The sequence below is a fragment of the Solanum pennellii genome, chromosome 2 (genome assembly GCF_001406875.1).
Source record: "Solanum pennellii chromosome 2, SPENNV200".
NCBI lineage: Eukaryota > Viridiplantae > Streptophyta > Magnoliopsida > Solanales > Solanaceae > Solanum > Solanum pennellii.
In genome coordinates this window covers 34493763-34565851 of record NC_028638.1, presented here as the reverse complement: position 1 = coordinate 34565851, position 72089 = coordinate 34493763, and the positions used below count along the sequence as shown (strand labels likewise).

Below are 72089 nucleotides of genomic sequence, written 5' to 3'. Positions count from 1 at the left end.
TTGTTTTTATATAGATAATCTTATGATATTAAATCCAATATATTATTAATACCACCAGATAAAAAGTATTAGTAATACCTAGTGTTTTGGGAAGCGAGAAGCGGAAAAAAGCGGCGAGGTCTTGCTTCACATAAGCGAGAAGCGTGAAGCGAAGCGTGCGCTTTTTTTAAAAAAAAGCGACATTTAGTATAAAAATAAAAAAATATTAAATAACTAAATAGAGGTAATATAGTCTTAGATTGAAAGAAATTACATAGGCAAAAATACTCACAAGTCATAACATATAAAGCAAAAAATCAAAAACATAATTAAATCACAAAGATTCAAACTCCTATTCTTCAACAAGATCCTCAAACTCTTCAAGTGTCATAACCAAGGGTTCTACTTGGTCATCATCTTCTTCATCATCAGAAGGCTCATCAACAAGGTTTCGACTTGAACTAGAACCTCCAACTTCTCTTTCCTTGCCCCTTAATGTACTCCCCCTAAAACTATAAATATTCTCCTCAACACCACTTGCCACAGAAACATCACAATAAGTGAGACTTTCTCCTTCGTACACTTCTTCATCTTGGTGATCTTGTGGTGCTCCAGTTAACCATTCATTTGCCTCGTCAATACTATCCAACAAAATTGGATCAATGGTATTACGAGCCTTATAACGACGCGCCAATGTTCTATTATATTTGATGAACACTAGATCATTGAGGCGTGTCAACTCCAACCTATTTCTCTTTTTACTATGAATCTGCACATAGTAGAAAGTAATTAATAGGAGGACTTGGGATGATTAAGATATCAATTAAATTAGTAATAATGTATTAATGTAATGTAGTTTCTCACTTGTTCATACACGCTCCAATTTCTCTCACAACCGGATGCGCTACAAGTTAAACTTTGTACTCTTATAGCAAATTGTTGTAAGTTTGGGACATTATGACCATATTGCATTCACCATTCAACTGTAGAAGAGTTATTTTAAAAGATGTGTAATAACTTAAAAGTTGAAGTTGTAACAGTTAAAAGATGAAATTCTCACCTGGTGACCTCAAGTAACTAGCTCTAATGGCTGATTCAATTCCAAGTAGGCCATCCGCTTTCATGTACACACCAAGCTCCTCCCCTATTTTGTCTTGCAAAGTTTTATCTGCGATCATCCTCCCAACACATTTATGATATCTCTGCCACACTTCTTCAGTTAAAGTCTTCATGTCATTATTTTTATAGTAGAGCCGTGGGTTCAAAATGTATCCCGCTGCATGATAAGGCTGATGAAGTTGATTTGTCCACCTTGCATCAATGATTTCAAAAACACTTTGATATTTCCTTGTATCATAATTGAATTCCTTTTCAATACTTTCTTTGGCCCTATCCATGGCTTCATAAATGTAATCCTTGGTGGTTTTTTCTCCCCATCTACCATACGAAGTACATGAATTAAAGGACCACCAACTTTGAGTGCTTGAACACGTCATTCCAAAAAAATGGACTAATGATATGTCTCGCAACTTCTTTACCAAGAGGTTCCTTTGAATAAATACTCTCATTTCATTCAGTTGACATAAACAAATTTCTCAAATTTTTCTTTTGCTTATAAAAACTATACAAAGTCAAAAAAGCTGTTGCAAATCTTGTCTTGGCGGGTTTTACCAAATTTCTTTGCTTTGTATATCTCCTCATCATATTCAACAACAATGCCCTTTGATTGATATAAGCATGTATCTTAACAGACTTGCCAAAAATTGTCAAAAAAATGACAGTTAAAATGTAAAGAAATCTAACATGAAGTTTAAAAAAGCAAATTAAATATCAAGACTCAAGTTCACTTGTAGAATACGGGGCTTGTTTGAAAATATCACCAAACATCAAGTTGATACATTGAGCAGCACAAGGAGTCCAGAAAATATGTGGGAACACTCCCTTTAACATGTTACCTGCTTTTTTGTTCTCACTTGCATTATCAATCACAACTTGTACCACATTTTCCTGCCCTACCTTCATGATAGTCTTCTCAAACAAATTAAACATCTCATTAGAGTCGGTAGAAGAGTTACTAGCATCATAAGATTCAAGAAATACAGTCCCTCTTGGAGAGTTCACCAAAACATTAATGACTACTTTTCCATTCCTTGCCGTCCATTTATCCATCATTATGGAACAACCATACATTTTTCATTGAACCTTATGTTCTTCACTATCTTGTTTGTCCTCTCCACCTCCTTTTTTAGAAAAGGAACTCTTACCTCATGATAGGTGGGAGGCTTCATTCCAGGGCCATATTGGCCGACTGCCTCAATGAATTCACCAAAACTATCTGTGTAGTTAACACAATTGAAAGGAAGTCTTGCATCATACATCCACCTAGCAAAAGCAGATACAGCACGATCCCTCAAAATCTTTCTAGAAGATTCTAAGTCAAAAGGTTCACCTTTTCTCTTTTCGTTTGATTTTTGCGAGAAATAGAGATTCAAAGGACCATTGACAGTGCTATTGATGGAAGACCCACTCCCACTACATGAAGGCATCCTTTGTTGCTTTGAGGGAGGCCCCATTGGCATTGACATATTCACTTCAAATTCATCATCATCCATTTCATCATTATCAACAAGATTAACCATGGATGCTTCATGGTTTAATTGAGTTTTAAACTCATTTTTCTTCAACATATATTCTTTGATCTTTTTCCTCACTTTATTGGGGACTTTCGGACATACTTTTACATCTCTATAGCCACCCATGAGATGTCTTTTGTGAAAAAAGATTCCGTCATTGTATGTCACATCACAAAAGATACATTTGACTTTTGTGTTACTACCCATAGGAGTTCCATATGCCCAAGCCGGATCCCTCTTTTGTGACATCTTGAATGAGAAAATACAAGTTCACTAAATACTACAAACAAAAAGGAAGTTTCAAAAAATAATAAAAAAAGGCTGCTAGCATACACACTGATCACAAAATAAATAAAAAAAAGCAAAAGAATTGAAAAAAAAAAAAACAGAGGAGGCAGCAGTCAGTAATTAGAAAAGAGCAGGCTGCAGAGATGAAGAAAAGAAGAGAAGAAGAAGAAAAAACTAGAGTAGTCGAAACTCAGAGAGATGAAGAGATGAACTAACAAACATTAGCTAAAAAAGAGATGAACAAAAAGTTACCTGTAGTCGGTCGAGGTTGAAGAGAGAGGCAGCCAGCAGCCTCAGTCGAGATCGTCAGGAGAGAAAGAAGGGAAAGAAGTAGCGTGAAAGAAGAGTCGCGAGGAGAGAAAGAAGGGAAAGAGTCGTGAAAGAAGAGTCGTGAGGAGAGAGAAGGTTATATTTCAGATTTTTTTAAAAAAAAAAACCTATTTTTTTTTAAAAACCCTAATTGTCGCTTTTGTTTTTTTATAAAAAGCGCTTTATTGCGCTTTTGCTTTAGGGTCGCTTCTCGCTTCTTCATCTGAAGCGAGAGCTTTTTTCAGATCGCCTCACCTCAAGATAAAAAAGCGCACAAGGGTCGCCTCGCTTTGAAGCGCACTTTAAGCGAGCTTTTCTGCGCTTTTCACAACACTGGTCAATACCTCCTTTTAACCATGTAGGGTGGATTATTAATCTAATAAATGTTATTTGAGTTGAAAGCCTTTTCAAAACTTTTCAATTTCGTAAAGTAAAAGTAAAGATTTTGGTACAATTAATCCACAAATAGGACTAGACGGTATATGTCATTATTGTTTTTCACTCATCAAGTATTTATTTAGTCATTTAGGTAGTAAAATTTAAATAATGGATGATAATAAATTTTTTAAAATAAAGTTAAGACATTAAAAATAACGAAATATCTAATTCGTGCAATTTCTTATACTAAAATAACATTGTTGAAATTTTTTAAATAAAATCGATAGTAGGGGGACAAGGCAATGACGATTCACTTGTCCATTTCCCGAAAACAGGTTTTTCAGGATATTGGTGTGACGGTTGTCAAATTAAAATAATGTTATAATGTCCTATTTTATTAAATAATTCAGGTTAAAAGTTCCTACATAAAGTATGGTATCATAACAACAATTTCGGTCAAAATTGAAATATTTTTCGACTCTTTTCCCGATTTTGATGAACCAGAACAAATAGGATAAGAGAAATAGGAAATGAAAATGTTTAGAGACTCGACAAGCATTTGTTTAATGATGTTCATCAGATAATATAAATGAAGTGCATGCGAAACATTAGGACAAAGAAACCATTTATATATATAGAAGACTAGTTTTCAGAAACGTGCGTTGCACGTTTATTCCAAATAATAATGCATGCATATTATATTTTTCACGCAATCAATAAATTTTAAAAGTTCAGAAATTGATATTGTAGAAGATAAAAAAAATGTTATAAAGAAATAAGAGATTCTTACCAAATAAATATAGTTAATTATTGAATTATCACATATAATTATAGTTATACACTATATCTTGTCCTATATTTATGATTTATATCCACCAAAATTGAGAGAAGAAAAAAATGACGTATGATTTTCACAAACGTGTGTTACACGTTTATTCCAAATAATAATATATGCATATCATATTTTTCACGCAATCAACAAATTTTAAAAGTTTAGAAATTGATATTGTAGAACATAAAAAAAAATATTATAAAGAAATAAGAGAATCTTACCAAATATAGTTAATCATTTAATTATCACATATAATTATAGTTATACACTATATTTTGTCCTATATTTATGATTTATATGATGCCACTAAAACTGAGAGAAGGAAAAAATGACACAAACACAACTAAATATGGTTAAAACACATATGAAGATTGAATCAAATAAAACAAAAAAGATTTTAAAATTAATAATTAAATACTACCATTTCTTATGATTTATAAGATATTACCGAATGCATAATTTATAGTTTGCAGTCCAATTTTTTCCTTAATTCAATATGAGAGAATGGAAGATGAAGTTTTAAAATTTAATTTGTAGAAATTAAATGAAAAGTGTTGATCTTTGATCTTTCATCTTTGTTAATGTTTTTCTCATTCTATTGCAATTAAAAGTCTATTTAAATTTTTACTTTTAACATCTTTTCACTTTTAGTATTTAATATAATATATGTGATATTGTTTACTATTTAATTAATTAGATATTTAATTTAGTATAGAGGTAAAATGATAATCCAAATTAACACTTAAAAGTATAATGAAACTTAGCATACCTAATTTGCAACAAGTCAAACAAGATGAAATAAAAATTTAACATGAGAAGCTATACTACATAGTCCTTAAGAGAAGAGTATCAACAACAACTTGCTCCACTTATTGAAATTTTAATCTTATTTATTAATTATTTTGTTTACTCTTATTTATTAATTATTTGTATCACATACACAACAAAGTCGATGTAAAACTTATGACTTTACTTTATAGTATAACTTTCTGAATACATTTTTTGAGCCATCATCCTTCGCACTACATACTTAAAAGCATATGAAACACTACTATAAAGAATTTCTAATTCATAATTTAGTCCAACGTCTTCTCTATTGAAGAAGCAGAATTACAAAAAAGAAAACTCATGACATATAATTCAAGAGATTAGCCTATCAAAAGACCCAAATAATTGCAACTCAACAAACCTATTTATCAAAATATACAAAGCGAGAAAAATAAATGGTTAATTTATACAAAAGGAAAAAATGAAGGGATTTTCAGCAAGACAATTGCTAGGAATATTAGTAAAAATGTATAGGACACAATTATTATTACAACTCATCCTAAAAGAAGTATCATATAAACCCAAAAATAATTAACATATATTAATACATAAATTATGAAAGTACAATCGGCATATTTCTAATACCCAAATATAAAGTTTCATACAATTACCAAAACCCAAGGAAGCATAATATTTTTTGCACCAACTTTCTCATACCTGGAACGACTTGCTAGGGAAAGGATCAATTTGGCATCGAAATAGACACTTATGAAAAGATTTCCAAATCTAAAAGGATTACTGAGAAGTGAAGGAGAAGAGCAATTATATATGCTTGAAGAAATAAATATATAAAATTGTCTTATGATTGTTTTTCTAACATTGTTTTCTGTCAAGAAATTAGATGTTTGAGTGATAATTTGATTGATCAATGTATATATTTTTCTATGCAAATATCTAAAATTTTGTAAAGAATATGAAAAAGCTATTACTAACATGGAAGATGAAAGAGACAACATTAAAATTGAAATAAATATCGGTGATAACTAAGTAATTCAAACATTTAATAATTATGGGAAGATGGAACAATTTCTACATTCAAATTCAACGTAGAAAATGAATGATTTTCTGTTTAAAAGTTTTTTTAAAAATCTTTTTTATTTTAATAAAATGTAGAACAAAATTGTTAATAAAAATTTGTATGGGTATTTTCGTAATTCAACTTTGAACTTGGAGGCTTCCCACTTATAATAATAATAATATATATATATATATATATATATATATATACACACACACACATGTATATACTAGTTTCCTGAATGTATAAAGTTGAATTATTATATAGAAAATGTTGAACTTAAAAATATTAGTTTTACTAAATTATATTTTATTCATTAAATAAAATTCATAATAATTGAATATTATTATAGCATTTAATAATATGAATATATCTATATGATTTATCCTTAATAATTTCTCTTTACGCTCCATATAGTAATTACACAAATATGTATCTACTTAAAGAAATTATATTAATAAGGAAAGGATAAAATAATTTTTTTTTATAAAGTACACTTAAAAATGAATATAAAAGTCATAAATTAGTAATTTTAGCACTGATAAAAATAGACTTATAACATTCATAATTTCATTGTAGATTAAATTAAAGAAATACAAATCGGAGAATACAAAAAAATTAAACAGATAAAGAACAATATAACATTCATATCCTTCTTAAGAATATGCATGTATTAGTTATGTAGGGTTTAGTTATGCAAATTGAGTTATATTAGATTAATTATGCGGGTATTAGAGATATGGATATTAGTTATGTAGATATTATTTGGCTACGTAAAGATTACAATACATAGAGATTACAATACATGAATTACTAACTATTGAATATTAAACTTGTTACAAATTATTAATATATATTATTTACAAAATAATAGTACAGGCTAATAAAATGTGAAATATATTGAATAATATATAATGCTAATATTTGATTAGATATGTACTGTTAAAAATTATACAATCAATTTCTAATATTAAAATATATTTATATTTGCATAAATCAATCAAAACGGTAAGTATATAAAAAGAAATGAAAATAAAATAAATTAAAGCAATAAACATAGTCCAAATATATATATAAAAAAAACATATATATAGGAAAACAATAAAGTTTTCATTTAAAAACAATAAAATAAATTAATAGGGTAAATATGTAATTTATCACTTTAGAATACATGTATAACTAATACCCACATAACTTATTCCACCTTCAACCCTGCATAACTTTATACATAAATTCCCTCATAAGTTATGTTGATATTAATTATGTAGGACTAAAAATGCAATTAAACATGGTATAAGTTATGTTGACTTTTATACCTAATACAAAACTTGTACCAAACGTAGTAAAGTTAATGCAACTTTTAATACATGAATAGGATGTCTCTTATACAGTAATCAAACGACCTCTTAATACATAAAGCCAAAAATCATAAAAAGTATACATTGGCTATACAATGCAACTTGCTAAAAGTCATAAGAAGCATATATACTATACAATATAACTTATGTATACATGGGTTATATATCAATTATACATTATGATATACTCAAAAAGTTAAATATACTTTAAGTATACATGAAATATCAATTGACTATACATAATATATACATGGACTATTCAGTCTCAGTCAATTCAAAATCAATTCTGAACAATTCCAAAAATTTATACATAAAAAATCCTCTCAATGTTTTAAAGCTTTTGATGTATATTTCATTTGAAACAATTCACATTTCTGATATGTCGAATTAAAGAGAGTGAAAAAGACGACTGAAGCAGATGAAGAGGAAGAGGAAAGGGAAAAAGAAAACCATTAATGACAAATTTCAAAGGAAGAAGAACACATTTGTCAATTGGGCCAATTATTAATAAAAGGAAAAATTACGCGGATAAGCAAACTTATATTATTTAATTACTCATTATAGCTATAGTTTGCAATAATTATCACTCGCAACTAACATTATACATTAATTATGTGGGTTGACTTCGAGTTTGTATAATTAGTCATGTTTGTATATGTATAATTCGCCAAAATATACAAATAAATATGTATAATATACAATTTTTTAGACTATATACATATACAATTTCACCTCGCTCCCACTCTCTGCCCTCTGTCGCTCGCCTATTTCCTCCCTCTCTCAACCTCTCTCGCCTCTCTCCTCTCTCTTCCAATCTCGCTTGCCATTTATACAAATATATAAGTATAATATACAGTTATATACAATAATATATATATATATACAATTCACCTCTCTCTCACTCTCTGCCCTCTCTCCTCGCCTCTCTCGATCTCGTTCACCTCTCTCCTCTCTCTCCCATTATCGCTCGCCTCTCTCCTCCCTCTCCCAAACTCTCTTGTCATATATACAATTACATATGTATAATATACAATTATCTAACCAATATACATATACAATTCACCTTTCTCCCACTCTTTTCCCCCCTCTCTCTCGCCGCTCTCCCTCTCAATCTCGCTCGCCTCTCTCCTCCATATAACATATAGCTATAAATTGTAATTATCAAAATACAGCTATAGAGAGTAATTAATTATTTTTAAGTGGCTATATGTAAAAGTTTCCCTTAATAGAAAGCAAAGGACTGGATGACCACTTTGCATAATTTGTCAATTTTTGAATATCACATTTCATTGCATTAGCGGGCTAAAAGTTCAACTTCATTCCATTGAGGGCTTCCCAGAAAAGAGTATTTCTTAGTAATGATGAAAATAAAGTTTGACGAGTAAAAAATAAGATTCACTCGAAAGGAGTGAACTGCACCTACTTTTGATTTCATATATTTGAGATACATATATTTTGAGGTATTAAAATCTGATAATATACGTATATTATAAATTAGATGTAAATAAATAATTATCTCTTAAGCTAGTCAAATTTATGTAAATTACATTAAAAAAAATACAAGTAAAGTAAATTTATTAAGTTTTACATTTTCAAACTTTTGAATGAAATAAGTAATATAATTAGATATGACATCATGGCAAAGTCGAAATGTCTTTGAATTTGAGGTCTCACTACCCCCCACCCCCACCCTCCCCACACACACAACCCAAGGTCTTGTACAAATCTCATTAGGAAGACAACATATATAGGTCTTCCCTCGTTCGTTATTTTTATTCAAATAAGTGGCAATGAAAGAGATAACAATTTAGATTTGAAAAAAAAAATATCAAAGTGAAATTTTGATTTTGAATTCCAAATTTGCCTAAAAGGTAAAAATTTAAATCTAACTTTTTTTAAAAAATTGACCAATAAATATATATTTGCATAAAAGTAAGAAAAAAATTAAAATTTGACCAATAAAATTATATTTGCATAAAAGACCTATATATGTATAAAGTGAAGATATTGTTTGTATTATTTGGTGAGGTTTCATAAAAGAAAAACTAGTTATTACTATTGTTGATTCATTGGTCCAATGAATATATCACACATATAAAATTATGTGTATTTGAGAATTTGTAATACCATGTAATCACAAGCACTTATTCATATAAGGAACATAAAGAGATGGTAAATAATACTAATGTGACATCTTGAGATATTTCGACATCTTGTTTACAAATTATGATTTGTTCATTTGATAAGATTATAAAAAATTAGAAATTTTTTGATATATAATTTTTACAAACGGTGAGATTTTCATGTTTATGAGAAAAAAATACAAATTTTTAAAGTTCAAACTATTTACTCAAACTCAAATTAAATATCAACTTCAAATAAACCTATATAGGTATACGAGTCGTCTAAATTCATGTCCAAACACCAACCTTTTGTCTAAAGTTACCTAATACTCAATATCGATAAATTATTTTTTTAAAAGTTTTAAGCATAAGTTAAATGGGAGATTAAATTAAATAGGATGTTCCTGAAATTCTTTTTACTTAATTACTTAATTAAACTACTCGTAAGTCTTAATAACTAACGTGCTTTTAGACAAATGAAAAAAATTGCTGACTTTGGCGTCCCCCTCAAAAAAAGAATCCAATGAAGTGGAAATGGTTAAAATAGGGAATCATCCTAAAATATTTTGTCCCTCTACAAGATATATATTGGTAAAAGTATTTATAATTGAATTGTTGTGACATTCACGATATTATTTGATATATTAAATAAAGATTTATATGTATTGATAAGTAAAGATAAAATTTTATTAGGAGTGACATTTTTAAATGGGGCTTGCTCCAGAGTAAATCGAAACTTCAATGCAAACTTTAAATATGAAGATTCCCCATATGAAATCAACTAAACATGTTTATTTGTTTTGATGGATAACTAGATGACTATAACATATATAAGACTCTCTCCAGTGAATTGTTGAGACTCGAAATAAATGAATTATTCAAAGTTTAGATAATTTCAATAATTTACTTAACATGGAAAAGAGTATAAGGTACGATAAATATTGCAGTTGATTCAACAACTATGGTAAACAGTTACAACGCGTTGAATCCTTCAGTTATGAACAAATACTTATAAATATGTGTTTGAACCATTCATATTTAATTTACGCTCTTTGATCTTTCCGTCTCATATTAGTTGTCTACATTTTAAAGTAATTATTCAAATTAATTGTTCGTCAATTTAGAAAATTAATTAAATGTTTTCTTTATCTTACCCTTACATTTAAATTCTTTTTGAAAATACAAACAAATTTGTAAAGTTCAAAAAAAAATTAAGGGAAAATGCACAAGTACCCCCTCAACCTATGCCCGAAATCCCAGAGACACACTTATAGTATACTAAGGTCCTATTACCCCCCTGAACTTATTTTATAAGTAATTTTCTACCCCTTTTTAGCTTACGTGGCACTAGTTTGAAAAAAAAGTCAACCATCGTTGGTCCCACAAGATAGTGCCGCGTAGGCTTAAAAGGGGTAAAAAATTATTAATAAAATAAGTTCAGGGGGGTAGTAGGACCTTAGTATAGTATAAGTGTGTCTCTGAGATTTCGGGCATAGGTTGAGGGGGTACTTGGGCATTATCCCAAAAATTAACAACATTATTTTTTTATTTATGATTTCGTGTAAAGAATAAAATAAACAATTAATATTAAATGGAGGGGTAAGTTTGTCAAATGTGATCGATGTAAAATCTTGTTTAAAGTTAAGCTTTAATTTGTGTCCTTAACTTTGAAAAGTTTATTGTCATAAGTCAAAGTGCATGTTTAATTAAAGGGCATAGTGACCAAATCCTAAGGCTAGGTGGGGATATTAGGAAGAAAACAAATCTATGTACATAGCAACTCCAGGTTATGCTTTTGGTATAGTGAGTTACTAGTGTTAACTAATTTATGTTTATGTTATATGGGCTTATAATTTAATGTGAGAAATTCTATTTAAAGTTCAAATTTAAGATCAATCTTTAATTAAGAATAATGAAGCTTAGTTATTTAGTGATGATGTCCAAAATTACATTGAGAGTTTAAAAACAATTTGATTAATATCCACTATTCTACATTCTAACTTTTTACCCCAAAAAGTTCCTTAATTACTGCATCCCATATTTTCCTCCACTTTTGTTAATTTTAATTTTAGACATCAAATAAGTGGTATGTGAGTTATTTTACACTTTTGTTAATTTTAATTTTAGACATCAAATAAGTGGTTTGTAAGTTATTTTAAGTCAAAATATCTTTTTAAGTATGATTAACACTAGAAGAAGAAAGAAGAGAGTATCACATCAAATGAAAAAAGACACTCCTTTTTTAGTTAGTCCAATTTTTTCTATACTTGTCCCCAATATTAATTATTCGTTATTTTTGACGAATAACAAAAAGGCTATATATTTTATTATTTATATTCTTAATTAATAAGGATAAAATAATAAATTTATTATATCAATTATTATTTTCTTAATAAACATGTAAAATAAAAAATGAACAATCAAATAAGAACAATGGAACAATAATCAAATTGTTTTAGTATTATTATAATGTCATTTGTCCTAGGGAACCCTAATCTTTCAAAAGGAGCAAACACAAGGACAGACACAACTTTGACCAATGTTAAAGAAGGGACAAACATATTGGCAAAAAACACACCAAAAACACAAAAACATGTTACCAGATTGTGGTGAGTGCTTCATTCGTAATTAGAGATCTCAAGTTTAAGCTCTAAATAAACAGAAATTTTTATTGAATGTGAGTTGATATGAATTTAGACTGAATTCTCGACCTCTCTTACAAAATCAGCCAAAGTAATACTACATGAAAAATCAATCAAAATCGAAGAAGAAGAAGAAAAAAAATGAGGGAGAAAATAGAGAAACCTAGTAGAGAACGTGGAAATATACTCCTCCAACTAATTATCTACAAAATCTTAGGACATTTTTCTCATATATATATATATATATATTTCGAGTCAATTTACATGCATTTCAATTAATTCCGAATACTGTCTTTTCTTCGAGTGAAAGAGAATTTCTCTTAATAAAATCTAAACAATCCTTAATAGATTCAGCATAAAATGAATTTGTACGTGAGTAACACTTCAACTTATAATCATTTCTCCCTCCATACATACCATAATCTACTTGTTTTTTCACCTTATTTGTATCATTCTTCTTCTTCTTCTTCTTCAATAAACGAATAATTTTCCCATAAGACGATCGCCATGATCTGTTCAAAACTGACAATACTCCCAAGAACTTTACTCGTCCAGTTACATTTTTTGTGTTATATTTAAGTAAAAATATACTCATTTTTATTTGTTTTAACATATAGAAAATAAAAAATATAACAATTTTTTTTCTATATTTTACTCTCATCATTAATTACTATTTTCATTTCGAGGGGATTTTCCCCTAGAAGGTCGGTTAGAAGCCAATCTCTTTTTTTGTTAATATAGTGTTTGAAAAAAATTATAACTTTGATCAAATTTGTTATTACGATATTAAATTTTATGAAAATTTATAACCTCACTAGACTACTTAATATTGTATTTTAGACATATATATGTACCCAAGTGGACATAAAAGATAATGCAAAATTATCAATAGTAACGAATTCACGTAGTCACATATATACCTTTAAAATACACTATTAAATAGTTTAGGGGGTAAAAATACACTATTAAATAGGAAAGTAATAGGTCCTCATAAAAATTTAGTACTGCAACAATAAATTTTACCGAAGTTAAAATATTCTTTAAACCCTTAATACTATCATAAAGTATAATTAGAATCATTAATCCACGACCTACTTATTTATTGTTCAAACTCATTTTTTCTTTAACAAATTAACTCGATCCAACCATGTTTGATACCCCTATTTATGAGTTTATATCACAAATCATAGATCAAGTGACTGGAGTGGTTGTAAGATTAGACATAAAGGTGATGATAAATCCTTTCATCCATACAAGGTCAATTTATCAAATCGGTAAGCTTGATCCCTCAAGTCTAATATTAGTCCCACAATTTTTTCTTAGTAATCCTATTTTTTCAATGAGTGGCCTATTTTTATTTTATAATGGAAAATACAAAGGTACTCTTTTAGATTATGATCAAAATTTTAAAGGCACATCTTAACTATTACAAGGTCCTATTATCTCTCTAAACTTATTTTTTTAATAATTTTGTGCACCTTTTTGGTTTAAGTGACAACCAAACATCTGCCACGCACCTCAATATGTGTCACAGAGTGTGCCACGTAAGACAAAAGGTGTAAAAAATTACAAAAAAATAAGTTCACGGAGTAATAGGACCTTAGTTTAGTTAATACTTGTGAATTCTCCCTTTTCTAATTAATCATAAACATGTAAATTGTTTTTTTAAATTGTGAATAATAAAGAGAAGTATTGAAAACACTCTTATATTACACATAAATTATGAATTTGATCCCTAATTAATTGATAGCCTCAAAATACACATTTACTTGTCTAATTAAATTTAAATACACCCCAATCTTGGAACATGAGTGAAATACACCTTAAATTCTTGTCAAGTTTAGGGCTCTTTTTAACACTTCTTTCAGTCTTTTATTAAGAGTCTCATGCTCTTACAAATTGTTGGATCCAAAATTTTCGTTTAGGAGGTTCAAAAAATAAATGTATAAACGTGTAAATGAGTCAACAAAATAAAATTTCAAGGAAGTAGTAGTACATAATTTGTGGTGGACCCTTGAATTTTTTTTGAGTTTAAAACCACACTTTTAGTATATTTTATAAAATTTAAAATTAAATAATAGGTGAAAAACAAGATGGTAACTTTAAAAAAAAAAAAAACTAAAGATAAGACGCTAACAAAGGGAATCAAACCCTCAATGTGTAGCTTAAGTTCAAGGAGACATACCAATGAGCTATCAGTCGGGAAAATTTTCCATATATATTCGTATATTTTTTTATCGAGTGAACCCCTGAAATTCATGTGAATTCGCCTTCTCTTTACAAGAGTTTAAGATCACTTGTCATGTCACGTGACAAATCAAAGATGACCAGGGATGTAATTAAATTTAATTAGTCAAATAAATAAATAATTTCAAAACTATTAATGATTCATGAATGAAACTAATACTTTACATCAAATTCAAGAGTATTTTCAACACTCTCCCAAAATAATTTCTTATATTACTTTGAGAAGTGGCCGTACATAAAGTTTATCATATAGCTAGTTGAAGCTGGTAGAACTGTATGAGTACTTTCCCTAAAACATGTAAAGAAAAAATAATAACTTATGTCACACAAACGTAAAGAAAATGCGAGGATAGTGATATCGGACAAGATTTTGCATGATTAGTATTTTTATTATTTATAACTAAAAAGGATTAACACCACTACTCCATATATATTTAAAAGAAAAACAAGAATGCAAAGAAATAAGGCTAAACATAACATTTTCGGAAATTAATCTAAGTCTACACCAACTTTTTGATTTGTTCAGTATAATTATCTAGTTTATTTATTAGCTCCATTTAATTTCTTTTTGTCCAATAAAATTAAGCTGACATATAACCTTGTTGGGAAGTAGGAGAACAAATAAAGTAGTTTTGATGATTGATAAAGTGAAGGCATGGTGTCGTATGTGTACAATTATGAGAGATTGCGGCGAAGAAGAAAAAGTATTGAGGCAAAGAAGAAAAAGTGCAGAATTGTAAAGAAGGAAAAGAAGGAAACAAATATGGAAATAAATAAAGAAGGAAAGAAATAAAAAAGTAGCAATTCAAGTCAAAGAAGGAAAGAAATAAAATAGTAGCAATCCAAGCCAAAGAAGGAAAGAAATAAAGAAATTACAATTCAAGTCAAATAAGGAAAGAAGTAAATATAGACAAGTTCAAGAAGGAAAAGGATTTATAATTCCTTTCCTTGTAGAAGTTGAAAGCAAATCAAATATATAAAAGGATCAAGAAGTTGAAGGAAAAAAGTATCTTTGCAATCACAAAAATCGAGAGAATTTTTCCAGCAAAGCCAGAACGATAGGTATTGCATATTCACGAAATATATCATCTTGAGAGCAGTATTTTCTGGAGAAAAAACGCAGGCCTTCGTCACAGAAACGCAAGGACCAGGTTCACCTTCATCACAGCAACATAAGCACCAGGTTCACGAAACCTGTTCTACTCAGAACTATTGGATATTGAAGTTTGATCAATTAAAGTCTAAGGTTATTAGTCTTTGTTGATTTGTTCTAGGTTTATTATTGAGTTGTAATAATTCCTAGATTTGTAACAAGAAGTGGGTTTGACTTCTTGGGAGTTGAGTCTTGAGAGATTTGTACAAAGGGTGGGTTTGGCTCTTTGTAGGGTTGAGTTTCAGTGAGGGTTGTAACAAAAGGTGGGTTTGGCCTTTTGGAGAGATCGATTGGAGTCAATCGAGGGAGTAGTAGAGATAAGACTTTTTGATTATTGAGTTGTAATCACAAAATCTTATAGTTGAATTAATAAAACGAGGTTTTTCCTTCCTTGAGTGAGGAAGGTTTTTAATTCAGTAAGTGTTTGTGTCTTTACTCTGTCTTTACTTAAAAGCAACTTACACGAACCTGGTTCGTGTTCTGGGGTAAGGTTTCTTCACTTCGTATCAGAGCAGGTCTTTTCGTTAAAAGATTCACACCTTGAAAAGACTCAATGGCAGCACCACCTACCCCACAAGAGGGAGCTTCACAAACACGACCACCACTGTTCAATGGCAAATATTATGGATGGTGGAAAAATCGTATGATGGACCATCTTATTGGCGAAAACCCTGATCTATGGGGAGTAATTCTAGATGGCCCAACCATACCTATGAAAACCGCAACTGATGGAATCACCAAAATCCCAAAGGAAAGAAAAGAATGGAATGTTGAAGACAAGCTTGCAATCCAAAACAATGCCAAAGCCAAGAAAATTTTGATCTGTGGCATAGGACCAGACGAATACAATCGAATCTCGTCCTGTCAAGATGCCAAAGCCATATGGGAAACACTACAAACCGCTCATGAAGGAACAACGCAAGTCAAGAAGTCCAAAATTGATAACTTGAACAGGCAATATGAGCTGTTCAGGATGGCAGAAGGGGAGACTATTCAAGATATGCACACCAGGTTCACCTCCATCATTAATGAGATGTACTCCTTGGGAGAGATAGTTCCTAATGGAAAGGCAGTAAGGAAACTCTTGAGTGTCCTTCCTGAAACTTGGGAAAGTAAAGTCGAGGCTATCACTGAAGCCCGCGACCTAGACTCACTGGCCATGGATGAGTTGATTGGTAATCTCATCACATACGAACTCAAGAAAAACCAAGAAAAGGAAATTGGAGGAAAAAGGAAGGAAAGGAACCTGGTTCTAAATAAAAATGCATCAGATGATTTTGAAGATGAAAATATTGCCCTCATAACCAAAAGGTTCACCAGAATGCTAAAGAGAGGGCAGACCTTTCAAAAGAAAACTTCTCAAAAACCATCTGAAAACACTAAAGACCAGGTTTGTCATAAATGTGGGAGCCCAGATCACTTCATCAAATTCTGTCCACTTTGGGCTTTAGAGCAGAAAAAGGCAAACTTTGAGAAGGTCAAAGACATCAAGAATGATAAGTACATTCCCACAAACAGAAGAATGACCAATCAAGAAGCGGATCTTTCAACGAGAAGAGCCTTTGCCGCTATGGGGGACTTATCTGAAGAAGAATTTGAGGATGGAGGGTTCGAAAATCAGTCACTACTTGCAATAGAACAATCAAATAAATATGATTTTCTTGCACTCATTGCTGAAACAGATTCTGAAGATGATGAAGAAGATGACAAACAAAGCAAGGTAAGTTTTCATCACATCAAAGTAAATATTGAATCATATTCTAAAAAGGAACTAGAGTCTTTATTGAGTACTCTTATAGATGCATATCAGTCTGTCAATTCTGAAAGAGAACAAGTGATGGAAAACTATGCATCTTTAAGAGAAGTCAATGACAATCTTGAGAAACACAATCACTTTCTTCAAAATAAATTAAAAGAACAGATTAAAATCTCAGAGTTAAGTCACAAGGGCAAAAACTCTGCTAGTGAACTTCAATTAGCTCTAGAAGAAAAAATAAAATTGTTAACCATAAAATATCAAGCTTTAACAGAAAGGAATAGGTTGTTACAAGAAAATCTTGATCATACCAAACTGGATCTGGAAAGAAATCTTAGATGGACCAGGTCCTCTGAAATTTTAACTCAGATTCAAGAAAAGCAAACCACTAGTCGAAGTGGGATAGGTTTTAAAAAACAGAATAATCTTGTGTCACACACTATTCACATGTCTAAAAGTTTATGCACTCATTGTGGAAACTCAGGTCATTTAAAGAATCAATGTAAAGCTTTATTTGAGGCTTTTCAGAAAAATGTTAAGTTCACCAAAAAGGAAAATACTGATACGGCTAAGAACCTGGTTCGAAATAAAAATGCTCCAAATAAAAGGTTTTCTTATTTGCCTTTATGGGCTAGAAGAAATCTTATTCATCCTTTTACTCACATAAAGGGTCCCAAGCTAATCTGGGTTCCCAAGACTAATCTTTGACTAGTGTTTCTGGTGAAGGTGAGAGGGAAAAGACCAACTTAGTACATGAATAGTGCATGCTCCAAACAGGTGCTAAAAATGGTAGAAAATTTCCTCTCGCTCTTTGATTTTCAAGGAGGCAGTTTCTTCCTTGAAAAGGATGAGAAAAATGAAAGAGACAAAAAAAAAGGTTGAAAAAAGTGACATGATATCAAACATCTTTGATGATGCAAATTTAGGGAACACTGCATATGAACCTGGTTCACATCTGACAATCATTGATGCAACTGCAACATGAATTAATACTAATCTATGGTTTTGGAGATTGGGGGAATAATAGAGCAATCGGGACAGTAAGAGTATGGTACACCTTTAGGGGGAACTTGAATGTTGTGTGAACATGGTCCTTGTTGTTCATTGGAAGGTATTAAAAATTGACAAGGGTTGGTTCTCTATGACAGCTTGAGATTCGTTTGATCTTGGAGAATATGATGATGCGACATTCTCATGAAGGCCTTGAATATGAAGAACTTGAGAAAAATCAGTCAAAGCATGGTCTTATCGAAACAAGTTGATGCATTATCATGATTTCCTTTAATAATTGGTACACACTCAAATCGCATCTCAAACAATGTTTAGAAAGTCTGCGGATGTTATCTCTACTCTTTGCTAACACCATTAAGTAAATCATGGAGAAACACAAAAAAAAAAGGGAAACCTGGTTTCTCTGTAATACTCAGGTATGTACCATCCTTTTTCAATGCATTAATTTCCTGAGTTTGGGTCAAACATAAGCACTACTGAACCTGGTTGATCATAAAAAAATTCAAATTTCTTAAAGATCACCAAGAACCCTCTTTGACAATAAGCATCGTTCAATCTCAAACTGCTCTAATGATGAAAATCTCAGTATTGAAGTCACTCATGCTTTAATTTAGGGGGAACCTTGCTTTACCACCCACATCTGAACCAGGTTCACAAACTCCAAATTGATATTTCATCCATTCCAAGTGTATAACCTGTCTATCTCTCAGGGGGNCTCACAGAAATAAATTGTTGCTTGCTTTCTTTATTGATAAACACATCTCTTTGTGCACCAAAATGTGATGAATCTCTTACTGGTAGTTGGTACTCCTTCAAAGTTGTCATCAAGAAAAAGGCTATAAAAAAAAAAAAAATCATGGAGGAATGAAAATGTTACGGAGTAGAGTTAAAAAAAAAAGGTGATGATGTACCTCATGTTTCTCTTGATGAAATTTCACATTCTAAGAAAACTGATCAGAATAAAGAAGCTGGTGCACAATGGGCATACTGAAAAAAAATTATCAATGGCAGTAAACATCCCTTTCTTCCTCACTTAAGTAATCTTTGTCCCAATCCTCATCCTCAAATTTTAGACTTTTTGACTCTTTGATGTGCTTATGTCTGTTTCATACTCTTGATATCATATATTTTTTATTAAGGGCATAAACTGGTACATATTTGTTTATTTCGTTTCTCATTGAAGATCTTAATTGTGTATGAGTTTAAGATGACTAATATCCTCAGATTAACTAACCATTTTGTTACCAGAAGTGTACTTGAAAGTGTTGCCCAAGTGGCTATGAGTTAAAAATGATATTGCGCTTATTGAATGTTATTCGAGTTCTTTGGTTATTGGTTTCAATGATGCCAAAAGGGGGAAATTATATAATGTGGGTAGACATATGCATAGTTTGTCATCATCAAAAAGGGGAAAATTGTTGGGGAATGAGAAAACATGAAGTTTGTAGTTTTGATGGATGACAAAGAATTGAAGTTTTGATCACTAACAAAGAGTCTTGATGTGTAACAAATCATTGGTTATCATTATCAAAAAGGGGGAAAATGTTGGGAAGTAGGAGAACAAATAAAGTAGTTTTGATGATTGATAAAGTGAAGGCATGGTGTCGTATGTGTACAATTATGAGAGATTGCGGCGAAAAAGAAAAAGTATTGAGGCAAAGAAGAAAAAGTGCAGAATTGTAAAGAAGGAAAAGAAGGAAACGAATATGGAAATAAATAAAGAAGGAAAGAAATAAAAAAGTAGCAATTCAAGTCAAAGAAGAAAAGAAATAAAAAAGTAGCAATCTAAGCCAAAGAAGGAAAGAAATAAAGAAATTACAATTCAAGTCAAATAAGGAAAGAAGTAAATATAGACAAGTTCAAGAAGGAAAAGGATTTATAATTCCTTTCCTTGTAGAAGTTGAAGGCAAATCAAATCTATAAAAGGATCAAGAAGTTGAAGGAAAAAAGTATCTTTGCAATCACAAAAATCGAGAGAATTTTTCCAGCAAAGCTAGAACGATAGGTATTGCATATTCACGAAATATATCATCTTGAGAGCAGTATTTTCTGGAGAAAAAACGCCGGCCTTCGTCACAGAAACGCAAGGACCAGGTTCACCTTCATCACAGCAACATAAGGACCAGGTTCACGAAACCTGTTCTACTCAGAACTATTGGATATTGAAGTTTGATCAATTAAAGTCTAGGGTTATTAGTCTTTATTGATTTGTTCTAGGTTTATTATTGAGTTGTAATAATTCCTAGATTTGTAACAAGAAGTGGGTTTGACTTCTTGGGAGTTGAGTCTTGAGAGAATTGTAACAAGAAGTGGGTTTGACTTCTTGGGAGAGAGGTTGTGAGAATTGTAAACAAGAAGTGGGTTTGACTTCTTGGGTGGTTAGAGTTAACAAGAGTTGAGAGCTTTTGTAAACAAGAAGCGAGTTTGACTTCTTGTTGAGTGGAGAGTTTTCGATTATAGTTAATCGAAAAGGGTAGAAGTTTAGAGTTAGATTCATTGATTAACTGAGTTGTAAATCTTGAACTAATAGAAAACTTCGGTGTGGTTTTTCCCTTCCTTGAGTTAGGAAGGTTTCCACGATAAATCTTTGTTTTATTGTGTTACGACAAAATTACAAGAACCTGGTTCTTGTTCTAGGGGTAAGGTTTCTTCGAACCTTAATGTAGAGACATGAATATTTGAGTTAAGATATGTATTGTAATATAATTTATAGTTTTTGCAAATAAAAAGTTGATAAAACAACCGAACTTAGATCAGCTCTACCACTTGTCTTGCCTCATTTTATATTTTAAAAACAAAAGATCGACCTGTAATATGTCTTATCTACTTTTACTCCACATTGAAAGCACAATTGCTATTCTAATTTGATGCAAACCAAATGAAATTTTTTCCAAATCGATTTATATTAGAGATATGAGCTCCTTTCAATTTCTTATTCTTTTGATATATTGTCATTCAAAATCTAGTAGCGACTGAAAGAAAACCTAGAAAAAACATCTCCACGTCTCCTAGATAAGTTTGTGCTTCAATTTTCAGCTCAAACAATTAAATTAAATGAGATTTCCTAATAAACTCAAATCAACAAAAATGGTTTGAACTCTAATGGCCAAGGGTAACGCTCACATCAAAAAAATTAGTAAGGATTACATTTTTTCACACAAATTCCTATTAATGAAGCTTCTCTTATATGTAAAAATGTATATATAAAATATATAGGAAATGTATCACTAATATATGAAAATGCATATATACAAAAATAGTCACTTTTGGATGAAAACACGCATGCATAGAAAATGTATTATTATTATTATATAGAATAATATTCACTAGTGTATATATTTATAGAGAGAATCAGAGAAATATATCATATGTATATTAAGAAAACTTAGGAATGACTTGACTACTTTTCTAAGGTTCTTGTAGCACACCTAACTCATCCTGTATGAGTTATGGTCGTTTGAAGTTGATCCAAAAATTAAGACAACTTAGGAATGACTTGACTGCTTTTCTCTTTGGTTTCTCTTGGAACTTAAGGTGCTACATCTAACACTCAAGAAAATTTAAAATTTCTTGCAACTCACTACGACGAACGGTTCGAGTCTTAATTCAAATTTTTTTTGAGGCGTTACAACTAGGTCAGCTAGTTGATCAAAATTCTGTTGTAAAATTCTCACCCAATGATTGCGTTGTTCAGAATCTGAAAACCTGGATGACCATGGCCAAGGGCGTAGAGTTGACAGAATGTTTCTTCTAGTTTCGGTTCATCATCATTTGCATCATTATTTTCTTTCAATTTCTGCCGCGGATGTTACTCGCTCGAATAAGTCGCTCACTCTTTGGCATAATAGGATGGGTCATCCTCGTTCCTCTCGACTTCATCACATTCTCAAATCATGTATCCCAACAACATATGTCATTGATTCAAGTCTCTCTTTGACATGTACTAATTATGCCGGTTTGAAAAGTCACAAGCTCCCTTTTTCATCCAGTTCATCTTCTTATGACAATCTATTTGATTTGATGCATAGTGATGTTTATGGTCCTGCTCCTACTTTGTCAAGGATGAGATATAAGTACTTTTTCTTGTTTATTGATCATGTATCTAGATACATATGGGTGTTTTTTATTCGAAGTAAACCTGAGTTTCCCAATCTTATTATGATTTTTTATTAAGTATGTATATACATAATTTCATAAAACTATAAAAATATTTTGTTCTGATTCTGGAGGAGATTACACTAAGACTAATCTTGTTGAGTTTTTGAAAAACAAAGAAATTATTTATCAATTCACTTGCCCTTATACTCTGGAAGAAAATGGAGTTGTAGAAAAGAAAAATCGGCATGTTTTCTAAACTACATTGGCTTTGTTGGGCACATCTAATATGCCTAAGAGTTTCTGGCTCGAAATAGTACATAGTTATGTTAGCATTTGATATGGTCCGTATAAGATGGGTCTATTATCCCACTTTATAGACCCATTATTCCACTAATGCGAAGGTAGCTAATTACTCATTATCCCACTAATGGAAAAGTGGTTAATTACCCATTATCCCACTAATGGAAGAATGTTTAACTACCCATTATCCCACGACATGAATCCACTATCCTACTAAGTGGTTGGTAACTTCCTATAACCTCTTAACCGTTCTTGATGGAAGCACAGTTATAAATATGTCATTTGGTTCAACGGTACCTAAGCGCATTACTTCTAAAAACTCCATACCATCTAAGAGTGAGGTTTTGAGTGCTTAGAAGATCTTTGAAGAAAAGAAGAATTGTAGACTCCGACTATATCACTAACAATGACTGGAGGTATGTTGATCATTTTATATTTCTGCTGTTTTTCTTGTGTATATTTGATTAATATAAAAACTTCCTCGATCATTGCTAATGAGACGCCGTACTTCAAATTATTTCATAAGAAGCTTGATTATTCTCACTTGCGAGGTCTTGATTGTGTTTGCTTTATCCATCTTCCAGCACATTAACGAAAAAATTTTCAGCAAAGGCATCGTAATGTATTTTTGTGGGCTACAAACCTACATTGACACACAAAATGGTTTATGATGCATCCGTCGCCAACTTCGTGACATTTTTTTTAGGGTAAATTTTCTTACAAACACAATCCTAAACTTGCTTCGAAATCTGTTTCCTTTTTGTATAAGTTTGATGATGATGTGGTAGCTACTGATCCTCTAGAGAAGCCCATTAACTATGATCATGATGATCTCCAGCTGTCCTATTCTTCGGTTATTGACTCTACATACGCATCCCATCTTTCGAAGAGGAATCGTCTCATCCAGTTGCTTTCCCACGCCGATTTAAATGAAAATATCGCCATGCTCCTGAACGACTCGGTTACTCTCCCCAAAAATTTGGTAAGTCTTATGACATGCATACCAAACTACATTTGGTTGATGTACCTACATCTTACTCTCAGTTTTTTACACAAACTTATTGGATAGAAGCAATTGTCAAAATAGCTTCGCGTATTAAATGCAAATTCTACTTGGATATTTTTTGATGAACCAATAGATGGAGTTCTTATTGGAAGTAAGTTGGTGTATTCCATTAAACTTACGGCAGGATCGCTACAAAGTTTGATTAGTTGCTCAAGGGTATAAACAAGAATATGGGGTGGATTATGAGGAGGCTTTTTCACCAATTGCTAATATGACAATCGTACATACATTATTAGCCGTGACTTCAATGAAAGGCTGGACCTTACACCAGGTGAATGTGAAAAAACACATTTCTCCATGGCGATATGGAATTGGTGGTGTTTATAGAACCACCACCTGGATGTGTCCTGCCAAGACCAAATGCAGTTTGTCGTATTCGAAAATCTCTTTATGGCTTAAATCAGGATCCCCAATATTGTTTGACGAATTTCGATCCACGACTTAAATTCGAGCTTCTCTTAGAATTCTTCAGACCATTCTTTGTTTCTTCATACTTCTCCAATAGGTATCATAATACTTCTCAACTATGTGGATAATATCATTATCACAGGAAATGATCCATAGAATATTACTAAGTTGAAAGATTCTTGCATACCTCATTTAATATGAAGGACTTGGGACGACTGAAATACTTTCTTGGACTTGAGGTTTTACACATGCCTTCTGGGATGATGCTTACACAACAAATGTATGCTCGTGATATTGTTGCAAGGGCTGGTTTTACTGATGACAAGGTTTTGTACACCCCAATTGAGATTAATATGAAGTGCAAGGAGGTTGATAAGGAACCATTCAATTATCCGACATTGTATCGACAGTTGATAGGATCATTTGTTTATGTCACTCTCACAAAGATAGACATCTCATATGCAGTACAAGTTCTAAGTCATTTTGTGGTTAATCCTTACCATATGCATCACACTACATCACGTTATGTCATTCGATATGTTCATGGTTCTATAAGTTAAGGTGTTTTTTGCCTTCTGATTCTTCTATACATCTTGAAGGATATGCTGATGCAAATTTGGCTGGTTGTCCTAATTTTGTCGCTCTGGTTGGTGCATGTTTCTTGGCACATTCTTGATATCTTGTAATTGTAAGAATCAATCACGTACATCTAAATCATCCACAGAGGCTGAGTATCGTGTTATGTCGGTAGCAAGTTCAAAAATTATTTGGCTACAACGACTATTATTTGAGTTTGGTGTCATCTCCTATAGTACTACATGTTGATAACACTAGTGCGATTAAAACACCCACTAAATCGGTGCAACACGAAAACACAAAGTGTATAGAGGTGGACTGCCATTACATTCGACAATTAGTTATCAATCGTCTCATCACTCTACAATACATTCTTTCTCATGATCAACTTGTTGATTTGTTTGCAAAGACGATACCATGAGCATGACATCAGTATCTTATCTCCAAATTGCTACTTTGTGATCACCAATATAAATTTGAGGGGGTATTTTCGGAAAAGCTATAATTGTATAGTAATTAGAAAATAATTTCTTTTTTAGAATATGACGATTTACTAGATATATATTTAATACCTTGTATGCTCCTTCCTAGAATAGAACTCTTACCTTTCAATTGTATATCTATAAATATTTGCTTTTTACTGTATCATTGATAAATAGAGAATTTTTCAAAATATCTTTGGTCTCTCTACCACATTTCATTAAAATATACAGATCGAGTAGTGAGCATCAATATATTAAATGTATGAGTATTTATTAAAGTCGAATAGCAAATAATTGAAAAAAAAGATTATATATATATATATATACACACACACACTCAACTGAATGTAAAGAAATAAAGAAGTGAAATCATTAAAAGCTTTACAAAATACTTTCTCATTTCTGAAGTCAATATAATAAGTGATATATAAAATACACTTTAACTATATCGAAAGATTCTCTAACCGACAACAATCACTATGAGCTACGTGATGATATTGTGTCTCGACCATACTACCAAAAATGTCCAATACCTTATCGGGGTATAGAACACTTCGACTAAGTGAATTTATTCAGCTATGACACTTACTTTTAAAAGCAAATAGAAAGAATATCAATTTTTTTTTTGGGAATTGATTGGGCTGTGTTCCTATCTATTAATTGGATTTCGGTTTACATGACCTGTTGTGGCAAATGCTTGTCAAAAAGCGTTTGTAACTAATCATGAAGGGGATTTAATTGTATAGCAGTATCTGAAAATATATCGGATCATAAAATCCCGCTTTCTGAAGATCTTTTCCTCCTGTTCGGGATCAAACATCAATTGCAACGATTCGATAGGCGGCTCATTGGGATAGATGTAGATGAACAGCACCCCCCTAAATATCCTCTTTTTACCCTAAAATACCCAAACATTTCTCTTAGTCAATCTATCTTCTCCATTTTATCTGAAGACTGGGTTGATTTGAAACTTCCAGCTTCCATGGCTACGATAAATTTTGAGCTAAAACACGCATTAATTTTTTTTCTAACTAGTTGAATTGAAGAACAATCTTTTTCTAACACCATTTAATTGTTCTAAATCGGAATGATGTTGTTGAACATTCTGATCACGCTTTACATGCTTGAGCTTAATTGTTATACATCAAACTATACATGCTTGAGCTCGAGTACTACTATTCTCTATGTGTTTCTTAGTTTGATTTTAATTTCTTGTTACAAGTCATATCAAGCAATTGAGTTAATCAACTGGTTAAAGTAACTATGAGATTATTAATATTTTCTGAGATTTTGCTTGACGGTAAATATTAATGAACCCTAGTGTTTGAGTTGGTGTGTAGTAACACAGTACTTTAGACTTGCCAGGACGTCCTATATATGAACTGCTTGGTGGATTCGATAAGACATTACTTTAGTGTATTCCTCTTGCTAACGAGGTTGTTGCTTATCAATTGATTCTTAAGTTGTGATATGAAATATTATATCTGAACTAGGTACTTGATGGGACCATGGTTGGTGCTTTTCTATTGTGTCTCTATTTCGAATTTTAGTCACCTAGATCTTAGTGAGTAAGATATGTAATTTGCATGTCAACTTTTTGTCGTCTAACCAACTAATGCCATATGTGTTGCATACTCATTGAAATGGTGAGCTTGTTCAAGGAATGACACATTAATCCAGAAAGTTGTTATGTTTTGCATTAGGAAACAACACTGGCATAATTCCCTTATTTTCTCCATTGTTGTTGAACACATTTTTTATATTTTGATATTTCATAGTTTCTTTTACCGCTACAAGATAAGGAACTGGATATATTAGATTGTTTTTATTTTAAGTGAATGACATTGTTTTGAGTTAGATAATTCTTCTTTACTACCTTCAGACTTATTTATCTTCTGAATTTTGATTTTGATGTTATAAAAGAGGGTTAAATTGTGAATTAAGGTGAATTTATGATCAATTTTTAGTTATTATCTTTGCCGGCAATAATAAATGCCACAAAATATGCATTTTTCTAATGTAGCTTTAATGATAATAGTAAAAGCCGCTAGATAAAAACCGCTAAAGGTAATTACTTTTAGTAACAATAATAAGGGTCTTTACCGGCACCCGACACAAATGTCACTGAAGACTTTAGCGACAATGGTTTCAATGAATTTAATTAAATGCCGGTAAATGTATATGTGGCAATAACTATTGCCACTAAAAAAAAATTAATTGTCGCTAAAAATCTCTCTTGGTGTAGTGCAAGCACTGTAAAATTTAAGAAGTAATAGTAAGCCAAATTTGAATAAACACTACAAGAAGTAGGGAACTTAGCTCTTTCACATTTTTATTAAAATGATACAATTAATATTTAAATTAAAGTAATTAAATGTTTTTATAACATTATAATTTAAAATAGGGATAAAATCGTAATTCAACTTTTAAATTATTTGGTCCCTCTTATAATAATAATAATAATTATTATTATTATTATTATTATAATTATTATTATTATTATTATTATTATTATTATATGTTGTTCTTTGCTTCAATAATATTGATGAAGTAAAATATGCATGACCGAGGAATGAAAAATAAAATATATTTATGGTAAACAAGCTCATAATTTGGGTCGAGTCCAACTTATTACCTTCTACTACTTGGATTTAGAGTTAGAGTTGAATAAGGCTTAAATTGTATAGCATCAGGCTTATTATAAAGCAATCGTAATTAAAAAGAAAATTAAAAAACTATCAGCAACATGGACGGCCGCTCAACAATCCCCTATTTGCCTAGAGATATTGTCAACTTGATCTTATTAAAGCTTCCTGTGAAATCTCTTTCACGATTCAAAAGTTGCTGCAAATCATGGCATTGTTGTGTTGATGACGCCGACTTCATCAAGTCACATCTACATAACTCATCTATCGATATTAGTCGTAAAAAAATTTTCTTGGTTAATTTTACTCCATCTCTACATACATCAAAACCCAAATATGAAATTGCGTCAACGGAAGCATCAATTAATGCTGACTCAAAAGTTGTGTATCTGAATATCCCACAATTCTCTATTAAATATAATCTTTTACAAGTGTTTTCATGTAGTGGTTTGGTCTTAATAACGTCATACAATCCTGGCTATAGCATGACATTATTCAATCCTGCACTTGGAAAATACAAAGTCATTCCAAATTCTCTGAATAAAAAGCGTTGTTCGATGACATCTCCAATATTTGGTTTTGCCTATGATTTTGTGGCTGAAGATTACAAGGTTGTATGTGCACATTCCTTGATAAACGAAGACTTCAACGTTGTTGAAGTATACTCTATTAAAAATCAATGTTGGAGAACAGTTCACAATACTTTTCCTGGTTCTTCTCACAGCTACCTTGACAATAATCAAGTTTCATTTAACGGTGTCATTCACAGGATGTCATTAAACACGGCAATTATATCTTTCCATCTAGTAGATGAAAATTTTATTGTAACACCAGTGCCAAGTACAATTGGGGAACAGCCGACATTACATGCGTTGGGTGATTGCTTGTGTGTTTTCACAACAGTTGGTGAAGAAAATTTGATTTGGTCTCTTGATAAAGATAGGTGGAATTGTATCGACAAGTTTCCTACTTTAAACTCACTCATTGGAATGTGTATATGGTCAGATCTTCAACCATCAGGTATCTTCCTATTTGTTAAGGAGAATGGAAATATACTATGGACAAAATATGATGGTTCTTTTATTGAGTATGACCCACGAAAAAATAAATATGCTGGATTTAAATTGACACAAAGTCATTATATTATTGGGACAAGTAAGACTTTGTATGTGGAAAGTTTAGTTTCCTTGAAGATTTCATGGGATTGAAATATTTCTACTAGTAATAATTAATTGAAGAATATTGTTTCTGTTTGATTAATTTGTGGATGATGGTAGCAAGTTTTGAATGTGATGTTGAATTTCTACACAACAAAGTCATTGATTTTGCACCGTAACATGACTCTAAAATAATTGTATACTTTTATTGTTTTTAAGTATAGTAAGTAAAATTTAAGTAATTATTTTGATGCTTCAAATAGTAATAGTTTAATAATTTGACAATGTTTACTTGTCATGCTGCGTTATTCAAACGTTCATCTGATTATTTTTTAAATTAAATTAGATTACATTAAATCGATATTTTAAACTAAAATATTAGATTTTAAAATTATACGAAAACTACATAAATTGCAATTTTTTTGCATATCAATATGATGAAAAAATACATAATAAAATGTTAGTCAATGTCCTTATCGTTTAACTCTAAAAATGAAACTATCACAACTAACTAACAAGGGACGGGAGGAGTAATGAACAACGTTTGAGTGAGATTCTACGTCAAACAAACTCAATATATGCTTTGTCTAATATTTAGAGTTGGTTGTGAACTAAACCCTTCCTAGTTAGAAGATGGCTAATGATGAAAGACGTTTTTTTAGGACTAACTAATTTAGTGTATTTTACTAAAGGAGAAAAATGTTACTCTTTGGCTTCTTAAAAGAAGATAGATCAAACAGTAAACTCATTATATATACAATCGAACACATTTACAATATATAAAACTAGGAGAATATGTATAACATATATGTATCTGATACAAAATGTACCCTTGTTGGCTAACATCATAGCACTATTAGTGATTGAGTTGAGTTGAGCTGAGCAGAAATTAGTTTTGATTATTGACAAATATCGATAAAAAAACCTAGTCCTTAGCAAGTCACAATTAGTTTTTGAGTCTTTTTATTCTTGAGTTGTAATTACTTGTTTTTATTCAAGTTTTGTAATGGATAACCAGAGTACTGTGTTACAGTTAGTCCCTTAGGTTATATAGTTGTAATCTAAAGGTCACTTGAGTTTAGTGGAGTTCATTCTTTAGGCAAATTTTATGAGGAAAGGTTGTGGATATTTAATCCGTTGAACAAAGAGTTTTTCACAATAACATTAAGTTTTGGTGATTGTACCCTATCTATCAACAAATGGCGATGCAACCAAATCCTGATGACTTGTTGCGTAGAAATTCAATATCACATTTTTACATAAAAAATGATCCATATCAAATTCAAATCTTACTTGTATATACCATCACACATTCACAAATCGTTTAAAGAAAAGGACAACTCAAATTATATAAGCTACTTCAACAGAAACAATAGCAATGTTCTTCAATTAATACTAGAAACTGCTACCTAATAACACATATTTGGAAACTCTATTTATCATTATGTTGGAATTTGTTAATCCCATGGAATCTTCAAGAAAACTAAATTTTTCACACACAAAGCCTTCTTTGCCCAACTTGTGTCACCTTAAATTCAGTATATTCATTTTTCCTTAATAAAAGGAGCTTTATGTTCCCATTGTCTTTACTCCTTACCTGTGAATAACAACCAATGACTAGGCTTTCCAATAAGTAGGGAACTTGTTGATACAATTCCAGACAATTTTACTATCTTTCTCCAGCGACCAAATCAACCCAATGTACTTGGAAATGGCGTTACGATAAATTTTTCGTCCGCTAGATGGAAAGATATTATCATGTGTATTGTCAGGTTATATGTTATTGTGTGAATAACAAACTTGATTATTGTATAAATACCGATGAGAAGAATCATCAGGAAAACAGGAGAAGTATTGCGAATTGTTCTTCAACATTGATTTTTAACCAAGACAGAAACCATGACAATAATATTCTTCAATTAATACTACTAGAAATTGCTACCTAGCTAGTCAATCCAAGGAAATTAAACTTTCCACCTACAAAGCCTTATTTGCCGCAAAAGGCGGAACTTGTATAGATTTAAACTCCGCATATCATACTCAACAAAAGGCTCAAATATATTATTGAACTTTGAAAAAAAACTTATTTGTGTCATTCGTTAAAAGTTTGCTCATCTATGTTATTTTTGTTTGAGAAAAGAGTGTGATTAGTACCATTATATGCTCATCTATGCCATTGTCATTCGAGAAAAGACTGATTATATTCATGTCATTATTTGTTTACTGAAAAGGCATAGATAAATCAAACTTTTAATGTATGACATAGATAAGTGTTTTCTCAAAGTTAAATTCGATGGCATATTTGAGTTTTTTCCTTTTAAAAAAATGAATTAATTAATGAGGTGGCTCAAAATACAAAATATTCATAGTTTACAAATAATGACATGAATTAGTCTTTTCTCAAATGAAAATGACATAAATTATTCAAACTTTTAACGAATGACATATATAATGAGCCTTTTCTCACAGTTTGATAGCATATTTGAACTTTTCCCCTTTGATGAGTCAATATCTTTAAAAGGTCACTCAATTTTAAGAAATTATCTAGTAAAGTCACTAAACTTTATTTAATATAAAAAAATCACTCAACTTAGACAATTGTATCAATAAAATCACTCAACTCAATTTATTATTAAAAAAAATTAAGATAGATAAATAAATTCTTTTTATGCCATGTAAATATGTACTCCATAAAAATTAAAAGTTTAAAAAAATCATCAAGAATTTTTCATGAATAAACTTAATAATTATATTAGGATATTATTATATAACTAAAATATATTATGATGAATTTTATCCAAAAAAAAAAGAGAGAAAAAACCTGTAAAAAATTGTCATAACTGCAACTCTGCAAATATTACTCTGTTGCATCCATTAAATTATAAAAAATATTCACGTCTTGTAATCTTTTTTTTTTCCAATTATTAAGCCTATGATAATATCAGTAATATATTATAAAAAATATTCACGTCTTGTAATCTTCTTTTTTTTGCAATTACTAAGCCTATGATAGTATCAGTAATATTTATTTGTAAGGTGACGTTCAACCTGATATCAATTTTAAGTGCATAATAATATTATATTAATATTTATTTTACTAATTAAATTTATTCTTGAATATTTATATAGTTATTTTGCCATGTCAATTTTTTTAATAATAAAATTAGTTGAGTGATTTGATGGATATAAAGGCATAAATTGAATAATTTTATTTGGGAAAATGTACAAGTACCCCTCAACCTATGCCCGAAATCCCAGAGACACACTTATACTATATTAAGGTCCTATTACCCCCTGAACTTACTTTATAAGTAATTTTCTATCCCTTTTCGACCTACGTGTCACTAGCTTGAAAGAAAAAGTCAACCAGCGTTGGGCCCACAAGATAGTGCCACGTAGGCCGAAAAGGGGTAGAAAATTATTAATAAAATAAGTTTAGGGGGGGTAATAGGACCTTAGTATAGTATAAGTGTGTCTCTGAGATTTCGAGCATAGGTTGAGGGGGTACTTGTGCATTATCCCATTTTATTTATATAAAAAATGGTTCGATGACTTAACTAAATAAAGTTATTAAAGTTGAATGATTTTATTAATATCAAGACATAAGTTGAATGATTTTATTGATATAAAATAAAATTTATTGACTTTACTAGATGAATTCTTTAAGTTGAATGATATTAGGAGATATTAACTCCTATTTGATATAAGTCTAAGTTAATAAAATCAAATATCTCTCTAGAATAATAAGATAAATCAACTTTGAATATAACTTGGTTAATAAAGAATTTAAGCATTAATATTTTTCTATTAATACAACTAGAAATTGCTACCTAGAAACTCTACAGTTAGAATTTTTTCAATCCCATGAAATCTTCAAGGAAACTAAACTTTCCACATACAAAGTCTTAATTCTCCCGAAATTAGGAATTTGTGGTGATTTAAATTCAGTATATTCATTTTTTCGCAGGTCATACTCAATAAAAGAACAATCATTCTTTCTCCATAGTATGTTCCCGTTCTCATTAACAAATAGGAAGATACCTGCTGGGAAGGAATTAAGATCTGACCATATAGGCATTCCAAGGAGTGAGTGTAAAGTAGGAAACTTGTTGATACAATTCCACCTATCTTTCTCCAACGACCAAATCAAATTTTCCTTGCCAACCGTTGTAAAAACACAAACGCCATCACCCAATGCATGTAATGTCGGCATTTCCCCATATGTTTTTGGCACTGGCGTTACAATAAATTTTTCATCTACTACATGGAATGATATAACTGCCCTTTTCAATGACATCCTGTGAATGACACCGTTTAATGAAACTTGATCATCGTCTAGGAACCGGTGAGAAGCAGGAAAAGTATTGTGAATTGTTCTCCAACATTGATTTTTAATAGAGTATACTTCAGCAACGTTGAAGTATTTGTTTGTCAAGCAATGTGCACATATAACCTTGTAATCTTCAGCCACAAAATCATAGGCAAAACCAAATATTGGAGATGTCGTCAAACAACGATTTTTATTCAGAGAATTCGGAATGAGTTTGTATTTTCCAATTGCAGGATTGAATAATGTCATGCTATAGCCAGGATTGTATGACGTCGTTAAGACCAAACCACTACATGAAAACACTTGTAAACATAAATAGTTAAAACAGAATTCTGGGATATTCAGATACACAACTTTTGAATCAGCATTAATTGATGCTTCCGTTGACATAAATTCATATTTGGGTGTTGGTCCCGTACGTAGAGATGGAATAAAACGAACCAAGAAAAATTTTTGACCACTAATATTAACAGATGAGTTACGTAGATGTGACTTGATAAAGTCGGCGTCATCAATACAACAATGCCATGATTTGCAGCAACTTTTGAATCGTGAAAGGGATTTCACAGGAAGCTTTAACAAGATCGAGTTGACAATATCTTCAGACAAATAGGGGATATTTGAGCGGCCATCCATGTTGCTGATAGTTTTTTTGTTTTTTTTTTTAATTATGATTGCTTTATAATAAAATTTAAGCCATATTTAAGGGTAACTCTAATTTGGTGCTATACAAGTTAAGCCTTATTCAACTGTAACTCTAATTTAAAGCGGCTCTCCAAGTAGTATAAGGTAAGTTGGACTCTACAATCAACTTCTACCTAAATTATGAGCTTATTTACCAAAAATACATTTTATTTTCCATTCATCGGTCGTCAATATTATTGAAGCAAAGAACAACATGTATTTTATTATTAACAGAAAAGAAATGTTATTTTATCCTTGCAGATCCATGTATTTGAGTTAAAAGACAGTAGTGCAAGACATAGCAGGACAGGACTACAAAGTACAAACTGAAAAATAGGATTTGACCGAAGAACTACAAAGTGAACACAAGTTTAACTTCATACTAGTCATCAATGTCTAATGTCGAAAAAATATATCGAAATGGAATTTTCACATTTGGAAAAAAAAAATACATGGGCAGTAGAATTTATCTCGTTACGAGTTCACATATCTGCAAGTAATAGACAAGAGTGTATGATATTGGTTTGAAAGTGGCAGAATTATGCAGGGCAATTCTAACTTCTTGTAGAAGCTTTTCGCCTTTTCTTACGCAGGGGATTTCCATTTACAAGGACTTGTTCCAGAAGATTAACTCGCACAGACTTGAATTCATAGTGCTGCAGTAGAAATAACAATGTATTAGCGAGGAGTGACAAATTTTGGCTGGCAGATTATTTTAAATCACACGAGCAAGGCAAATGATTGACAATATCATTTTTCATCCAATTACTCACATGCCAAAAGTAGCCACCTTAATTCATTCGGAAACTTGTTGGTTATTTGATTCAGATATAGCAAAAAATTGGCTTCATCTCTCTGTTTAGGGAAGATCGCTCTGCTTCCAATCAGTTAATACCAAGAAAAGGGCAGATTAACTCCCTATTGGTAAACTTGTCAATTTTACCATACTATTGACACCAAATTACCACTGCTTAAGGCTCAAGTACACCCTGCCTTGACGTGTTATAAGGTGGAGTCTTTACACAAAATAAAGGGATATAAACTAATAGAACACATCTAATATGTGGTGCTTACAAGAAAAAAAAAACGTGATATAGAAGGAAAACTGAAATTTTTAATAGCATTGCATCTGAAGTACCATAGATATTATAACGAGTTTACCTTTCCTTCCCATTCAAAGTCAACAAATTTGCAAATGGGATCCAGTAGTGTGACCTGATCTCCTTGTTTAATCTGTCAAAAAGAGTACTTTGTTAAGTAATGATATGAAAATCTAGTTCCTATGTCATTTTTCACTTCTTTTCCTTTTTGTTTCTTTTTGTCCTTGCAGCATCAACTTTTCATCGAGCATGCTTTTCCTAAAAGAAGCTTAGTTTATGGAGTTGATAACTTTGATGGTCACTCAACTATCAATTGTTTTCACAGAAAGTCACTCAACTTTCATTTTCAACTCAAAAGTCACTCAATTATATTTTCTTTGCGCAGAATGTCACTCAACTTTCATTTTCAACTCAAAAAGTCACTCAATTATAATTTCTTTGCGCAGAAAGTCACTCAACTTTCATTTTTAACTCAAAAAGTCACTCAATTATGATTTCTTTGCACAGAAAGTCACTCAACCTATTTAATTGTTTTTCAATTAAAATTCAGTGACATGAAATTTTAATTATTAACCAAAATTTTAAAAATAAAATATTATATATCCATTTAATGACCCCCGCCCATTCAATCCAACCCTCTAAAAATATAACATTAAACATTTTATTTTACAAAGATCCTTAACAGCAGTCCTTGGATAAGAAAGATCCTTCGCTTATTTTTTAGGCATGTAGGTAGTGCTGCAGCAGTTTAGCAGCAGACCAACGTGTCAATATCTGAAATTTATTTGTTTGATTTTCTTATCTCAGTTTCTCTTAGATAATATACTTCACTAGACCACTTTTTTCTAGGAAGTAAGATCTTAATGGATAAATGTACCAAGAAATATTAAACAACATAAAGTAGTGCTTACTTCTTTCTCCTTTGTGTTGAACATTGTAAGTATAAAACTGTTCTCATCAGAGTCACAGAGCACATAGTATCTGTAGAATAAGAATACACATTGAGAAATAAGTATTTAAGCATAAAGTAGGACTGCAGAAACAAAATTTTCACTTTTAAAGGAAATTCAGAAAATGATCAACTCGTGTGGGTTTCTCCAAGATGAAGTAACTTACAATAAACCTCGATATGCATATTCAACTAAGCACTGTACTTCTGCTACAACCGCCCTCCAATTGTTAGGGCCTTCAGTTAAGAGATCCACGGTTGCTCTTTTGTATGGAGGATTCACTACCAGAAAGCACATTACCTCAACAAATAGGTAAACAGGTGATTAAAGCAGGACCTCTTTTAAATAGATCATGTTCTGAGTCTTACATAAACAACCTCCATCCATTCCATTACACTTTCTCTTGTTCTTTCCTTGACTCTTTCCCTTACTCTTCCCCTTATTCTTGTCATTACGCTTACCCTGAAAAGCAGGATCACATAATTTAAATGCATCCTTTACAATCTCATTCATAATGTCTTAACAGCTTCAATAGAACAAAAACATTTAACAATTGAGAATGTTAAGGCATTATATTTTCAAGACTATGTCATAGTTTTCCTGTTTAAAGAAGAAATTAAAGAAGAATAAACAACTAAAAATGTGCACTGTTCAGTCAATACAGGAGGGGCTCAGTTAACTCATTGAACAAATAAATTGGGATTTCAGTGAGCATGTTGTTTTTGTCGTTGTAGTAAGTGAAAAGGATAGTAACTACATAGTTACAAATAGTATTACTGACTTAGCAACTAATCTTAGCTGCCTATTGCAGTTTCCTAGCCTCTACTTGTTTGACAATATTCAAAGATTCACCCAATCAATTGCGCCGCAAACCTACACATTAAGACAAGTTTACAAACCATAGAAATGCATGACTATGTTTTGGTGTTTTTCCTGTCATACCATAAAACCAAATTTCATGTTTATTCCCCCTAGCTATTATTAGAACTTGTTACCTAAAGGTTGTCAGAGCAGAACTTTGTAGATATTGACTGGTTATCTTGGATGCTATCTTAAAGGACTACCCCATCATACATTATGTTATAGCTGGAAACAGAAAGCATTCCTTGGTAATCTGACGATGAAATCAGTGTTTAAACAGGCTAAAGTTCCATACTAGTGACAGGTACGTGTGAACACATCAAACACTCCACTTTGACATGTTGGGAGTTGGACAGGTCAGATGTTGAATTGCAGGGAGTGTGACTCCTTAAATACCTCTTGGGAAAAATGAACATTTGATCATACTCACTTCCCTTATGATTCTAATGTCGTCAACCAAGCCGTTCTTAATGCAATGGATCATAGTACCACTTATGCATGCTTTATATAAAATAACCACAATGTCATAATCTTACCTGAAGTAATCCTTGAAATTTGTCAAGAAGCTTAATCGTCACTTGCTTTTCATAGAAAGCACCACTAGCAGGATCCATTGATGCAGCATCTGAGAATCCCTTTAGGCACATCGTGTAGTTCTCGAGAAATCTATTCACCTGAGAAAACAAATATTAAATTTCCCCAACACGGAATCGATGACAGAAGGTGTTTCTGTGATCCACACAAGAAATTGCAAACCTATATCCTTCCTTTGCTGCATGGTGCAGTGTACCACTTGATACATGGTCTCTTGTCTTTCTTTTTCTTTCTTTTTGTTTTTTCTAACTCTTGTTTTTTAAGAACACCATCATAAAAATAAGAGGTGATAATTAGAAACAATTGAGAACCTTGTGTTTTGAAAGATCCTATATATGATACAACAGTTCATAAGTGAAAATCAATTGTTCTTTTCAACAACTTACCACGCTACAGTGGATTACAAGTTGTGCATTTGACTTTTCTGTTGGGATTTCTTTCTGAAATAGGGTAGGAAATCAGAAGACCTTTCCACATATATTTCATGTTAAAATAAGGAGAAATAAATGTACAGAGACAAGGTTGAAAGAACTACTTACAGCATTTTCAAATGCCTGTAATGCCAGTCGAAGCTTATTGCGATCCATTCCTTTACTCACAAAAAAGTATTCCATATAGGCACGCCCTAAGGTATCTACCACCCAAATGAAGTTCAGTGAAGGACTTGAAAATTGGATTTATCAAAATGTTTATTATAGCTAAAACTGTGTGCAGATACACTTTATAGTAAAGCTCAATTATAACATACACTTTATAGTAAAGCAGGACACTTGGCATACCATACACTTGTAGTTGTATGCTACTTCTTGACTATAGTAAATTGGCAAAGCTGAGAGTGCTAAAGCACGGAATGCTTATGACACAATATGAGTGATTAAAGCAGTTCCTCTTTTAGATAGATTTTGTTCAGATTCTTACATAAACAACCTCCATCCATGCGATCCAGAGCGAGTGTCTTTCCGGCATATTTGATACAACTTTTAAGGTGCGGGGCTGGATTTTCAGATACTATGAAATAGATATACAATCAGATGAACAGATCAGCAGCAGCGGCTAGTATTTTGTATGTTTTCTACTGTATATATAAATAAACTGTTTGATATTAATGAGGAATAACAGAAAAATTACACTCACATATTGCAGTTCTCATTTCAAGATCTGTCCTTCGACGTAAAACTCCAAGATTTTCTTTATCCTAACAGAAAATAAAAGAGGAAGAATCCATTAAATGAAGGGAGAATTTGAAGTTTGGAAAATGGAAAACTTAAGAACTGGAGAAGCAGCGAAATCTAACAAATTTAAGGACAATCTTGTAGCAGTCTCTAGCTCTAAGATAGTCCCCTTTCTTGGCCTAGCAGAGGCCGAGGCAATCCCAAGCTTCCAGCCATAAAGACTTCAGTGCAGTCTGTTAGATAAAATTAACATCAAGAAGAAACCAAACACAAATTCAAATATGTAAGTTTTTATTTTTACTTACCGCCTTTGTGAGATGATGCTCTGCTTTCTCATTGTAAACATCAGGAATTGCATTATAAAACCTTCCTTTTAGATACTCGAACATCGCATCGTCATGATTTAATTCCCTGTTCTCTGCACGAATTCATACCACTTAAACGATAAATTAAATTGAATGCATTTTTTTTTCTTCTTCTGCATTATCCATACCTTTAGGAATGGAGTCAAGGAGTTCAATGCAACAATCAATTTGATGTTCAATTTCAGAAATATTCCGTTCATTCTCAATTTCAGAAATTTTCCGTTGTGTGGTTGACGGAAAACGCTGATCGCAAAAATCACAAAGGCATTCCAGCAGTTGAGTCATAATTGGAACCCAATCTTCGTAGTTGGATTCTTTTAGATGAGTAGAAACTTGTTCAATGTTGGATTTTAGATCAGCAGAGACTTGTCCTTTCTCCCTAGAAACCTCTTCAGTTGGAGTGCTCATCTTCAATGATGAATTGGATTCATTTAGATGAGTAAAAACATCTTCAATGGAAGATTTTAGATCTTTTTGATGAGTAGAAACTTCTTCAATGGCAGATTTTAGATCTTTCAGAATAGTAGAAACTTCTTCAGTGGTGGATTTTAGATGGTTTAGATGCGTAGAAAGTGCTTCAATGGTGTATTTTAGATCTTGTAGACGAGTAGAAACTTGTTCCATGGTCAATGATGGATTTTGGAAAGCTGATGAAGCTCAACTGCAAATTCTGTGGAAATTCTATGGGCGATGAAGCTCAACTGCAAAGTTTGTTAATGGCGGTTTACAACTTTTGGGAGGGAAATTCTGTTTATAAGTATTCTGATGGATCACACCTTCTTCATTTTATAATTTTAAGAAATTACACTGCCACCCCCAATACTTTCTGTATTCACTTTTTCACCACCAATGTTTAGAAACTCATATATATTTACTAGTTTCGAGAACGTGCTTTGCACGTGAATATTACTCATTTAAGTTATTAAAATTTAATTGTGTACATATTCAAAATGTTTAATTGATTTATAAGGAAAATATTTAAAGTAATTAAATATTTTTATCAATTTATTAAGAATGGAATATTTTAAACGATGTAACACATAATTATATTAAAAATTGCTCAATGTGTAATAATGAGGTGACTTATTTAGTATATAAATCTTTATATGTTGCTCTATATTGTATTCTAATATTTAAATTGCTTTTTGTATATAAATATTTATATGTTGCTGTGTATTGTATTCTAATATTTAAATTGCTTTTATTATGATTAAAACTTTTATCATCAATATGACATGAGAGTGAACAATATATTTTAAAATATATCTTAATTCCACGTAACCCATCATACATGAAAGCACATTTTAAAATACATTTTAATTACTTCTTTGTAGGCTTTAGATATTGTGCATCGCATTAAGTGCATACTATGAAGGAATTATATATAATAGCAAACTAATAATCTAAAATAAATGGAGTAGCTACGATTTGATTTAATTGTGCTCCATAGCAAACGTTAGCCAAAGTTTGTCAGTCGCCTCTCTCCCAAAAATCTAGCTCGCCACTCTCCCTCTGCTCGCCTCTCTCGCTTTATACACAGAAGTGTATAAATTGTGTTTCTGTTTTGTATAAAGCGAGAGAAAATTGTATTTCACTGCAATTGTATAATGCACAATTGTATAATTCGTTGCCTATTTCGCTGCAATATTTGTATAAAATTTATTTTGCATACAATTGAATCGAAGTAAAATGTATGGATATTGCATAAATATAAGTGTATAGGAAGAAGATATATGTTTTTCTCTCGCTTTATACAAAAACAAAAACACAATATATACACTTCTGTTGTATAAAGCGAGAGAAAATTGTATTTCACTGCAATTGTATAATGCACAATTGTATAATTCGTTGCCTATTTCGCTGCAATATTTGTATAAAATTTATTTTGCATACAATTGAATCGAAGTAAAATGTATGGATATTGCATAAATATAAGTGTATAGGAAGAAGATATATGTTTTTCTCTCGCTTTATACAAAAACAAAAACACAATATATACACTTCTGTTGTATAAAGCGAGAGAAAATTGTATTTCACTGCAATTGTATAATGCACAATTGTATAATTCGTTGCCTATTTCGCTGCAATATTTGTATAAAATTTATTTTGCATACAATTGAATCGAAGTAAAATGTATGGATATTGCATAAATATAAGTGTATAGGAAGAAGATATATGTTTTTCTCTCGCTTTATACAAAAACAAAAACACAATATATACACTTCTGTTGTATAAAGCGAGAGAAAATTGTATTTCACTGCAATTGTATAATGCACAATTGTATAATTCGTTGCCTATTTCGCTGCAATATTTGTATAAAATTTATTTTGCATACAATTGAATCGAAGTAAAATGTATGGATATTGCATAAATATAAGTGTATAGGAAGAAGATATATGTTTTTCTCTCGCTTTATACAAAAACAAAAACACAATATATACACTTCTGTTGTATAAAGCGAGAGAAAATTGTATTTCACTGCAATTGTATAATGCACAATTGTATAATTCGTTGCCTATTTCGCTGCAATATTTGTATAAAATTTATTTTGCATACAATTGAATCGAAGTAAAATGTATGGATATTGCATAAATATAAGTGTATAGGAAGAAGATATATGTTTTTCTCTCGCTTTATACAAAAACAAAAACACAATATATACACTTCTGTTGTATAAAGCGAGAGAAAATTGTATTTCACTGCAATTGTATAATGCACAATTGTATAATTCGTTGCCTATTTCGCTGCAATATTTGTATAAAATTTATTTTGCATACAATTGAATCGAAGTAAAATGTATGGATATTGCATAAATATAAGTGTATAGGAAGAAGATATATGTTTTTCTCTCGCTTTATACAAAAACAAAAACACAATATATACACTTCTGTTGTATAAAGCGAGAGAAAATTGTATTTCACTGCAATTGTATAATGCACAATTGTATAATTCGTTGCCTATTTCGCTGCAATATTTGTATAAAATTTATTTTGCATACAATTGAATCGAAGTAAAATGTATGGATATTGCATAAATATAAGTGTATAGGAAGAAGATATATGTTTTTCTCTCGCTTTATACAAAAACAAAAACACAATATATACACTTCTGTTGTATAAAGCGAGAGAAAATTGTATTTCACTGCAATTGTATAATGCACAATTGTATAATTCGTTGCCTATTTCGCTGCAATATTTGTATAAAATTTATTTTGCATACAATTGAATCGAAGTAAAATGTATGGATATTGCATAAATATAAGTGTATAGGAAGAAGATATATGTTTTTCTCTCGCTTTATACAAAAACAAAAACACAATATATACACTTCTGTTGTATAAAGCGAGAGAAAATTGTATTTCACTGCAATTGTATAATGCACAATTGTATAATTCGTTGCCTATTTCGCTGCAATATTTGTATAAAATTTATTTTGCATACAATTGAATCGAAGTAAAATGTATGGATATTGCATAAATATAAGTGTATAGGAAGAAGATATATGTTTTTCTCTCGCTTTATACAAAAACAAAAACACAATATATACACTTCTGTTGTATAAAGCGAGAGAAAATTGTATTTCACTGCAATTGTATAATGCACAATTGTATAATTCGTTGCCTATTTCGCTGCAATATTTGTATAAAATTTATTTTGCATACAATTGAATCGAAGTAAAATGTATGGATATTGCATAAATATAAGTGTATAGGAAGAAGATATATGTTTTTCTCTCGCTTTATACAACAGAAGTGTATATATTGTGTTTTTGTTTTTGTATAAAGCGAGAGAAAAACATATATCTTCTTCCTATACACTTATATTTATGCAATATCCATACATTTTACTTCGATTCAATTGTATGCAAAATAAATTTTATACAAATATTGCAGCGAAATAGGCAACGAATTATACAATTGTGCATTATACAATTGCAGTGAAATAGGATAGCGAATTACACAATTGCAGCGAAATAGGCCAGCGAATTATACAATTTAGGCCAGCGAATTATACAATTGTATATGTATAGCGAATTATAAAGTTTTTATGTTTGCTATGGAGCACAATTATACAAACTTTGCTATAGCATAAAAATATGAATTTTTTGTTTGTTATATGTGAAAGTTACCCTATTATGAAACGACATTTTATCTGTAGCCTTATCTTCGGAAAAATTTATTGTTATAATCATTGTTTGATTTAATTGTACTTATGATAAATTATTGTTATTTCTCCATCTCCAGGTGAATCTCACTCGTCACAGTCGTTCTTTCCCTCGCCTCTCTCANTATATATATATATATAATTTTCTTTTGTCTTTATCTCTTTCTCGCTTAATACGAACACAAATTACACAATTGATCTTTTGTATATGCATACCAAAGCAGATTATACTTCTTTCTTTTGTATATGTATAACGAAATTATACAACTGCTTTCTTTTGTATATGTATAGCGAAATATACATATTTATGTTTGCTATTGAGCACAATTATACAGATTAGTTATAACATACAAATATTGATTTTGATGATTGCTATATATATGTGTGTGAAAGTTGCTCTAATTAAAAAGGGGCCCTTCTGTTCACTGAGTTTTAGGTACTTCTCAAAATTATCTTTAACAAATATATATAGAGTTTGAGTTTTGAAAATTTGTTTCTTTTACTTTTTTTTTTTTTGATAAAAGCACTACATTTTTTTAATAATGAACTTTCTACATTGTAAATTTAATTTGAACTAAAATTTAAAGTCATTATATTTTGAAACTAAATGTATAGATAATGAAGAGAATTCTAGAAAGGAGTACTTGAGGAGATATGTCATTTAAGTAGAAAACGTAAATAGATAAAAGGTTTTTGTAATTTATGAGCTGTAATAAATATTATAATTTATTTTAATTATCAAACAATAATAAGTTTATGTGTTTTTGCTTCACATATAAGAAATAAAAAAGTGTCTCGATAAGTATTCCTAACTATGTTCTTACTAGTGCAAATCTTTACTTTCTTACTCACTCTTTCCACCTAATTTGGGTTCTTGAAGAGTTCATTGTAATCTTAATTTATCAGTAGGTTTAAGTTATAATAAGGGAACGCTTATTGGATTGTCAATTTTGTTATTGTACTGCCATTAATTTTAATACCACTCTTGTACTATTCCGTCAATTTGTATTTCATTTTTCATCCTTACATATATGTTTATTTACAAAGATAAGAAAACAAAGATAAGAAATTGTAGTTTAGTTTATTATTTGTTTCATTTTTATGTTGTTTGATCATTTGGTTAATGAAATAGACTGAAACCAAGGAATTTCAGGCAAGGGTTTTAATGGTACTCTCTTTAGGGAGATGAACTATTTTTTGTCTTTTCACTTTATCAAACATTTTCTTTTAAAGAAATTAGACGAAAATTTCATCCATATGTGTAATGCTACTTAAAAAATTCTTTCAACGGGATTATTGAGTTTCTTTAAGGGACAAATAAGTTCAAACATATAGTTGAGATATTTAGTAGGTTAAAAAAAGTATTACAATAAGATTAAAATAAGAGAAGTATAATATCGTCAATTTTAAGAGGCGAGTGTTATAAGTCGAATTCAAACCATTTTAAAAAGCCAAATTCAAAGAAAAGTGTATGAAATTATCCCCCTTTTCATTCGTAGATCTATTATATTCTATGCTAATTGCATGTTAGTTCTACATTTTATGCATTTATCCTATAGAATAACATAATTTTAGTGAAAACATGTTTTTGGCTCATCCTTGCACCAATGAGTGTAAACCTTTGTTTTATTTATCTACTATAAAATGTATATATTCCTTCAATTTTTTTCTGTTAAATCTATTATTCTTTTTATTATCATGTCATAATTCTATACAAGAACGTATTCAAATGGATACATAGTTTATAATTTTTTTGAATAATAACAACTCTAACATAAAAGAATAGGTATATTAGATGGTATTAAAGGATTTGTTTTGCTGTTTAACTCAAATTACAAATTTACGTAGTTGAATCTGTAATATAATTTATTTGGATTTGAAGATCGAAAAAATCATTAAAAACATTAATAGTATCATAACTTTATTTAAGAAAACAAAATAATATTAGAAGTATTTCATTACCGCATGTAGCGCGACTTAGTTTCCTAGTTACAATAAATAGCAAAAGAAAATAGATATAATTATTATATTACACAAATCTGAAAAAGTTGTTTGGATGATGGTATTGACAAAATACACAAAGCAAATAACGCCCTATTACAATTTACAATATATAAGGCGAAAAAAGAACATCTCTTTCTAAATAATGAATGAGAATTAGCTAAACTATTACAACATATTCTGTCTAAATGATGAAACTAACTTTACCATCTAGTAAATTAATTGGATGTATAGTTGTCATGTACCCTAATTTGGTTTTCATATGAAATTTAGTTTTTCAAACTTTCTTTATCCACTAGATGGACTCCCCAATGATCACTGATGAGTGGAATGGAAATATTTCATTCTGCAAATTATTTCAATCACTAGTGTTCGGTTCCTTATTTGTGTTATTATTTTATTTTAATAAAATGGATTAAGGGGACAAGGGGGAGTGATCAGAAATTAATGGCAATGGTTGTGTGATGATGGGTCAAGTTAAGTTTGGAAACAATGAAGGTTAGGTTGCAGCCTGGGATTATTATTATATAGTTAGGCTTTAGAGTATTACTTGGCAAGACCTAGTTTCAATTTGTAGATTTGTATGTAAAGTGAACAAGAAGAAGATAAAGAAGAAGAAGATATGGAAGAAGAAGAAGAAGAAGAAGAAGAAGAGTAGAGAAAAGAATATTTGTTATTTCAAAATTATTGAGTAGTTATATTTTCTAATTCTAACAAACTTATACTTATTCGTAACTAACTAGCTAACTAATTATTGAAAAAGTAGGTTACAGAGTAACATTGTTTAGGGAACATATATAAGAACCAGATTCATGTATTTGGTTCTTCTTTGTTGTACTCATTCTCAACACTCCCCCTCAAGCTAGGAAGTGAAAAGATGTTCAGAACTCCTAACTTGGAGCTGAGATGTTGCAGTTGCACTTTTGTAAGTCCTTTAGTAAGAAGATCAGCTGGTTGATCTTGTATCAAAATGTAATTGGTAGATACTAATCCTTGTGTGATTTTTTCTCTTATAAAGTGACAATCAATCTCAATGTGTTTTGTTCTTTTATGATAGACTCTATTGACTGCAAGTTGTATAACAGATTTGCTATCAGTATGTATGTTGATAGGTAGTGAAACTTCAATCTCAAGCTCCTTCATTAAACCTTTCAGCCATATAATGTCTGTTAAAGTGGTAGCAATGCTCCTGTATTCAGCTTCAGCTGAGCTTCTAAAGACAGTTGTTTGTTTCTTTGACTTCCATGCCACTATTGACCCTTCATATTGAACAAAGTAACCAGTTATTAGTATTATTTGAGTAGCTGGACAATATTAGATCTTGCCCTTGTTGGTTCTTCACATATCTCACAATCCTTAATGATGTAGTCATATGCGACTTCTTAGGTTGTTGTATAAATTGACTTAATGCCTAAACACCATAGGAGATGTCAGGTCTTGTCATAGTTAAGTATAGTAATTTGCCAACTATCCTTTGATAAGCTCCTGATCAGTTAGTGGATCAGGTTCTGTCATCTGTCGCTCTTCATCATACTGTTTAGTAGTCAATTTTGAGGTGGTGTCAATTGGAGTTCCAACTGGTTTAGATGCACTTAGACCAGTTTCAGAAATTAATTCTAGTGCATACTTTCTTTGATGCATTAGAATACCTTGCTTTGATCTTGCAAATTCAATTCCCAGAAAGTACCTTAACTCTCCTAAGTCTTTCATCTTGAAAGCTTGCTTCAAATGATCCTTTGTTTCTTCAATTAGGCGCAAATTACTTCCAGTGACTAGCATGTCATCCACATAAACAAGAACCAGAACCATGTCTGTTGTTGTCTTCTTCATGAACAAGGAGTGATCATGTTCACTTTGTTTGAACTCAAATTTGAGTAGTGCCTGAGATAGTTTAGCATTCCATTGTCTTGGGGCTTGCTTTAGTCCATAGAGTGATTTAGTGAGTCTATAAACTTTATTCTCCCCTGACTCTTAAATCCCTGAGGAAGATCCATATAAATTTCATTAGGTAGGTCCCCTTGTAGAAAAGCATTGAATACATCTATTTGATGGATATGCCATTGCCTTTGAGCTGCAATTGTTAGTTCTGTTCTCACAGTCTTCATCATCACCACTGGACTGAATGTCTCGTCATAATCAATTCCTTTCTTTTGGTTGTAACCCTTTGTTACTAGTCTTGCCTTATACCTCTCTATTTCACCTGTGCTCTTATATTTGATTTTATAGATCCATTTGCAACCTATAGGCACCTTTCCTTTTGGAAGAATAAGTACCTCCCATGTATGATTATTTTGAAGTGCGTCACTCTCAGATTGCATCGACTCTACCCGCTTAGGATCAGAAACAACTTCTTTGTAGTTAACATGTTCAATATTGCAGGAATCTTAGTCAGATATGATTGATATGAATGATTTAGATGATCATATGATAGGTATTTGTCCAAAGAATATGGGGTATGTGTAGCATGGAGAGATACAAAGTCTTTCATACATAGTGGTGGTTTCTTTCCCCTTGTAGATCTTCTGTTTTCTTCTTATATCACAAGTGGACCTGGTTCAGGAACTTGATTTATATTAGGTGCAGAATTATTGGTTTCTGTAGGGACCTCCTCAGCTGAACCTATTCCTTGATCCTGGTCAATAATAATCAACTGATGTGATGATTGTCCATCATTTAAACCAGTGATTCTAAACAGAGGTGTATGTTTTTGATTTTGTAATTTGAATGGAAATATATCTTCCTTGAATATTACATCTTTGTGTACAGAGAAAACATGAGAAGTCAGATCATATATCAAGTAACCTTTTTGAGTAATTGCATAGCCTAAATGAACAACTATTCTGGACCTACTCTTTAGTTTATCAGGTTTGTAACATCCCGTATCCGAAACAGACCAAAAACCAGCTCTTCAGAAAATCTACAAGTGCAACCAACGGGGAAATCGATGAATTGTAGAGTGACCCGTGGTCCGTCTGGCACATTTGTCAATGAGATCAGAAACCCCCAAAATCTCAGCCTAGAAATATTTGGTTAAGTCTTGGTTGACGGACGGACCTACGGTCCGTAGGTCAGACTACGGTCCGTAATCTATGACCGTCAATTAAGACCCCATTCACCCACTTTTTGGACAAGATCCACGGATGACCAGCACGGTCCGTAGGTGGACCCACGGTCCGTAGGTTTGACCGTAGGTTGGAATTAGCAGGCAGTTAAGCGGGAAGTGCAGTTGGGTCAACTTCAAATGTTCATAACTCTTAGCACAAATGAATTAGGTGTCCCATGACCTACCCATAGATATATAATTGCATTAGCTTTCCATATCCACCGACCTTGCAAAAATCCGACCTTTGAGTAAAAATTTATGCCTGTTTTAGTAAAGGCCTGTCGAACACGCCCAACCTACGGACCAAACGACGGACCGTCAGTCCTGGTCGGCGTTTGGTCCGACAACACTTTACCCAGGAGTCTTTTAGTCTTTTCCCACTTCATTTAAGCCCTAAGATACGTTGTTTTGACCCTAAATTATCAGATTTTAGTCAGTTTAAGCCTAGAAACATAACTAAAACTTACCCTAAGTCAAGTCATTAATAAAAACATAGAAAAATTAGAAGCAAGAAAGGAGAAAAAGGTCAAGAACCCCAGTTGAAGAATGCAACAAGGTTCCAACAGTTCCAGCCCCAAAATCTGAATATTTCTCCGCGAATTTCATCATCAAGTATGTGGGATTTCACTAGTGGGTTCCTTTCACCCATTGGGTCCCTAGTTTTCAGTCAGATTCTTGATTTCATATCATGATTAGACTTAGGGTTTCTAAAACTTCAACAGAACTTCATGAAATTATTAGTTATATGTTACAAATCATATTATCATGTTATTAGTTAGTTTATTGCATGAATTTCAGAACTCCTAGCTATGTATTTCTTTAGTTCTTGAATTACACATGCTAGGTCAGATATTTCAGTTACTTCAGATATACATGTTTCAGTCATAAATGCATAATTACCAGATTAATTATTGCATTCTCAGTTTGCATGTTCAGTTTTGAGCTATCCACTATTTATAGAAAATTCAGACATAATCAGTTAACTATATTAATTCATGGGAGTAGAATAATACCGAGTTGGATTAGGGTTCAGCGTACCCAAGCCAAGTAGGTTGTAAGTCCCCTCTGTGGGCAATCAGCTTAGTGATCGCACCAGCATGCCTTTATACCTTTGACAGGGTATATTGGGTCCTCTCGATAGGGCGTATACATCGGACTCCACATTTAACTCATGTGGTTTTATTATCGATTATTAGTATCTCCCACAGATTAGTCAGACTCTCTTGCATTGACCATTTATCAATAAATTCAGTATTCAGTTTCAGCATGTTATAAATTGGTCATTGCATCCGTTAACTCAGAATTCAGTATATCATGTTCAGATCATTATATTGCTTTTGAGCTTGTTCAGTTATGTTTTATTTCAGCGTTATTCTATCCTACATGCTCAGTACCTTTCAAGTACAGACGCATACATGCTACATCTTCTCGTGATGTAGGTTTAGGTTCTCAGCATCCAGATCACGCATAGATCAATTTCCTAATCTCCAGTTCAACAGATTCAATGGTGAGTCCTCATTCTCCGAGAACAATAGTCATGATCTTCTTTTTCAGTATTTTAGTCATTTAGTTTCAGTTTTTGCTAGATTTAGCTGGGGCTTGTCCAAGTATTTCTAGTCCAGTTTAGAGGCTATTTTCTGACATAGTTAGTTTCAGCTTAGTATTGAGTTGGTATTTCTTTTGTATTAAACTCATCGTTTTCAAATATCTCCGTAATAGATTATGGGTATTCCCCATCTTTTCAGTTTAAAGTATGATTTAGCTTGCGCATTCAGTTTATTATCTTTAGTATGCTCATGATCGTACCATCAGGGTTAGCTTGGGTTCACTTGTGGTCCTAGGTTCTGTGTCTACGTCTCGGGGGTTGCTCGGGGCGTGAAAAAACTCGGTATCAACGCACTAGGTTGAAGAGTCCCAAGATGTCTAAAAAACCGCACTAAATAGAGTCCTTGTCATGGGTGTGAAGTGCACCACATCTAGTGAGAGGGAGGCTACAAAGTGTTTTAGGAAAACTTCACTTTCTTGTTACTATTATCGTGCGTGAGGTATCATCTTATTCAATTCTAACTTTACATTCTACTTTTCAGATCATGCCTCCTCGTAAAGCTAACGCTAGGAATGAGAATGCCAAGAATGCGAACGCAACTCCTCTAGTCCCAGATCAAGAAGTCTCCAATGCTGAGTTCAAAAATTCCTTACAAATGTTGGCTCAGATTATGACTAACCAATAGCAGCAAGGGTCCGTGAAGTTGTTATAATGAATCCGCATGAGTTCTTAGGATCGCAAGCTAATGAGGATTCTCAAAATTTCTTAGATGAGATCAAGAAGATCTTTGAGGTAATGCAAGTCACTGGAAATGATCGGGTTGAGTTGGCATCATACCAATTGAAGGATGTTGCTTATATCTGGTACACTCAGTGGAGGGAAAATAGGGGTACATATGCAGCTCCTATTACTTGGGATTGCTTTAGTGAGACCTTTCTGGACAGGTTTTTCCCAATAGACTTGAGAGAAGCAAAAACCCGAGAATTCATGAACTTAAGGCAGGGTAACATGACAGTCCAAGAGGATGGACTGAAGTTTATCCAACTCTCCAGGTATGCTCCTCACATGGTTGCTGACTCCAGGGCTTAAATGAATAAGTTTTTGTATGGAGTGTCGTATTTGGTGAAAACTGAGTGCAGAAATGTTATGTTACTTGGAGATATGAACATCTCTAGGCTTATGACTCATGCTCAACAAGTTAAGGGTGATAAGTTTAGGGAACAAGCTAAGGAAAATAAGAAGGCTAGGTTTTGGAACTATGACTATTCTCAGCAGAAATCGGGTAGTGGGAATCGCTTGCAGAGTCTGTAGAAGTTTTCGGCTCCAACCCCTTCATCAGTTAGTGTTCCATCCTCCAAAAATAGGTATGACCAGAAGGGTAGAGCACCAGGCTCCAAGACTCAGGGAAGTGTTTCAGGCACCAAGACTTACCCCACTTGCCCTAAGTGTGGTAAGAACCATCCGAGCGAGTGTCTTGCAGGAAAGGAAGGATGTTTTGGGTGCGGTCAGTCTAGTCACAGGTTGAGGGATTGTCCTTCTAGACAGGGTGAAGGAGGTGGCAATGGTAGAGCTCAGTCTACAACTTCAGCAGCCCCAAAAATTTGCCCAACCTAGCAGGGTAACTCATCTGGTACTGGTGGCGGTTAGAACCAGAATAGGTTATATGCCCTTCAGGCTCACAAGGATCAGGATGGTTCTCCTGATGTAGTCACTGTTACATTATGAGTCTTTGACCTTGATGTTTATGCATTGTTAGATCCAGGGGCTAATCTTTCTTTTGTAACTCCTTACATAGCAGTCCATTTCAATGTCATAATAGAAACTCTCTCAGAACCTTTCTCAATCTCTACTCCAGTTGGTGACCCAGTTATATCTAGATGGGTATACAAAATTTTCTGTGTCAAAGTCTCTCAGAAAGTCACCTCAGCAGATCTATTGGAGTTAGTAATGGTAGACTTCGATGTCATTCTAGCATGGATTGGTTACATTCATGTTATGCCTCAGTTGATTGTAGAGTTAGGATGGTTCATTTCAGTTTCCAGACGAACCAATCTTAGAATGGAAGGGTAGTAGCTTAGCGCCTATGGGTCGATTTATTTCTTACCTTAAGGCCAAAATGATGATATCTAAGGTTTATCTCTGCCATCTAGTTCGTGTTAATGATTCTAGCCTTGAAACTCCAACTCTTGAGTCAATTCTAGTAGTTTGTGAGTTTCCAGAAGTATTTCCAGAAGATCTTCCCGGAGTCCCTCCCGAAAGGGAAATCAAATTTAGAATTGATCTCCTTCCATATACCCAACCTATTTCTATTCCTCCTTACAGAATGGATCCAATAGAGCTTAAGGAATTGAAATAGCAGTTGAAAGACCTTCTATATAAGGGCTTCATCAGACCTAGTATTTCACCATGAAGTGCACCAATGTTGTTCGTAAAGAAGAAAGATGGTTCTCTCATAATGTGCATTGACTATAGATAGTTGAACAAGGTCACAATCAAGAATAAGTATCCCATCCCCAGAATTGATGACTTGTTTGACCAACTTCAGGGTACTAGCCATTTCTCAAAGATAGACCCCTGATCGGGTTATCATCAACTTAGAGTCAAAGATAGTGACATTCCGAAAACAGCCTTCAGAACTCGGTATGGTCATTACAAATTTGTAGTTATGTCATTTGGACTAACCAATGCTCCTGCAGCTTTCATGGATTTGATGAACATTGTGTTCAAACAGTATTTGGACTTATTCGTTATCGTCTTTATTGATGATATCTTTATTTACTCTAGGAATGAGGAAGAACATGCGAGTCATTTGAGAATTGTTATATAAACTCTCAAGGATCTCCAGTTATTCGCTAGGTTTAGCCAATGTGAGTTTTGGTTCCAATTCATTGCTTTCCTTGTTCACATTGTATCTAGTGAAGGGATCCGAGTGGATTCACAGAAGATAAAAGCAGTGAAACAATGGCCGAGACCTACCTCTGCTGCAGATATCAGAAGTTTCTTAGGTCTAGCGGGTTACTATAGAAGGTTAGTGGAAGGATTCTTCTCCATAGCCTCACCATTGACTAGGTTGACTCAGAAGATGGTCAAGTTTCAATGGTCAGATGATTGTGAGAAAAGCTTTGTAGAATTGAAAACTAGATTGACTACAACTCTTGTCTTGACTCTACCAGAGGGTTTAGATGGTTATGTGATCTATTGTGATGCATCCAGAGTTGGCCTAGGTTGTGTGTTGATGCAACGAGGTATGGTGATAGCTTATGACTCTAGACAACTTAAGGTTCATGAGAAGAACTATCCAATTCATGACCTCGAGCTTGCAGTAGTGGTGTTTGCACTCAAGATTTGGAGACACTACTTGTATGGTGTTCACGCAGATGTGTTCACTGACCATAAGAGCCTTCGGTATGTGTTTACCTAGAAAAAGTTGAATCTTTGCCAGAGGAGATGGCTTGAGTTTCTTAAGGATTATGATATGAGTGTGCATTATCATCCCAGTAAGGCAAATATAGTAGTAGATGCCCTTAGCAGATTATCTATGGGTAGTGTAGCCCATGTTGAGGAAGAAAGTAAGGAGCTAGTAAAGGATGTTCACAGGCTTGCTCGCTTAGGAGTTTACCTTTTGAGCATATCGGACAATGGTGTAACAGTTCAGAATGGGACAAAATCTTCTTTGATAGTGGAGGTAAAGGAAAAGCAAGACAGCGATCCAATTTTGCTTGAACTTAGGAATGCAGTCCACAATCAGAGAGTAGAGGTTTTCTCCCAAGGGGGAAATGATGTACTTCGCTACCAGGGTAGATTGTGTGTTCCTGATGTGGGCGAGTTGAGACAACATATTCTTGCAGAAGCCCATAACTCTAGGTATTCTTTTCATCTAGGTGCCACTAAGATGTACCGCGATCTGCGGGAAGTCTATTGGTGGAATGGAATGAAGAGGGGCATAGCAGATTTTGTAAGTAAGTGCCCTAATTGCCAGCAAGTCAAGTTAGAACATCAGAAACCTGGAGGTATGACTCAAGAGATCGATACTCCTACTTGGAAGTGGGATGTGATCAATATGGATATCATCACAGGGTTACCTCGTACTCGCAGACAGCATGACTTAATTTGGGTGATAGTTGATAGGATGTCTTCTCGCTTTTTAGCGGTCAAGACTATAGATTCAGCGGAGGACTATGCCAAGCTTTACATCAATGAAATTGGGAGGTTGCATGGGGTTCCTTTGTCTACCATCTTAGATAGAGGTCCTCAGTTTACCTCTCATTTTTGGAAGTCGTTTCAGAAAGGTCTTGGTACTCAAGTTAACCTTAGTATAACATTTCATGCATAGACGGATGGGCAGATAGAGCGTATCATTTAGACATTAGAGGATATGTTGAGAGCTTGGGATGATCACCTTCCTCTTGTTGAGTTTGCCTACAACAATAACTATCATTCAAGCATCCAGATGGCCCTTTGTGAAGCTTTGTATGGGCGTAGATGTAGATCTCCTGTTGGTTGGTTTGAAGTAGGTGAAACAACTTTAATAGGGCCAGATTCAGTCCTTTATGCTATGGAGAAATTTCAACTCATTAGAGATAGACTTAAGACAACACAAAGTCATCAGAAATCTTATGCAGATGTAAGGCGAAGGGAACTAAAGTTCCAAGTTGATGATTGGGTTTTCTAAAAGTCTGACCTATGAAAGGGTGATGGGATTTGGAAAGAAATGGAAGCTCAGTCCTAGATATTTAGGCCCTTACAAGATCTTGAAAAAGGTTGGTAAGGTGGCATATGAGTTAGAGTTTCCAGCAGAATTAGCAGCAGTGCATCCGGTCTTCCACATCTCACTCTTGAAGAAGTGTGTGGGTGATCTAGCCTCTGTAGTGCCATTAGAGAGTGTGACTGTGAAAGATAGTCTTTCTTATGAGGATGTAGCAGTTGAGATTCTTAACCGTCAGGTTAAATAGTTGAGAAATAAAGAAGTCGCTTCAGTCAAGGTTTTATGGAGGAGTAAGTCCGTAGATGGAGCCACTTGGGAAATAGAAGAAGCCATGAAAGCCAATTATCCTCACCTTTTTCCTTACGATTCCACTCCAGCTTGAGGTAATAGTTTCTCTTCAGTTTTCCAGTCATTCATGCATGAATTTAGTCTTAGAATCATGTTCCCTCAGTTTGTACTTGCATTTTCAGTGTATTTGCATGTTCTCGGAACTTAATTTAGTCAGAAACTCAGTTCTCAGTGTTTAGTAGTAGGGTTTGCAGCTCTCTCCCTCTATTCCAGCTAGTTTAGTCTTCATTCGAGGACGAATGTTCCCAAGGGGGGAGATAATGTAACACCCCGTATCCAAAATAGACCAAAAACCAGCTTTTTAGAAAATGTGCAAATGCAACCAACAGGGCAATCGACGGAATGTAGACTGACCCACGGTCCATCTTACACGTTCGTCAATAGGGTCAGAAACCCCCAAAATCTCAGCCCAGGAAAATTTGGTTAAGTCTTGGTGGACGGACGGACCTACGGTCCGTAGTCTATGACCGTCGATTGAGACCCCATTTACCCACTCTCTAACAAGAGCCACGATGACCAGCAAGGTCCATAGGTGGACCCACGATGTGTAGGTCTGGCCGTAGGTTGGAATTAGCAGGCAGTTAAGGGAAAAGTGCAGTTGGGTAAACTTCAAATGGTCATTACTCATAGCACAAAATGAATTATGTGTCACATAACCTACGCACAGATTTATAATTGAATTAGATTTCTATATCCATCGACCTTGCTAAAATCCGACCTCTGAGTAAAAAGTTATGCACGTTTTAGTAAAGGCTTGTAGAACAGGCCCAACCTACGGACCGTCGATGGAACGACGGACCGTCATTCCTGGTCGTTGTTTGGTCCGACAACTCCATGGTTCTTTCGGTCTTTTCCACTTCGTTTAAGCCCTAAGATACGTCATTTGGACCCTAAATCATCAGATTTTAGTCAGCTTAAGCCTAGAAACATAACTAAACCTTACCCTAAGTCAAATCATTAATCAAAACATAGAAAAATTAGAAGTAAAAAAGGAAAAAAAGGTCAAGAACCCTAGTTGAAGAACGCAGCAAGGTTCCAGCAGTTCCAGCCCAAAAATCTGAATATTTCTCCATGAATTTCTCACTAGGTATGTGGGATTTCACTAGTGGGTTCCTTTCACCCATTGGGTCTCTAGTTTTCAGTCAGATTCTTGATTCCCATATCATGATTAGACCTAGGGTTTCTAGAACTTCAACATAATTTCATGAAATTATTAGTTATATGTTCCAAATTAGATTATCATGTTATTATTCAGTTTATTGCATGAATTTCAGAACCCTATCTATGTATTTCTTTATTTCTTGAATTACACATGTTAGGTCAGATATTTCAGTTACTTCAGATATACATGTTTTAGTCATAAATGCATAATTACCAGATTAATTGTTGCATTCTCAATTTGCATGTTCAGTTTTGAGCTATCCAATATTTACAAAAAATTCAGAGATAATAGTTAACTATATAAATCCATGGGAGTAGCATAATACCGAGTTGGACTAGGGTTCAATGTACGCAATAGTCCCATAACTCCTAGCCAAGTAGGTTGTAAGTCCCCTCTGTGGTCACTCAGTTTAGTGATCACGCCAGCATGCCTTTATACCTTTGGCAGATTATATTGGGTCCTCTCGATGGGGCGTATACATCAGACTCCACATTTAGCTCATGTGATTTTATTATCGGTTATTAGTATCTCCCACAGTTCAGTCAGAATCTCTTGCATTGACCATTTATTAGTAAATTCATTATTCAGTTTCAGCATGTTATAAATTTTTCATTGCATCCAATTAACTCAAAATTCAGTATATCATGTTCAGATTATTATATTTGCTTTTGTGCTTGTTTAGTTATGTTTTATTTCATTGTTATTCTATCTTACATGCGCAGTTTCTTTCAAGTATTGATGCATACATGTGGTACATCTTCTCGTGATGTAGGTTCAGGCTCTCAGCATCCATATCACGCATAGATCGATTTACCGATCTCCAGTTCAGCAAATTCAGTGGTGAGTCCTCATTCTCCGAGGACAATAGTCATGATCTTCTTTTTCAGTCTTTTAGTCATTTAGTTTAAGTTTTTGCTAGATTTAGCTGGGGCTTGTCCCAACATTTCTAGTCCAGTTTAGAGCTATTTTCAGACATTGTTAGTTTCAGCTTAGTATTGAGTTAATATTTCTTTTGTATTAAACTCATCGTTTTCAAACATCTCGGTTATAGATTATCGATATCCCATCTTTTCAGTTTAAAGTATGATTTATCTTCAGTATTAAGTTTATTATCTTTAGTATACTCATGATCATGTCAGTAGGGTTAGCTTGGGATTACTTGTGGTCCTAGGTTTCGTGTCCGCGACTCGGGGGTTACTCGGGGAGTGACAAAGTTCTTGTATATTTTTAGCAAAGCACAAGCAGCCTAACACTCTAAGATGTAACAATGTAGGTTGTTTCTACATAATTTTGCAAATGGGGTGTTATTATTAATAACAGAACTAGGAAGCCTATTTATAATATACACAACAACTTGAACACATAAACCCCAAAATTTAATAGGTATATTCCCTTGAAATCTAATAGCTCTTGTAAGTTCAAGAATGTGTCTATGCTTCCTCTCAGCAATACCATTTTGTTGTGGAGTATAAACACATGTCGTTTGATGTACAATGCCTAAATAAGTAAACATATTTGAGCACCTACTATTTAAATATTATGAACCATTCTCGACCTTATACACTTAATAGTTTTATCAAATTGTGTTTTATTATGTACTAGAAACTGTTGAATGATAGTACTAACATAAGATTTTAGTTTCAACAAAAAAATCCATGTATATCTAGACATGTCATCTACAACAGTAAGGAAATATTTATTCCCACCATGAGTGGGGTTCTTATAAGGACCCCATAGATCCATGGGAACTAATTCAAAGCATGCAGAACTTTTAGAAGTACTAAGTGTGAAAGGTATCCTTGTTTGCTTAGCACAAGGGCAAATAGTACATTTATTAATTGTTTTAGATATACTACTTAAATCTGAAGACAACATTCTCTTTAATACTAGATACATGCCCAAATCGTTTATGCCACAAATCTATGTCTAATTAATTAAGAATCTATTTTCAGTAAAGGAACAGAACAAATAGCTGCAATATGCACATCTTTTGAACTTTTATTTCCTTGCAATATGTTAAGTCCTCCATGTTATTTACCAATAATCTTCACCCTCCCATGTGAGAGATCCTGAAATATACAAAAGTTAGAGAAAAAAATAGTAGAACAATGCAGTTCCTTAGTGAGTCTAGATACTGATAAATGATTAAATTGGAATTGTGGTATTTGAAAAACTCCAGTGACTACATCATTGTTAGGTAGAACACTTGAACCAATAAAATCAACTAAGGAAACATCACCATTTGGAAAATGCACTTTCTTTGGTTTATCAACTTTGAAAATAATGGACTTGTTTAAAGAACTCATATTAGCCACCATGTGATTAGTGGCACCTGTATCAATAATCCGACAAGGAGTATAACCATTATTGACTGTATAGTTGAAGAAAGTACCCTTACCTGCTTCATTACCTACTACATTAGCTGAATGAAATTGTTCTGGATCTTTGTTTAGAAACTGAATCAATTGTTGATATTGGCCCTTTGACAGATGACATGGTTCCAACTGATGGTTGTTACCTTCATTTAAAGACTGCCCATATTCATTTGTAGTAAGTTTAGCAGAGTGGCCTGTAGTTATATGCTTGTGATGAAACTGTTTCTGAGATACTGTACCTCCTTCCATCATTGCATTATATGCATTGTTAGGCTCCTTCTTTTTGAACTTAAAATCTTGAGGATACCCTATTCTCTACATGATTTTTAAGTTTGCAATAGTCACAATACATATTTCCATTGTTCTTGAACTTTTGAGTACCACCATTTCTTGAGTACATAGCTAATTCATATGCTTGTTGTCCAGAACTAGGATTAGACCCTAATATTCCAGCTGAAGCCACTACTGATTTTTGACTCTCATCAGACATGATCATAGAATATGCTTGATTTACTGACGGAAGTGGACTCATTAACAAGATCTGAGACCTTGCTTGTAAGTATGCATCGTTTAAGCCCATGAGGAACTTAAATAACTTGAGTTTTTGCAAATGTACTATATAGTCTTTGGATCTATCACATTCACAGGAAGGAGTAGGAACCACAACCTCAAATTCTTCCCACAGACATTTTAATTTTGAGAAGTAAACTGACACAGAACTTGTTCCTTGAGCTATAGTTGTGATTGCTTGATGTAAATTGAAGGTTCTTGACCCATCTATTTTGTTAAATCTTTCATACAGATCTTCCCATACATTTTTAGCACACGTTGCATACATAATGCTTCCAAGAAGACCTTTCTCTATAGAATTCATAATCCAAGATAGTACAACAACATTTACCCTTTCCCAGATACTTTCTAATCCTTGAAAATTTGTCCTTTGGACATGATCCATCCACTAACCCCATTTTATTTCTTCCTAACAGAGCTACCTTTATTGAGCTATACCACATTGAATAATTCTCAGACCCAGCTAACTGAAAAGAAATAATTTGGTTTCCACTTACATCAGAGGAGTAAAGAAAGAGAGGATGATTATAATAGATTGTTTAAGTGGAATTTCCAACTCCATTTCCAGAATTTTATTCTGCATTTTGTCCAAGAACTGTTGCAACATTTGTACCATTCATCATTGTGATTCTTTGAACAATTACAACCAATCTTAGCGGAAATGTGATTGATTTATTCAATTAGGAATATTAGTTGATACAACTCTGATACCATGTAGATTTGTATGTAAAGTGAAGAAGAAGAAGATGAAGAAGAAGATATGGAAGAAGAAGAAGAAGAGTAGAGAAAAGAATATTTGTTATTCCAAAATTATTAAGTAGTTACATAGTTGATCTCATATTTATAATAGTTGTGATATCAAATCACTTTTTCTAATTCTAACGAACTTATAGTTATTAGTAACTAACTAGTTAACTAATTATTGAAAAGTAGGTTACACAGTAACATTGTTTAGGGAACATATATAAGAACCAGGTTCATGTATTTGATTCTTTTTTGTTGTTCTCATTCTCAACACAATTGGACTAATGATTAGTCAATCATTGGCTAACAATGTGATAAGTTGAGTTTGTAGTATGTACTAAATTATATTGGAGTTGTTGCCACTGTGTTCAAAACCAGTAGCTTAATTTTGAATTTTTAGCCTATCATCATTTTATAAATTGGGATTAATAATAAAGATAGGTAATTAAATATTACGTGCATAGAATTATTTAAATTTCATTAAAAGTTATGCATATATACTTGATTAATTGGAGAGATTTGGAGGCATATGAAAAGTATTGGAGAAGTAATTTGCTTGACTCTGTTTCTTGAGTGAATCGGAGGTAGATTGTGGTTTATTCTATTTGATATATAGATTTTTAATAGTGGTTGATATGAATTGAATGGTATTATGAAGTTTGCTATATACTTGTTTGTGTGATTGTGTATCTTGGTTGTGTGGGTTGTGATTGGTCTGAAATCTTGATACCGTGAAATTTGTAACCTTAAACTCTTTCTATCGAAGAGATGCTTTGAATAAAGAAGGCTTGATGAAATAAATGAATGGTTTTATTGGATCGGAGTGTCACGTTCCGACACGGTATAATTGGATCGGGGTGTCACATTCCGACACGGTATTATTTGATCAGATCTTCATGTTTCGACACGGTATAATTGGACCGCAGTGTTATGTTTTGACATAATAACAGTAAAGAAAAAAATATTGAATTAGTTAAATCTACTCAATCTTAAAGAACTTATTTCCTAAATGAGTGTGGTGTGGAGGCATGATTCTCCATATGTGTGCTTGATATTGTGATTGATTGCGTCTTTACTTTAGTGTTGTTGTCACTAGTTTACATTGTTTGTTGTTTTCCACCAGCTAAGTGTCAAGTTGATTTTATTACTACTATTATTCATTGTATATCCGTTTCTATTTTGGGTTGACCGATGATGCCTACTCAGTACGTGTTCCTTGTACTGACCCTTACGTGTGTTTTCTTCGTTTTTCTTTTGTAGAGTGCAGCAAGTGTACATTCTACTTTGACTCGCCCTCAGCTCTAGCGAGTCTCTAGCACTTCAGATTTCAGGGTGAACTATTCCTTCAAATAATTAAGGATAACTATTGTCGGAGTAAGCTCTTCGCCTAGATAAGTCCCAAGCTATTAGAGTCAAGTCTGGTACACCAGTCTACAAAGATTTAAGTCGAGCGAGCAACGTCGGGGCAAAACTAAGTCCTATCGCTTTCGAATCATGCATTTCTAAGGAAGGCCCTAGTCAAACCTAAACTAAGGTCCAACATACTTCAAATAAACAGTACTCAAGCATACAAGTACTCCATATGGTAGAGAAGGTCATTTTATAACACAAAGCATGCTTACAATTACTCGATAATTCCCAAAAATAGGCCGAAAACATGATTTCTAGTACCTATGCATGATTCAATAACTGCACAACCCAAATCCCAACTAATCAACATGCATTAACAAGTTCGAGTTCAATCTAAGAGAAGGAAATCATAGCCTACCTGCAGTCAGATCACAAACGCTCCAAAAATTACTTCTCCGGAGTTTTCCCTTTTCGAATGTCCTCAAAACGTTGACACGCTATCAAAAATAGAGTCACAACATTATCACAGTCGTTTAGACACTAGAATAACAAAAAATGGATACGAACTAATTTCGGAGTCAAAACAGGAAAGTGGGACCCACGCTGAAAATTCCAGAATTAACCCCAAGTATAGGTCCTAAAAATCTCTCCCAATCTCTGCTCCAAAATGGAACACAATTTAGGGCTCAAACGCAGCAAAATCCCAACATGCAAGAAATCCACACATTAATCAACTTAAAAGAAACCTGCAGTAGTCTAAAGTAGGAATATACAAGAACCAAAAGGTGCCCAATCCTCTTTGAACACTCCATAATGTATCCACGATAATTCCCAACACATGGGACTTCGAATCACCCAAAACTGAGCTAAAATGTGAGAGATGTGACCAAAACAAGAAGGCCAAAAATAATTGATCGAAAAAGGACCCTAACAGTTAGGTTACTCACGGAATTTACCTATAAATACGCGACCCGATAACTTCCGAATATTCTACACTGAAGCCATCAAAAATATGAAGCTCCCGCACTTTGAACGACCTGATTCGGTTGAGAGATGAGAGAGTTAAGAGGTTTTAAAGATTTTCAAAATGTGCTCCGAACTCGTTCGGAACCTGATAAAATAAAAAGTATATGCTACCCTAATAAATTCGACATTCCGAACTGAACGGCGCAGTCAAAGTTTCCATCAGAGGTCATCTTGATAAAAGTGGATCCCATTTTCATAGGTCATTTTAAGTCAAAAATCACAAAAAGGCTCGGAATAATATCGAAAACCTCAGGACACAAAAAAAGGGTCGACTTACACCAAAATAGACATTCTGAAGCTCACAATACTGATGGACTAACAGAATTCTCATTCGAGCACGTTAACTCAGAATGTTGACTAAAGTCAAACTTAGGCTTAAACTTAAAGTTAAAACGCCTAATTGTACCAACTCACACTGAAAACCTCAGGACTCGTGCCAACCATGTTACTAGCCTAAAATGACCCTTCCAGAGCTGATGGAATCATCAGAATTGGATATTGATATCATCTTCTTGAACTTTTGATCAAAATTGATTGTTCAAGGTTCATAAGCTCGAAAAACACTAATACTCGCACAATAACCAAACGAACGACCAAGTGACCAAACTGTCAGTCCGAGCAAGTCATAAATGACTTGGGATCGTCATAGGAATGCTCTAAATGACGCACAAAAGACAAAACGTAGAAATGACCGAGAGGGTCATTATAGTGCGGGTTTCCATCTCATGAGACACCGTAATGAGAACTTCTCTACTAGTGTGAAGGAACCCATATCACATTCATATCCGCTCGGTGCTAAGGATAATTATCTTTAAAATTCATCTTAAGTCTTTTCTTATGTTCATATTTATGGAAGAATGCACTAGGCTCTCAAACCAATATATATCATATTAGCTCATAGATTCACTAGGTGAGAATGTCCTTTCATCCTTTAGAATCACATTTATCATAATATGGGAAAACCTTTCATATCACATGCATAGTGAGTTCATGAGAATAACCTTTCATAAAACATATAATACTACAATAATATCAACCTATCATGTGTAGTCATAGCATGTCGTACATTGTCATATCTTATCCTACATAGTTATATTTTCATGGTCATGTACATGTCATGCATAAAAGTGTGTAAAGGTTCATATGAGAACTATACTTCCAATTAACACCATAGACACATCATATTCATATTCATGCATGGAGTGTGTGTGTGTACACATAATTGTCCTCACAATGGCACAAATAACAAAAACCTTATCATCATAGACATGTCCCTTCTCAAGTGGTCACAACATGTACTTAAATTTCCAACTCATGCATATTCACATATATTGCATTTAAGGATATTAGACCATGTAAATCGCATATATAACATTCATACAATAGAAATGAATACATTTATCATTCAAGTATGCCATTCATGGCATGTATAAAATCATATATTAATATAGAGGTCCTTCCAGAATAGTACCTTATAAAATTCAACATATAGAACATACCATGTTCATAACATATCATTCATATCCATAATGTATCATACCTAGTCATATCTAGGGTTGCAGGAAAGAGGGACCTTATCTCAACACTACAATTTATATTGACAAGTAAGTACCTCCACCATAAGTGGATCAACCCATTCATACTCAATAGCCAAAAACCTCCACCATAAGTGGATCACATATCAATATATCACAATCCAATATCATTAAAAATCATCTCAACATATAGATCCAAGATACTACAAGAGATGAGATAATTGATATGTTTCCATAATTGATTATATCATTCACATAATTATTTAAACAGAATAAGATATAACAAATATCATTAATTCATAAATACATCAATAATTAAACACAATAAGATATAACAAATATCATTAATTCATAAACTAACTTTGTATAAACACATGTTATTCATTATACTTCCATAATTAACCAATTTCCAACATATTTCTAAAATAAAGGAGTTTAGGAAAATCATGGGTTCTTGAAGGAATTCAATGAATAGACAACTTATAATCATCAATGAAACCTTTAATTCATCAATATAATTTCTTTGAAACGTTTTAACAATGAATCCATGATTATATTAGAAAATAAGATTTTGATCTTTGAAAGACTTTGAAATCCTTTTTGATTGGACTCCTTGAAAGAAAGATTGATCAAAGATTAAGGATAATCATACCTATATTAATAAACCTTGACGAAATCGATGAGAAACCCTTTTGAAATCCTCAAACCCAAGCTTTTATCATTTCCTCTTCTTTCTTGAGTTTAAAGAGAGAAATATTTGATGGAAGAACTTTTAGGGTTTTGATTTGGGGTAATTGAAAATAATGAGTTGATGAGGTGTTTCAGGGTTTTAAACAATATATATTAATGATATAAACAATTTAAAAAAAACCCCAATTAAAAATACATCAAAATAAATTTACTCAAAAGCCTTAAACGAGGCAGCCTTATCAGGGACCACACACAACTTAATGGGCCGTGAGGGGCACCACGACTCGTGATGATGCCCTTGGTCCCCTAGGCAGTGTGCCTATCCACACTCACAAGCACTTAAGAGGCTAAGGGAGGACCAAGTAAGCTCCCACGATCCGTGGTCAAGACAAAGAGTCATGGTGAGGCTCATGGTTATGGAGGCAGCATCTACGCAAAGTTACTTGCCTCCCATGGAGCTAAGTGAGCTCCACACCCACTTTAACAAATCGTCTAGAGCACAACGACTCGTGGTGGTGCCCGTGGTCTTTGAGGAAGTAGACTTATCAACATATATAACACCACACCCTCCAAGCTAAAGCCACCTTATGAGCCTTTCAATAGACCGTGGTTAAAACCACGAGTTGTGAAGTGGCTCGTGAAGGGGTGCCTAGGCTTGGCAGCTCCTTGCGCACAATGTCTCCTCAACCACGGGTGGAAAAATGATTCTTGGTGTCCACCAAGGGTCGCAAAGACCCTGGTGGTGAGTATGAGAAGCATATAGATGGTGTTTCAAGCACCATAGGCTCCTATAAGGCTAAGGCAAGACCGTTACACCTCCCACGCTCCGTGGTCAAGACCACGAGTCATGCTGAATGTTGTGATTCCTAGGAAGTGTCTAGGCCATAATATTATGACCCACACTTGTGTTTTATTTTTAAAATACTATTACTTGTTTAAAAATGGAAGAAATTGACTATGTTTTGAAAAATCAATTAATCTTATTATTTAAGAAAAATCGACTTTTCAAATTACGGAGTTGCCACCTGATTTTTTATAAAATCAAGAAAATTTTTCAAAAGATTTTAAAACAAATTAAAAATAGATTGAAACGGTTCGAAATTCAATGTACATCCCGAAAAGGTGTTACGCCCTCGGGATGCCCGCTAACTCGCAGTTGACCAGCGATTTGACTAAAATGATCTTAAAATATATTTTTTAACTTAGTAAATAATTCGTTTTGACATATTTTATTCTATTTTTTTTATTTATTTCTAAAGGAAAAGCATTTAAAGGAAATTAATTTAAGGAAAATTAAATGGTGATAAAAGTAAATAAACAAAATAAGTAAATAAAATAGTAAAATTTAAAATAATGAAAAATGGCTAACCTTTAGGAGATTATTTAAATTCTACCAAAATATTAAATAATTCAAACAAATAAATAGGAGAGAGAGAAATATTTGAACTTGGGCTTGATTACCCAAATTCATTCATTTGGGTTGTGGCCCACCTGTCCTAAACTAATTACTTAGATTTGGGCCCTTTTACCAATTAAAATCCTGCAAAAAAAAAAACATTTGGCCCCTTGGGCCTATTAAAAAAAGTCTGCTGAAGGGCCCTGGCCCTTTTTCCAGAAAAAGAAATTAAAGTATACAAAATGATATATACTGTATATATTCAATTCGTATCGGACTTTTTGAGCCCTGCGCTTGTTCGAATATGCTATTCACCCTGTATTTCCATATTATCTCTGCGTATTTGTACCTGTACTATTTTTAACCTGTTTAACAATTGTATATCGCTGCCCAAAAATGTATACCAATGTATACGGGTTGTACCCTATGTACGTATTCATTGACTAGTCCTGTATTTTATTTAAATTGGCGTCCCTGTACATTAACTTGCAATTCACATTTTTTACACATATTTATAGTATAGCGTGTATGCATATCAGTGTATATAGTCTGTATATCAGTGTGCACAGGCTGTATATCAGCCTGTTTTTCAACTTTTGAAAGTTGAAAACTCCTTTTCAGCAGCGTATCTTCACTGCTACAAACCCAGATTTCGAACTTGGATTTCCTGTGCATTTTTTTACCTCTATATCAGTGTATACACTGTGTATATATATAGTATACAGCTTTCTGGAACACCTGTAATGTAATTTTCCAGCAGCTTTCCAGGTTCTGATGAACCAGAATCAATTTCCATCAATGCATTTCTGCTGTTTTTGACCTGTACACCTGTTTGAAGGGGTCTACGACTCGAGGAGTATCGAGGTTTGAGCCTTTACGGCTCAATGAGAAGTGCAAGAGATGGGAATGAAATCCATGGCGACTCGAAAATGATTTCACATGCAACAACAAGTGAAAAAGAGTTAAGAAAGGGACATGAAATCTTAACATACTCAATCCAATAATCAACTTGTAACATAAACATGCATGCAGTGACATAACACACATTTGCACATTGTGGACAGTAATGATCCAAAACGATTGGATGAACTTGAGATTTAAACAAAAAATAGACAACAGGATTGAAGGCAACAACCAAAACAATCACATGCTATTCTTAATACCCTATGAAAACACAAGAGAGAAAGGAAAGGATGTCGTTGCTGAAATTGAACAGAGATCACTCCAAAATAGTCATAACTCGAACACTTTGATGTTTCCAACCCATATAACGACTAAACAACAATGGTAAAGAAAAGATTACCAACATATATTCAACAAAGGTTCGATTAGAAGGGACTCGGGCGATAATATGTTACAGATAACAATGCCATTAATTTACTACAACACACTTGAGGCAATCAAATAGGTCATTCGACAAACAAACTGTAATCAGCCCAAACTCATGTTTAAAAACCAACGAAAGGAAAAGCTGATTACGGTATCAGCTAAAAGGTATATTACGCAACCTATTTCATAAATGACAACGCTAACAGCAATAGACTGTAAGAAGGAACTTTTGAATTTTAAGATATTTCTCACACTATTTCATGCTTCCAGCAAAGATGACCCTTCTATTTCCCCCCCCCCCCCCCCCCTCAAAATCTACCACTTCAAAGAAGTTGAAACATTAGAAAACCAATGCCATAGACACTCACTTGTACTTTCAGCTTGCAACCAAACTAAACACATAAAAAATCGAGAGAACACGGAGGAACAACATGCTTAGCCAACAAAGCAAGAGACGAAATACAGATAAAAAAAAGGCCCTGCTAGGAATTGATATAAGAAACTCAGGCCATGCTATTTTACTCAACATATGACTAAGTTATAGAAATGACATAAGAATATATGTATACCCTTCACGCCAAAATCATCATCTCAACCACAAGTTACATCGAATCAACACAGCGAGATAAAGGAGAGGATGTCACAAGGGAAAGGGTATAACCTTCTTTGGAGCAGCGAAACAGGGACAAACGAGCAAGGGAGGCAGCGAACACTTAAACTTGACGCTAGACTCGGACACCTACGTATATGTTCTATATCTATATTTTTATGCTATCAATACTTCTCACAGAAGCTTCTAAGAAAGGATGAAATTTTTTTCTTTTTCTTCCCTCTCTAACAGAACTCAGTATATATTCTTCCGTAAAAAAAATCTCTCCCAAAAATTTTTCGCAATCCCTTTTCTGAAGAAGACGGGGGGTATTTATAGGGGGAAATAGGGTTTGTGGAGGGAAAAGGCTGGAGGATGATTTCAGGCCCCTTCTCGTTTGAATTTCATAATCCAAACTTATCTCAAAAGTTGGGGGGAATATTCGATTTTGATGCCCAAATTCCCAATGGATTAGGAGGCGAGGTGGACGGATAGGATCGTCTCCCTCGTCCTTGCGCCCTTGCGTGGATCCAATCCATGCTACAAGGACGAAATCCAGGCTGGTGCGGCGGTTTGCAGCTGTTCTACTGTTCCACTTGTACGAGCGCAAAGAGAGAAGGGAAGGGGACGCGCTGTACGGGAGCTACGCGGGGGAAAACGACAAGAATAGAGGATAGGGCTGTTATTTTTTTTCTGGGAGTTATGCGCGAGGGTACGTTTGGGGGAGGATGAAGAAAGGGGTCGGGTCGGGTCTAAAGGGGGGAAAGGAAATTGGGTTTTGGGCTGGGAAATAAATATAAGGGAATGGGCTAAGAAGGAAATGGGTTTTGGGATGCAAATTAAGGGTAAATGGGCTGGAAACTAATTTAAAGGGAATGGAAATTGAATTGGGTCAATTAGAAAGAGAAAGAGGCCCAAATTTGGCTTTTAAAGAGTGGGAGGAGGGAATGGATTAAATGTAACAAAGATGAATGGGTTGGAACGGGTTTTCAAGAGAATTGGGATGGGCTGCTGGAATTAAAAGTGGGCCTGGATTTGAAAAAGGAAATTTTGTAAATGGCCCAAAATTGAATTGGAAATTTAAGATGGGTTAATTTAATAAATAGCCAAATTGATTTAGGATAATAAATTTGGCTAAACCCTAAATAAACGAATTTGTATTAATTAATCAACGAGCTTTTTTATTTTAGTAATATAATTATTATAATTGTAAAATAGTACTTCAAAATATAACAATAATTTAAACTAAATTAGTTAAATATAATACTTACTAAAATTTAAAATATTTTGAGAAATAATCGTAAAATATACCAACTATATACATAATTATGTAAATATATATATTATCTTAAAGAATTATAAGAAAATGTCATAAAGTTCATACATTATTATTATCATTATTATTATTTTACAAAATTTATAAAACTAATTATTTTAAATTGTTTGGAAATTTAAGAAACTCGAAAACTAATTTATACCGAGGAGGGTCGAAATTGGGTGTCAACAACTGTCCCTCATTTTACTTTGATTGATACAAGCAATTCGAGGAAAATGAAATTGACCAAGCCAATTTTGACCAACCCCATTCATCTTTAAGGGAAGGATTCGGCAAAGGGTTTAGGAATTATGGCCGAACCCTTGCACGGGTTTCCTACATATCTCAGGCTATATGAGAATTCAGGCCACTTGTAGTTCGATAAGCTTGATTTAACGCACGACTTTGAAAGAATTCAAAAGCTACCTCGATACCGAACTATGAAGGTATAGAAATGCTCAAGAATAAAATTGGAGAGCAAATGTTGGAACACAACCGAGTTTTCAACATTGAATCCGCCTACATATTCTTAAACCTTCAGGAATCAGGCTGTGTGTAGTTCGACTCGATCGGTTGAAAAGGAAATCTATTATGCTTATTAACCTTCGGATTTGGACAGATGACAAATTAAACGAGCATGAAAAGGAGGCTTGTAACCTCTTAAGCATAAATGTGGAGCTTTTCACATCCATAGGTAAGAACTTACACGGACATAATTTCCAAAACTCTTGGTGTATCATCACTCAGATTGGACAGTTTCTTCTTGTAAATCAAAACTTCCGGATGCGAGACTGAAACTGACAAAACTAAAGAAGAACCCACATGTCTTTTGATGGGAGTGGTTCGATTGTGGTGGAAGTCGCTCCCCTGCTCGTATCCTAAAAGTTTGACATTCCTCTTTGGACTGTGTCTCAGTTCGCTGCTAAGAAAAAGTTCCACGTGGTGCTGCATCCTTTTTAATGTCGTCCGCACCTGTGGTTTTTGGAGAATTCATCCTTTTGGATGCTCTCGACAAAGACTGAGATAAAACTCGTCAGCTTAAAAAATGCAATAAGGATGGGAGACAGTGTCTTTTTACCATGTCGACACTTCATTGTTCTTCTCCATATTCGACGTTGACCCGATCGGTCTGACGTACAACAAATAAAGCTTATGTCTGACGTTTGCAATACAATCTTCGATGTACTCTTCATTTGATGTTAAAATAAATAAATGCTGATATGATGCTGGTATTTCTTTTGACGTCGTCTTTGATGTTCTTCTTGATGTTTACTTTTATCAAAATAAAAGAATGTAGTTGAGGCCAATGGATAAATATCCTTCTTGGGATACACAATTTTCCTTTCTTTATCCGTGTATGTCTTCTTGCGGGGCATGAATATCTTCCCGCGATACATAAATTCCTGCGAGGTATGAAATCTTCTCGCAATGCATAACTTTCGGCGAGGCATGAAATCTTCTTGCGATGCTCAAATTTCAACAAGGCATGGATTCTTCTCGTGGTGCACAAATTTTAGCAAGGTATGAACTCTTCTCGAGATATCTAAATTTCAGCAAGGTATGAAATCTTCTCGCGATGTATAAATTTTGACGAGGCATGAAATCTTCTCGTCGTGCATAATTATTGACTCGCGATGCATGATTTTTAACGAGGCCTGGATTCTTCTCGTAATGCATAGATTTCGGCGAGGTATAAAGTCTTCTCGCGATGTCCTAATTTCAGCGAGGTATAAAATCTTCTCGCGATGTATAAATTTTGACGAGGCATGAAATCTCCTCTTCGTGCATAATCATTGACTCGCGATGCATGATTTTCAACGAGGCCTGAATTTTTCTCGTAATGCATAAATTTCGGCGAGGTATAAAGTCTTCTCGCGATGTCCAAATTTCAGCGAGGTATGAAATCTTCTCGCGATGTATAAATTTTGACGAGGCATGAAATCTTCTCGTCGTGCATAATTATTGACTCGCGATGCATGATTTCCGCGATGCATGATTTTCCGTGATGCATGATTTTTAACGAGGCCTGGATTCTTCTCGTAATGCATAGATTTCGGTGAGGTATAAAGTCTTCTCGCGATGTCTAAATTTCAGCGAGGTATGAAATCTTCTCGCGATGTATAAATTTGACGAGGCATGAAATCTTCTCGTGGCGCATAATGATCTTCCGCGATGCATGATTTCCGCGATGCATGATTTTCTGCAATGCATGATTTTCCGCGATGCATGATTTTCGCGATGCATGATTTTTAACTCGCAATGCATGAATATTCATCTCGTCTCTGTTGATGATAACGGTAGGACGACCTCCAGGTAATATATCGCCTTGGTCAATAATAACAATAAAATAACTATCTCCTCTGGGGTAATGCATTGTCCTGATTGACAATGACTATCTTGCTTGATAACGTGATGCAAATAGCGCCCTTTACGGAAATCTGGCTAGACGCTCTTCGTAAATTTCATATTGTTGGAAATTGATTGAAATAAACAATTCATATTCACAAGTCTTCGACATAAGTGATATAAAATGCCTTTTGCTTCTAGGAAAGCCATATTTTGGGATAATTTTTCCTCTTTGGAGTTCTCCTTGTTCATTCGTCGGAAGAATTTTGCCAATTTCAAAGCAAAGCCATAAACCTGTGTCTACAGAAAAATTGTCAATTTTAAAGATGTACTGATCTGTGTCGATTTCTTCAGTTGTTTGCTCTTTGTATCGCTATCTCCGGTTGATTTCCCGATCTCCCGACTCTTGATAGATAAGACAAAATTTTTATGCCAAACAAATGAAACGTAAAA

The 72089-nt window shown here is 33.1% G+C and overlaps 1 protein-coding gene and 1 pseudogene across 1 annotated transcript; both read right to left on the bottom strand.

Annotated features, from left to right (window-relative positions):
- Positions 1–33143: 33143 nt before the first annotated feature.
- Positions 33144–34253, bottom strand: LOC107009922 (F-box/kelch-repeat protein At3g23880-like). The gene has a single exon (XM_015209221.1). It carries the CDS (start codon positions 34251–34253, stop codon positions 33144–33146), a length of 1110 nt encoding a protein of 369 aa, XP_015064707.1.
- Positions 34254–34761: 508 nt separating this feature from the next.
- Positions 34762–48488, bottom strand: LOC107009921 (annotated as a pseudogene).
- Between the last annotated feature and the right edge of the window lie 23601 nt (positions 48489–72089).

What these genes read in the sequence shown, in the direction of transcription:
- LOC107009922 (XM_015209221.1), bottom strand. Translation starts at nt 34,253, where the DNA reads ATGGATGGCCGCTCAAATATCCCCTATTTGTCTGAAGATATTGTCAAC.